Here is a 58,974-nt window from a genome sequence, read left to right as displayed (position 1 = left end):
CACCCTATTCTCACCAACCCCAGACCTGCATGTTCTGTCCAAATCAAATCAAAATCTTTTATCCACCACTCCACTCTTAAGTAAATAATAATAACTTCCATACTTTATCATCATTACATTTAGATATGAAAAGATTTCAATCCCCTAAAGCAAGGGATTGTGTTCCCTTGACTTTGCCTATAAATTTGTAGCCTAAATTATCACCCAAAACACACTTCAAAGAACTACAAACTTGCACTAATCCTTTCCCAAGCATCCGTTGTTTCCAGCTCCGATCCTGTTACTAGGTAAGCCGAGAATATAACCTTGAGACCTACTATCCAACCCTTATATTCTCCTATTTCTTGATCTTAATATATATACTTGTTATTTAATCGTATTCTAGACCTTCGATTCCGAGGCCAACACCAAGAAAACCCGAATCTCGATTAATCTCTTAACAAGAACCACAGGTGAGTCTCACAGCCCCTATTTTCACTGTTTTCACTGTTTTAAACTGCTTTCGGGGCGAGGGACACGTACTTAAATAATGTTTTATCATGGTATACTTACAAGCTATGAAAGCGATTATGTGTTTAAGTTATGTTTCATGATGAGCAATGCAAACGGTTATCTAAGGTTTTCAATGTATGTGCGCTAGAACTCGAGTAAGTGATCACTTTACCATTGGAACTCTAAGGGTAGGGACTGCTGGTTTGATCCGCCCACTCGTAGGGGTCGCACCTCTTTGCATGGACGAGTGCCTGGCATGGGGCAGTACTATGGGGTTGAGCCCGCTCGTAGGGGTCGCGCCTCTTTGCATGGACGAGCGCCTTGTTTTCCGGCACAACGTCTGCGCGTAACCCGCGGGACGGTATCCTTAGCTCGTAGGGGCAATGCCTCTTTGCATGGACGAGCACAGTTTCTCAGAATTGTTCGCAGCGTAACCCGCGGGACAGTATCCTTAGCTCGTAGGGGCAATGCCTCTTTGCATAGACGAGCATAGTTTTCCAGAAACGTCTGCGCGTAACTCGCGGGACGGTTTTACGTTATTTTAGCTCGAAGTGGCTGCGCCACTTACATAGACGAGCACCGTATCCAGAATTTGTTCACGCGTAACCCGCGGAACGATTTTTATCAGAATATTGTCAGAATCATGTGTTAATACGATTTTACCAAGCAGATGTTAATGATGTTGCCAGAAATGTTTCAGAATGATTTTATCAAGTTACTAAAACTTGTGAACTCACTCAGTTTATACTGATTCAAATGTTTTTTTACGTGTCTTTCAGGAGATAACTAGGTAGCGCATGGAGTCACACTTAGAGCACCACACGCTGAACATCTAAAACAAGCTTTTTGGAAGATTTTGGTTTTATCCCCTCGATGCGCACGGTTACCCGCCGCGCAAGGGGATATGGCGAGGAAATCTTCAGTTTTATACTTGGATGTTTCTTTTTGTAATCTTTGAACAATGTAATGTGTTTGTAATAAACTTCTCATGCGCAATAAAAATCTTTGAATGTTTTGCAATGGCCCGTGCTTAATTATCAATCCCCACTCGTGCGCGCCCGGCTGTTTCCGCCGCTCAGGGCCGGGTGTGACAATTACATACATCCATGTATTAACATATTCATTTATGCATCCATACATACATCCTTATCTTCATGCTACATCATCATCACCAACATCATCATTATAGTAGTACTTGCAAGCCACCAAGCCTCCAAGAATCCTTCAAAAATCCGGCTCCCCATCCCAATTAAATAAACAATGAATTTGCACCATACTTTGACCAACTATTGACACTTGATTGATAAGGTAGCCACCCTTAATTCAAGGGATATTGTCCCCTCTTGCTTTCCATATTATATACCAAGGTTGTGGACAAAGAATTAACACATACAAACTTCAAAACACATTCCAAACTTCAACCTCTTCCCTCTCGGCCGAAGAACAGCAGCAGGCCACCAAACAGCCGCCTCTTTGCAACCTGTTTTCTCTATAATTCTACTCTTAACATCTTGAACCCTATATATCGTTGGAAAGCTAGAAGAAATCCTTAAACCGTGGTAGAAAGCCTTGAACGGATCTCTGCCCGGAAAACTCGGTAAGAAGCTTTGAACCTTCGAAGGTCACTGCTGGAAACTGCATTTTCCAGCAGTACCCCCTCTCTTCTTTTGTTCATATCTCACAAACCACTTGGTATTTTTGGGTGATTCTTGTTTAGGAATCCAAGGAAACTCGCAAGGATCACGAACCACCTTTTGAACATCCATTTCCGGCTTCATTTCAGCATTAGGTAAGCCGAAAACTCGAGTTGTAACAGTTTATGGTGGCTGGAAAAACACAGATTCTGTCCAGCCACGGTTTCATCATTTTACTTGACCCTAGTTCACCTATTTCATGTTATTTAAACATAATGTAGACCCTCAACATCGTGATTAACGTCAAGGAACTTGGATCTCGCCTTAAACCCGCTCAAGAACGCTCAAAAACCGACATTCCCATGGTACTAATGCCATAAAATATTTAGTAGAAAAACATGGACTAAGCCAAAGATACATATACATAACGAGGTGATGAATCATGAATATAAACTTGAAGTGTGTTAAAATGACATATAATGAAGGATAAATCATGTTAAGTAAAAGATATAAAGGATTTATAAAGGTGTTAAAGGTGTTTAGGGAATATGGAAAATTAGTTAAGGGAATGAATAATTTTGATGATGATATAACACATAATTATAAAAGAATGAATAACGGTGATACAAAACGGATTCTTGAATGTGTATAAGTTAATAAGGAAGTTGATAACTTAAGCAAAACCGTGTCGGGTTATCATAAAAGTAAAAATAATAATAGTAATAATAATAGTGATAATAATAATAATAATGATAAAATATGAGTACTAGTAATAAAGATAAAAGTATAAATGAAAGTGCACATTAAACATAAGGTGCAACCCTTGCATCAAGTTTTGGAAATAAAAATAACGATGATTGTACGGGTAAAATACAAGGTACACGTATATTCCTATATACGCAAATGAAAATATAAATACCCATGTATAATGTTATAAAAACAAAGGATGTGTATAAGAGTTATAAAAGTAAAAGATAACTTTATGTTACGAAGACGAAAATACTAATAATACTTATCATATACATGAGGAAATGATATATACAATTAATACACATATATTCCTATATATGTGCCATACGTATAAATATAAAATACGGGTTTTTGTGATGGACATTGCGAGTAACTGGAAGGGTGGAGGTGCCGGTAGTCGGGACGTCCTGTCTAGGCTGGTAAACGAATATATCATAGATGGGCCCGTTACCTACCTGGGGACTAACGATGAGAGCTCCAAAACCTATTAGGCTAAAGCATGTCACGAACGTTATGATTACCGACGAATAATTTGTATCGAGCATTCCCTAATGCTCGGAGGATATATATATAAAGAGGATATAACGGATATACATAACAAGTATAAGACGTTGTCTAACGTCCGTATCGCTAATGTATAAAAAGTATACATATATACCGTCACCTCATAAGTATGTATCGGGCTAAGTATTAATAGTTATATATTATGTACTGAAGTGCATACGTATACGATATAATACAGGAAACTCACCAACTATAACGGAACATTATTCCTCATTTAAGGTGAGTCTCACAGCCCCTATTTTCACTATTTTCACTATGTTTTAAACTGTTTTCGGGGCGAGGGACACGTGTTTAAATATGTTTTATCATGGTGTATATCTTGATTTACAATGTGCGTGTACATGAGATATTTGGCGCGCTCATGGTACATAAAGTCCCCGGTATATATTGTAACCATAAACTATAGGCAACTATAGCCGAGGAACTCTACGGGTAGTACTACTGGTCTGACCAACCCACTCGTAAGTGGTCGCGCCACTTTATAAGACGGGTGCTTAGTTTTCCGATTTATTTATTCCCTCGTGGACTCGTGGGATGTTATGTGGGGCTTTATGGGGTATATATATAGTCAAGGAATGGTTACGAACTCATGTATTCACGTTACACTGCAAGTCATGGATACTGCATTCATGACGTTATGAGAATTATATTATAAAGCATTTTATCGAGTCACAAAACTTGTGAACTCACTCAGTTTATACTGATTAAATTATTTTACGTGTCTTTCAGGTATTTAGCTACGTGGAGAGGTCACGGTGTCTCACTATGGTTTTGTGTTTAACTATGGAAATTTCATGTATGAGGATTTTATATTTTGGAGTTTTCACGGTTATATCTCCCTTCGGCAGGACATAACTGTGAAATCTCAATATGTTATATGTAAACTTTTTTTTATGGATATTTTTGTAAAACTTATATTATGAATGAAATCCTCATGTATTTTATCATATAGTTGTTGCTTAACCGCGCTCTCGAAAAACCTTTCATGAGTCGCACACCGGTTGTTTCCGCCTATGGACCGGGTGTGACAGACTGGTATCAGAGCCAAGGTTATAGCGAACTAGGATTCAACCCTGAGTCTAGGCTATAACCCCTTAGATTCCCTCATGAAAACGTTTTTCATGCATGACATGTTTTCAAAACTTGCATTACACAAGAGTGCACGTGTCTTCACGACACCTTTATCGCAACTAATGGTCTAGTATAGGAATGACCAAAATAAGGGATAGAAAAAAAAAAAAGCGATATTATCACTAATTAAACCTTAATCCTTTCAGCGATGGCCTTCCCGAACAATGATCCATATCATGGCCTAGCCATCACTGACTCCGACTCCGGCTCTGACTCTAACACTGATAGCAGCAGTGTCCATATGAGCGACGTTGTTCCAATTCCTGATGATCCTATAGAGATCTCCGATGACGAGCCTACCGAGGTAATCAGGCTCGATGAGGACGACAAGGTAACTTATGACGACGACGACCTTGAGGAGATGGAGGAGCTGGCTGCAGTGCCCTCCGAGGAGATACGAGCCACCGGGCTGAAAAGGTATGCCACGGACTCCGACGATGAGGTGCCCCGGACTATACATGAGGTAGGCGAGTCCTCACGCCCCCAAGGGCGCGCTACCTCCGATGATACAGAGGTCCCCGTACCACCGACCACAGCAGCCGCCGAGGCTGAGAGAAAGGCCCTTGAGGAATGGCTTATGGATTGGGAGCAGAGGGTCGAGGTGTTTATGGAGAGCGTGAAAGGCAAGGCCTGTGAGACCAGTCTCCGCCTTGAAAATCACTATGACTTGATCTCGGACGCAAGGATGAGAGTGCTAAAGTTGGAGCATATGGTAAGAGATGCATTGCACTTAGTTGATGTGGGAACGAGTCGGGCCGCTGCCGCCGAACGAAGGGTGATGAAATTGGAGAATGAGGTTAAGACAATTCAAGCCTTTTTGGGAGACGTGTTTCCACCACCGCCACCACCGATGCCATAAAGCGACTATAGACTAGTATTAGCGGGTAGTAATCATATGTATGAGAAGTAATATATTACGGACTACGACCCGATCTTTTGGCAAAACGCTTGTATGTTGTAGAAGTTTGTAGTAGACTTAAACATAAACTTATGTAATCAAATCTTTTGATGTAATGAAGTTATGTTTATGATATATGAGTATGAGTATACGATGTGGTATAATGAGATGTAATAATAAAATCTATGTATGCGAGTATATGATTAATAAGTATGACTATAAGCAAATATATGGGTGTGAATGTAATAAGTATCGAACCCTACAACTACTTACATACAAGCGTGATGCCAATACTAACCGATCCTTCTTATTCTCAACTTGAAGGAAAATGCCAAGGAGAAGGAACGACAGTTTACCTAATACACCTGCGCAATTACAAGAAGTCATAGCACAAGCGATAGCCGCCTACGAAGCCAGTAGGGGCGACTCAAGTCAAGAACGAAGAAATTCCGCAAACACTGAAAATGTAGCTCCAGAGACTGGCGGTGAGGAACGAGGATGTTCCTACAAAACTTTCATGACATGCAAACCGTGGTCCTTTAAGGGAACGGAATGAGCCATAGGAGTTATCCGTTGGATCGAGAAGACAGAATCTGTGATAGCAATCAGTGGATGCACAGAAAAACAGAAAGTGTTGTACGTGACATGTATGTTTCAAGATGAAGCCCTATCGTGGTGGAATTTACAAGTACAAACCCTAGGCCGAGACGTGGCCTATGGTAAGACCTGGAAAGAGTTAAAGGAGATGATGGAAAAGAAATATTGCCCAAGGACTGAGATGCAGAAGTTGGAAAATGAGTTCTGGACGCTCACCATGAAGGGAGCCGACATCACAGCATATAACACGCGATTTCACGAGCTATGCCGAATAGTTCCTCATATGGCCACCACTGAAGAAAAGAGAGTTGAAAGGTACATCTGGGGATTAGCAACAGTTATCAGGGGACCAATCACGGCCACTAGGCCTGCGACCATGGCCGAGGCTGTTGAACTAGGTCTGAGTCTGACAGAAGATGCAGTACGAGCTGGCACCCTAGGAAAGCCAACTCAGAAGGAAGCAAGCCAACCATTCTCCCAACGCGGCAACAGCCGCCATAACAATCACAAGAGGAGCTGGGCCTCTCGTAATCAAGGGTCAAGTTCCAAAGAACCCCCTGTCAAGAAACAAGAAACTGTGAAAGTGTATGCCGCCCAGACCACGGATCAACCACGGAAGACGTATAGCGGGTCAAACCCGTGGTGTGACAAATGCAAGTATTAACATGTTGGTGACTGCTCAAGTATTGTGTGTAAGCATTGTCACAAGAGAGGGCATGTGGAAGCTAAGTGTAGAATTAAGAATGGTGCAGTAGTTGTGAAGCAAGAACCGGGGAAAACGACACCACGAGCTTGTTATGGGTGCGGAAATACGGGTCATTTTATCAAGAACTGTCCGCAGATAAAGAATACAGCTCAAGCTAGGGCTTTTGTTATCGGGGCGGGTGAAGCTAAGGAAGACCCAAATGTCGTCACTGGTACGTTCCTACTTAACAACCACTATGCGTCTGTGTTATTTGATACTGGTGCGGATTTAAGTTTTATATCCACTGAATTTAAAGACCTACTTGGTTTAGCACCTAGTAAATTAGCAACGCCCTATACTATAGAATTAGCTAATGGCAAACAGTTACGATCAGACGATATAGTGGAAAGTTGCGTACTAGTGATGGGAGAACATGAATTTAACGTAGATCTGTTGCCGATAGATTTAGGAAGTTTTGATGTCGTTTTAGGCATGGATTGGTTAGCAAAGAACTATGCTGAAGTTAATTGTTATGACAAACAAATCCGCATACCCTTGGCAAGTGGTGAAACGCTGACTATTCAAGGAGAAAGACCTGGCACTGTGATGAAGTTAATTTCGTGTATGAAAGCACGAAAGTGCTTGCGAAAGAAGTGTCAAGCTTTCTTAGCCCACGTGGTGGAGAAGAAGGATGAAGAAAGGAAGATAGAAAGTATACCTATAGTAAGAGATTTCCCCGATGTCTTTCCAGAAGATCTACCAGGGTTACCACCTCAAAGACAAGTGGAGTTTCGAATCGATCTAGTACCAGGAGCTGCACCAGTAGCGCGAGCACCTTATCGATTAGCTCCCTTGGAAATGCGAGAACTATCGAATCAATTACAGGAGCTACTAGACAAGGGTTTCATACGCCCGAGCTACTCACCTTGGGGAGCCCCGGTACTATTTGTCAAGAAGAAAGACGGTTCGTTCCGTATGTGTATTGATTACAGGGAACTTAACAAACTGACCATCAAAAATCGGTACCCTTTACCGAGGATTGATGATTTGTTTGACCAATTACAGGGATCTAGTTTCTATTCCAAGATAGATCTACGATCCGGGTACCATCAGCTGAAGATACACGAGGACGATGTACCAAAGACTGCGTTCCGAACGAGGTATGGTCATTATGAATTTCTAGTCATGCCTTTTGGGCTAACGAACGCACCTGCCGTGTTCATGGACTTAATGAATCGAGTGTGCAAACCTTACCTTGACAAGTTCGTGATAGTGTTTATAGATGACATATTAATTAATTCCCGAACCGAAGAAGAGCACGAGCAACACCTTCGATTGATTTTAGAATTGTTGAGAAAGGAGAAGTTGTATGCAAAGTTTTCAAAGTGTGATTTTTGGCTAAGAGAAGTACACTTTTTAGGCCATGTCGTCAACGAGAAGGGAATTCATGTTGACCCTTCAAAAGTAGAGGCCATTAAAAACTGGGAAGTGCCGAAGACGCCGACGGAAATACGACAATTTTTAGGTCTGGCAGGCTACTATCGACGGTTTATTGAAAATTTCTCGAAGATAGCACAACCCCTTACTGCGCTCACACAGAAAGATAAGTCGTTTAATTGGGGAGATAAACAAGAAAAGGCGTTCCAGTTGCTAAAACAGAAACTTTGCAGTGCACCTATTCTAGCCTTACCAGAAGGGATGGATGACTTCGTAGTTTATTGCGATGCTTCGCATCAAGGACTTGGTTGTGTCCTTATGCAAAGAAATCAAGTCATCGCGTATGCGTCACGACAACTCAAAGTGCACGAGAAAAATTACACCACTCACGATTTGGAATTGGGCGCAGTGGTGTTTGCACTTAAGATATGGCGTCATTACTTATACGGCACCCCTTGCACAATCTACACCGATCATAAAAGCCTACAACATATATTTGATCAAAAAGAATTAAACATGAGGCAACGATGGTGGGTTGAATTATTGAATGATTATGATTGTGTAATCAAGTACCACCCTGGAAAGGCGAACGTTGTAGCAGACGCTTTAAGCAGGAAAGAAAGGGTGAAGACATCACGTGTTAAAGTCTTAGGGCTAACTATAAGTACGAACCTCACCACCCTTATCCACGAAGCCCAACGAGAAGCTTTGAAACCTGATAATATCAAAGACGAGGGTCTCCGTGGTATGGTTGACAACTTAGAATCCAAAGAAGACGGTACCCTGTACTTTGTCAACCGAATATGGGTTCCTCTCAAGGGAGGATTACGTGAAAGAATACTTGATGAAGCCCACAAGACGAAGTATTCCGTGCACCCCGGTGCAGATAAAATGTATAAAGATGTAAAGGGATACTATTGGTGGCCTAATCTTAAGGGTGATATAGCAAATTATGTGGGAAAATGTTTAACTTGCGCAAAAGTCAAGGCGGAATATCAGAAACCATCCGGATTATTACAACAGCCCGAGATTCCCATGTGGAAATGGGAACAAATCTCGATGGATTTCATTACGAAGTTACCTAGGACTCCAGGTGGTTATGACACCATATGGGTGATAGTCGACCGGCTAACCAAATCCGCGCATTTCTTAGCTATCAAAGAAACGGATAAGATGGAGCGGTTAGCTAGACTATATATAAAAGAGATCGTGTCAAGACATGGAGTCCCAGTCTCGATTATTTCCGACCGCGACAGTCGATTTACGTCTCATTTTTGGAAGTCGTTACAAAAAGCTTTGGGCACGCGATTAGATATGAGTACCGCCTACCATCCCCAGACTGACGGCCAAAGCGAGCGAACTATACAAACATTGGAAGATATGCTAAGAGCGTGTGCAATTGATTTTGGTGGTAGCTGGGATGTTCACCTTCCTTTGGTGGAATTTTCATATAATAATAGCTACCACACGAGCATAAAGGCTGCACCGTTCGAAGCTTTGTATGGTCGTAAGTGTAGGTCGCCCTTGTGCTGGGCGGAAATAGGCGATAGACAAATGACGGGTCCCGAACTAATTCAAGAAACTACTGACAAGATATTTCAAATAAAAGAACGACTGAAAACGACCCGCGATCGACAGAAAAGTTATGCGGATGTGAGACGCAAGCCTTTGGAATTCCAAGTGGGAGATAAAGTTCTTTTAAAGGTCTCGCCATGGAAAGGAGTTCCGAGGTTTGGAAAGCGGGGCAAGCTCAGCCCAAGATATACCGGACCATTTGAGATCCTGGAAAGGATAGGTCCCGTGGCCTATAAGTTGAAGCTACCTGAAGAACTTAACGGGGTACATGACACATTCCATGTGTCGAACCTTAAAAAGTGTCAATCCGATGAATCTTTAATCGTACCCCTAGACGATATACATATTGACGAACAATTACATTTTGTTGAAGAACCGATAGCCGTTACCGACTGGAAAGAACAAAAACTACGAAGAAGTCGGATTAAGTTAGTGAAGGTACAGTGGAAATCTAAAAGAGGACCCGAGTTTACCTGGGAAAGAGAAGATCAAATTCGAAAGAAGTACCCACACCTTTTCCCGGACCCAACTATAACGGATAACTAACAACAAATTTCGGGACGAAATTCTTCCAACAGGGGGAGAATGTGACACCCGGTAATTTTTCACACTCTAATGTATATATTTGATTTAAATTACGTATTATTTATATAATTTATATGAGGTATAAACCATAGTATACTTGAAATGTGAACGAGAACAGTCGTTATGCCTATAGGATCGTATAAAGAGACGATGAGAACGGCTATATGATAAAGACAGCCCAGTAATAGTCAGAGGTGACAAACATATCAAGCTAAATATATACCTATGATCCAATATAAGGGGTAATGGTAAGACCATGCCCAGTAATGTCCTAATTCCCTAATTAGGACCAAAACGCCATAAACGTTTAAATAATGGAATATAGTCGCCGAACCGGCCAAATCAATGCTACATTATACAGTGAGACGACCAAGATATGAAACTATGAAGGAATTAAAGGTATACTAGTCAAAATAATATGAAGTTAATAATTTAAACAATCCACGAAGGATTACAATATGGAGCACTATTTAACCGAATATAACTCCGGGCTAAATTTAAATATACATCATACCGGGAACCGAAATAAATACCGGGTTCCATACCATCTATAATACTTTATAGGTGACCAAATAAATTAAGAGAAGCTCATAATACCCAAGTCCAATATAATTCCCATAACTCGTTCATTCGATAAACTACTCGTCCTAACGACTATCCATTTAAGACCCGAACCAAGATTGAACTTAGCACTACATTTGGACAACCAATATATTTATTAAATGACCATAATACCCTCCCTTTGCAGCCCAAAGCCGAACCCCAACTTTTCCCATTCGGTTATAACACAAGACAAAACACCATTACATACATCCATGTATTAACATATTCATTTATGCATCCATACATACATCCTTATCTTCATGCTACATCATCATCACCAACATCATCATTATAGTAGTACTTGCAAGCCACCAAGCCTCCAAGAATCCTTCAAAAATCCGGCTCCCCATCCCAATCAAATAAACAATGAATTTGCACCATACTTTGACCAACTATTGACACTTGATTGATAAGGTAGCCACCCTTAATTCAAGGGATATTGTCCCCTCTTGCTTTCCATATTATATACCAAGGTTGTGGACAAAGAATTAACACATACAAACTTCAAAACACATTCCAAACTTCAACCTCTTCCCTCTCGGCCGAAGAACAGCAGCAGGCCACCAAACAGCCGCCTCTTTGCAACCTGTTTTCTCTATAATTCTACTCTTAACATCTTGAACCCTATATATCGTTGGAAAGCTAGAAGAAATCCTTAAACCGTGGTAGAAAGCCTTGAACGGATCTCTGCCCGGAAAACTCGGTAAGAAGCTTTGAACCTTCGAAGGTCACTGCTGGAAACTGCATTTTCCAGCAGTACCCCCTCTCTTCTTTTGTTCATATCTCACAAACCACTTGGTATTTTTGGGTGATTCTTGTTTAGGAATCCAAGGAAACTCGCAAGGATCACGAACCACATTTTGAACATCCATTTCCGGCTTCATTTCAGCAATAGGTAAGCCGAAAACTCGAGTTGTAACAGTTTATGGTGGCTGGAAAAACACAGATTCTGTCCAGCCACGGTTTCATCATTTTACTTGACCCTAGTTCACCTATTTCATGTTATTTAAACATAATGTAGACCCTCAACATCGTGATTAACGTCAAGGAACTTGGATCTCGCCTTAAACCCGCTCAAGAACGCTCAAAAACCGACATTCCCAAGGTACTAATGCCATAAAATGTTTAGTAGAAAAACATGGACTAAGCCTAAGATACATATACATAACGAGGTGATGAATCATGAATATAAACTTGAAGTGTGTTAAAATGACATATAATGAAGGATAAATCATGTTAAGTAAAAGTTATAAAGGATTTATAAAGGTTTTAAAGGTGTTTAGGGAATATGGAAAATTAGTTAAGGGAATGAATAATTTTGATGATGATATAACACATAATTATAAAAGAATGAATAACGGTGATACAAAACAGATTCTTGAATGTGTATAAGTTAATAAGGAAGTTTATAACTTAAGCAAAACCGTGTCGGGTTATCATAAAAGTAAAAATAATAATAGTAATAATAATAGTGATAATAATAATAATAATGATAAAATATGAGTACTAGTAATAAAGATAAAAGTATAAATAAAAGTGCACATTAAACATAAGGTGCAACCCTTGCATCAAGTTTTGGAAATAAAAATAACGATGATTGTACGGGTAAAATACAAGGTACACGTATATTCCTATATACGCAAATGAAAATATAAATACCCATGTATAATGTTATAAAAACAAAGGATGTGTATAAGAGTTATAAAAGTAAAAGATAACTTTATGTTACGAAGACGAAAATACTAATAATACTTATCATATACATGAGGAAATGATATATACAATTAATACACATATATTCCTATATATGTGCCATACGTATAAATATAAAATACGGGTTTTTGTGATGGACATTGCGAGTAACTGGAAGGGTGGAGGTGCCGGTAGTCGGGACGTCCTGTCTAGGCTGGTAAACGAATATATCATAGATGGGCCCGTTACCTACCTGGGGACTAACGATGAGAGCTCCAAAACATATTAGGCTAAAGCATGTCACGAACGTCATGATTACCGACGAATAATTTGTATCGAGCATTCCCTAATGCTCGGAGGATATATATATAAAGAGGATATAACGGATATACATAACAAGTATAAGACGTTGTCTAACGTCCGTATCGCTAATGTATAAAAAGTATACATATATACCGTCACCTCATAAGTATGTATCGGGCTAAGTATTAATAGTTATATATTATGTACTGAAGTGCATACGTATACGATATAATACAGGAAACTCACCAAGTATAACGGAACATTATTCCTCATTTAAGGTGAGTCTCACAGCCCCTATTTTCACTATTTTCACTATGTTTTAAATTGTTTTCGGGGCGAGGGACACGTGTTTAAATATGTTTTATCATGGTGTATATCTTGATTTACAATGTGCGTGTACATGAGATATTTGGCGCGCTCATGGTACATAAAGTCCTCGGTATATATTGTAACCATAAACTATAGGCAACTATAGCCGAGGAACTCTACGAGTAGTACTACTGGTCTGACCAACCCACTCGTAAGTGGTCGCGCCACTTTATAAGACGGGTGCTTAGTTTTCCGATTTATTTATTCCCTCGTGGACTCGTGGGATGTTATGTGGGGCTTTATGGGGTATATATATAGTCAAGGAATGGTTACGAACTCATGTATTCACGTTACACTGCAAGTCATGGATACTGCATTCATGACGTTATGAGAATTATATTATAAAGCATTTTATCGAGTCACAAAACTTGTGAACTCACTCAGTTTATACTGATTAAATTATTTTACGTGTCTTTCAGGTATTTAGCTACGTGGAGAGGTCACGGTGTCTCACTATGGTTTTATGTTTAACTATGGAAATTTCATGTATGAGGATTTTATATTTTGGAGTTTTCACGGTTATATCTCCCTTCGGCAGGACATAACTGTGAAATCTCAATATGTTATATGTAAACTTTTTTTTATGGATATTTTTGTAAAACTTATATTATGAATGAAATCCTCATGTATTTTATCATATAGTTGTTGCTTAACCGCGCTCTCGAAAAACCTTTCATGAGTCGCACACCGGTTGTTTCCGCCTATGGACCGGGTGTGACACAAGCGGATCGTTTACTGTGTGCAAATTCCACCGCTACCTCTCCCAGGTTGTCCTACATCCTTCAAAACGCTACCACCCCTGACACTCCCGATGGAGCGCACTTTCGCGGCCCTCGTTTCTTGTTTAGAGCGTGAGGTTGACATTATGCACTCGACTAGAGCAAACGTGAGAGAATTGAAAGAGAATGGAATCGATGTCCGAGAGAGAATTTCCTTCCTGACCAAAGCCATGAAGGAAGTTCAGGATGCTCATGTTAAGCAAATGGAGATAATGAACAAAATGCAAGCAGAGATGATAGATTTGTGTGACCAAATTTTTAGTGCAAGAGCCCTTGCAGCGACAGCTCTAGCCCGCTGCGACACACTAGGGGCGCAGATTGCCTCGGATGCAGAAGAACCTGAGGAAGAACCTGAGGAAGATACTGAGAAGGATGCACACTCGGACGTGTTCTCAGGAGACATCTCAGGATGATAACACCTAGATGTCTGGAAGAAACGCTGGTCATGGTCGCGGTAACATTAACCTAACCGCAGCAGAACTCCAAACCCTACTGAATGACCATGAGGCGGCAGCTCTAGCTGCGCACATTCAGAATCAAGCCAGAGGTCAAGCCGGAGTCTGTACTTTCAAGAACTACATAGACTGCAAACCTAATTCATTTTACGGAACTGAGGGAGCCATAGGTTTCCTGCGTTGGGCCGAGAAGGTATAGTCAGCTTTCGAGACGTGTAACGGTCCACCAGCCAGCAGGGTCAAGTTTGCTGCTGGAACATTGCAAGATTCCGCCCTCACCTGGTGGAACTCTAATGTGCAAATTCTTGGGTTGGAATTGGCAAATGCTATGAACTGGGAAGAATTCAAGACCATGATGCGAGGAGAGTATTGTCCTAGAGAGGAAATCTTGAAGCCGTAATCGGAATCTTGGGCGTTAAAGATGGTAGGTTCTGAGATTGAAGCCTACACCACCCGTTCCTACGAACTGACGGTGATGTGTCCGCGGATGGTTGACCCGCCGAGTAAGAGAATCGAGATGTATATCGATGGTTTGGTACCCCAGATTCAGGGTATGGTGACGTCTTCCAAACCGGCTAAAATTCAGCAAGCGATCCGAATAGCCCACAAACTGACGAACCAAGCAGTGGCACAAGGTGCGTTACCACCTAGAGGTTCCACCTCCAAAACCCGTGATAACACAAGCAATGACAACAACAACATTAACTCTAGGAATGGAAAGAGAAAGTTTGACAACACCAGGTCCTCATCATCGAACCCCCCACATCAACAACACCACCGTAAACCCGAACTCGCTCGGAACTTCAATAATCAGGGTTCCAACAATAACAACAACGGTGGCGGACAGGGTTCGAGTGGCTATGCTGGAAAGTACCCGAAATGCAACAAGTGCAACTATCACCATGCTGGCCCATATGACCGTATCAAGTGCCTGCGATGCGGAAAATTGGGTCATCAGGCCAAGGACTGTAGGGGAGACCTAGTGGCTAAGGGTGCTCCTAAACAGCCTGCAACAACGAAAGGGTGCTTTGAGTGTGGTCAGGAGGGTCATTTCAGGAAGGATTGTCCTAAACTGAAGCAGAATGAGAACAATGAAGGCAATAACAGTGGCGGGAGCAGTGGTAAAGGTAGAGCTTTCGTCATTGGGTCGGGCCAGGCCCGCAGCGATTCGAATATGGTTACTGGTAAGTTCCCTGTGAACGACTATTCTGCTTCTGTTTTGTTTAACACTGGAGCTGATAGGAGTTTTGTATCGAAAGCATTTAGTAAACTCCTAGACTTAACTCCAACCCCGTTAGATGCTAAGTTCCCTGTTGAATTAGCTGACGGTAAGTCTATAGAAACAACTCATGTACTAGCGGGATGTAAGTTGAAACTGTCAGGTCATACCTTCGATATCGACCTTATACCCTTTACGCTTGGTAGTTTCGATGTCGTTGTCGGCATGGACTGGCTATTCAAGAATAGAGCTGAGATTATATGTCACGACAAGATAGTCCATATCACTACCTCTTCCGGGGAAATCATCTCGATACAGGGCGAGAAAAGCGACATGACTACAAGCGTCATCATCCTCATGAAGGAGCAGAAATATTTACGAAAGGGTCATCTGGCGATTTTAGCTCATATTGTCGAGAAACCCGCAGAGGAGAAGCGAATCGAAGACATACCGATTGTGCGAGATTTTCCGGAAGTCATCCCGGAGGATTTGCCTGGAATCCCACCTATTTGACAAGTCGACTTCCAAATCGAATTAGCCCCTGGTGCTGCACCCATAGCACGAGCCCCGTATCGGCTCGCACCGGCGGAGCTTCAGGAGTTGTCCACTCAACTATAAGACTTGTTGGATAAAGGTTTCATCCGACCTAGCTCATCACCTTGGGGAGCTCCTGTCTTCTTTGTTCGAAAGAAAGATGGGAATTTCCGCATGTGCATCGATTACCGGGAGCTGAACAAGGTTACGGTCAAGAACCGTTATCCCCTACCCCGAATTGATGATCTGTTCGACCAGCATCAAGGATCGAGTTACTACTCAAAGATCGATTTGAGATCTGGTTACCATCAATTAAAAGTGCACGAAGAAGACATTTCAAAGACGGCATTCAGAACTCGGTACGGTCACTATGAGTTTTCGGTTATGCCTTTTGGCTTAACCAACGCACCAGCTGTATTTATGGATCTCATGAACAGAGTATGCAAGGCGTACCTCGACAAGTTTGTGATTGTTTTCATTGATGATATCCTCGTTTACTCCAAGAACAAGACCGACCATGAAGAACACTTGAGGTTAATCCTGGAATTGCTAAAGAAGGAACAACTATACGCTAAACTCTCGAAATGCGAATTTTGGCTTCGCGAGATTCACTTCTTAGGACATGTGATCAATGAGAATGGTATCCATGTCGATCCCGGCAAGGTAGAGGCCATCAAAAACTGGGAAGCACCTAAGACTCCGACTGAGGTGCGATAGTTCCTAGGACTGGCTGGCTATTACCGACGTTTCATCGAGGGATTTTCAAAGATTGCTCAACCCCTCACCGCATTTACACACAAGGGTACTAAGTACAATTGGGGTGATGCGCAGGAATCTGCTTTCCAACTGTTGAAAACCAAACTCTGTAGCGCCCCAATCCTAGCCCTCCCCGAGGGAACAGAAAACTTTGAAGTGCACTGTGATGCATCGATACAGGGTCTCGATTGCGTGTTGATGCAACTCGAGAAAGTTATAGCCTATGCCTCTCGACAACTACGGATCCACGAGAAGAACTACACGACCCATGACCTGGAACTCGGAGCTGTGGTGTTTGCTCCTAAGATATGGAGGCATTACTTGTACGGTACCAAGTTTACTATTTATACCGACCACAAGAGCCTCCAGCATATCTACGATCAGAAGGAGCTGAACATGCGACAGCGTAGTTGGGTCGAGCTACTTAAGGATTATGACTGTGCCATCAAGTACCACCCTGGCAAGGCCAATGTAGTGGCCGATGCTCTCAGCAGAAAAGAAACCGATAAACCTAGATGAGTGCGAGCATTACAACTCACGATTCACGCCAACTTACAAGATCAGATTCGTGATGCTCAACTCGAAGCCTTGAAAGACGATAACCACCCATCAGAACTCATGCGGGGCATGGACAAGCAGCTTGAAACAAAATCGGACGGGGTCCGATATTTCAAAAACCGGATTTGGCTCCCTCGATACGGAGACTTGAGGAATCTGGTGATGGACGAAGCACACAAGTCCCGATATTCCATTCACCCTGGCTCAAATAAAATGTACCATGACCTAAAGGCACATTACTGGTGGCCAAACATGAAAGCCGACATTGCCACCTACGTGAGCAAATGCTTGACTTGTGAAAGAGTCAAAGTGGAATATCAGAAACCATCTGGTCTGCTACAACAACCGGAACTCCCAACGTGGAAATGGGAACACATTTCCATGGATTTCATCATGGGATTACCCAAAACACCGACGGGATGCGATACCATATGGGTGATCGTTGACCGGTTGACTAAGTCTGCGCATTTCTTAGCGATCAAGGAATCGGACAAAATGGAAAGACTGACTCGCATCTATATGAAAGAAGTAGTGTCTAGACACGGAGTGCCTGTCTCAATCATATCTGATCAAGATTCCCGTTTCACTTCGCACTTCTGGAAGTCACTACAGAGCGCACTAGGCACCCGTCTTGATATGAGCACAGCATACCATCCTCAAACGGATGGGCAAAGTGAGCGCACCATTCAGACCGTGGAAGACATGTTTCGTGCATGCGTGTTGGATTTCGGAAAACGTTGAGAACCTCACTTGCCTTTGATGAGTTTTCGTATAATAACAGCTACCACGCAAGCATTAAAGCAGCGCCGTTTGAAGCGTTGTACGGACGAAAGTATCGATCACCTCTCTGCTGGGCAGAGGTGGGTGATAGCCAAATCACTGGTCCAGAACTAGTACTTGAAACCTCTGAAAAGATTGTCCAAATCCGAAACCGCATGACAGCAGCACGAGATCGCCAAAAGAGTTACGCCGACAAGCGCCGAAAACCTCTGGAATTCCAAGTGAACGACCAAGTTTTACTCAAAGTCTCACCTTGGAAAGGTGTCGTCCACTTTGGAAAGCGAAACAAACTCAACCCACGATACGTTGGCCCATACCGGATAACAGAACGCGTTGGTCCGGTAGCATACCGATTGGATTTACCAACAGAACTCTGTGGCCTTCATAACGTTTCTCATGTATCCAACTTGAAGAAATGCCTTTCTGACGAAACCCAAGCAGTTCCTTTGGGCGAGCTGCAAGTTAATGAACAGCTACGCTTCATCGAAGAACCAGTCGAAGTTTTGGATTGGGAAACCAAAACACTCAAGCACAACAAAATTCCCATCGTCAAAGTCCGTTGGAACTCGAGACGTGGACCAGAGTTCACGTGGGAACGCGAGGATCAAATGATGAAAAAGTATCATCACCTTTTTGAAGGGTTGACCAAACACCGAAAACCGCGAAATCCGACAAACCGTCAGAAATCACCGGAGGTATGAATTAAATTTCGGGACGAAATTTCTTTCTACTAGGGGATGATATGACAAACTGAAAATTTTTTCCTTTTTAAGACACCCATCGCGACTTGACTCAAATTTTCGGGACGAAAATTCTTTCAACATGGGAATGATGTGACACTAGTCAATTTCAGGTTAACTCCGTTAATCCGAACTCCGTTAATTCAAACTTAAGATCACACGAACTGTAACGCATATCTCATTACATTTAAATTAGGGTTTTAAATGACGCATGACAATCACTACACAAGTAGTCTTTCGGAATTGCACCGAAACACACACGAGTCGACTCAAACCGTTGGTGAACAAACGACAAATATCAAAACAATAATTATTTGATAAGTTTGTGCTAAGTCTATGTGTTACTTTATATTTATATGTAAGACATTAATTCAAGAAGCAAAAGTCTATTGTTTATACTAGAAATTGATTTACTAGAAGTTAAGGGGGCTAAGTGTAACAAATTAATAATTATAATTAGATATTAACTAACCCTAATACCCTACCCCCTACATACGATCGTTTCCCCCTCCCTCTCTTCCTATTGGCAGCCGTGACTTACACACACACACATACAATCTCTATTCAAGTTTCTTTGAAGGAATCAAGGTGCTAGCTAGGTAAATTATATCATATCTAGTCTATTTCATTGATTTAATTGCATGATTAAACCTGCAATCATAAACCCTAGGTGCTAAAAATGTTGTTTGTTGATGAACTAGGGATTACATGCATGATTGTTAGTCATAGGTTAATTGTATGTTGAGTTTTGATGAAAACTTATGCTGGACAGATTATTGAATTCGTGTTTGGACGACTGTAACTCGATGTTAATATTATGTTTCGATGCTATTAGTGATTCTATTATATACTAGGTCGAGTCTAGTTTCTGAGAAGTCCTAGTTTGTAATTTTTGGACGTATAAAAGTTTGTTTTTATTATTTTACAAAACTGTTGTGCAAGGCTGATTTTGGAGACCTTCTGTTAGGCTGTTTTGCGACTAAGATATCTCATAAACTACAAGACCAAATGGGTTGGTTCCACTTCTGGAAGTAAATACATTGAGTTAGGAACCTAACCCAATTGGTCTTGTATTAATTGGATTTGTCATTTAACAGGAATAACAAATAACATTCTATTGCGCATGATAATGATTGTTGTGTGTTTTCTGTGATGTTTTGATATTTGTGATAAAACCATATATGATAAAAATATAATAAAAATAGATTTAGAAACCTAACTCACGTGTGCTTATGTGATGATTTTTGGTGATTTATTTGACTTATAAGAATTTATTAAGAAGAGTAATCTTGTCGAGTGAAAATCTGCATGGATAATTTAGCTGCTGTATTATTTAAATTGTCATGAAAAGTGCATAACCGATCGATGTTTGCTATGTTTTGACCAAATTGCCCTTGTGGGGGATAATTTCTAGTAATGTACAATGTTAATACTTGACACTTAAGTAGTTTTTCACACATGTAACGTATCACCAACGTGTTTGTCGAGTCGCACTTATTTCACACACGAAACACGAAACACATCTCATACATAATTTGTATGTGCTGAGTCTAGGGACTCACTCGTAGTTTAAATACTTAGAAAATCTCGTTTTTGTTTTTAGAACACTAGTGAGGATTTTCTGTGACGCACACCTTTTTCTCGGATCTTTTTGGTTATCTTCGCAAACAGTGAGTTTCACGTCCCCTTTTTACTCTTTTAAACGCTTTTATTTGGGGGAGATAACATACTCCAACACTATAGATTTTGTTTAGTTTTTATATATCACTTGTAAGGCTAAGTGGCAAACAAACCAACCAAAGTCCTTCATAACATCGAACCGGTTAATATTTGGATAATAGCGAGTCACTGTTGAGTTGTACTACTGGGTTTGACAAACCCCACCCAACTCTAAACTCGACTGTAGGTCGAGTGGGTGTAATTTTGGCTAACACATTACCATGGTCGTGGTTGACATGGTGGCAAGGCAATTGATAAACACTCAGCTTCGGTGTCGAACACTTAGTAATACTTGTTTATAGGTTTGCTACCTATTGATATATAAATTGACTTAACACTATCTGGTAACGCAAACGCAAACGTAAACGCAAACGCAAACGCAAAACGTAAACGCAAACGCAAACGCAAACGCTTTATTTATATAAACTTGTGAACTCACCAACCCTGTGTTGACACTTTTAGTATGTTATTCTCAGGTAGCCGAGGCGGGCGCGCGGTTTAGGACATGCATTCGCTAAACATCATTGTTTTAAAAACTGCTTTTAATTTATGTCTTGACAACTTGTGTTTTTAAGTCGTCCTGTGTGGCGCAACTGTTTTGGTTTACGTACGCTTCCGTATTTTTACTTAAGAGTTGATGTCTTGGTTGTTTGAAAACTTTATTTTTGGTGTTTGATTATAACTAATGATTCCGATCCTGTTAGTTCACACTCTCTGACGGTAAAACTCCGTTAGTGGATTTTGAGGGTGTGACAACTTAACTACTTCCCAATGCTTCTTACCCAGATTTGACAAGAACCGACTAACAACACCTACTGCATGAGCAATATCAGGCTGTGTACATACCATTGCATACATCAAGCTTCCAACCGCTGATGCATATGGAACACCATCCATCTCTTCAATCTCTTTCTCAGAAGTAGGAGAATCTTTTTTCTGTTAACTTAAAGTTGGGAGTAAGAGGTGTACTAACCACATTAACTTTAGACATCTTGAATCTGCTAAGCACCTTTTCAATATATTGCTCTTGTGATATGTCAACTTCTTTGAAGCTCTATCTCTAGTCCGAATGCCAAGAATATTCTTAGCTGGCCCCAAGTCATTCATAGAAAACGACTTGCTTAATTCTTTCTTCAGCTGGCAATTCTTTCTGCATTCTTGCCAACAATCAACATATCCTCGTAAACCGACTTGCCTCGAAGTACGTGCCGACAAGTCCCGAAAACCGGCGCACCTCATTTTGCGTACCGAGCATCGTTTTGCGTGCCAACCTCGAAGTACGTGCCAAGCCCTGAAGTTTAGACGAATTAAACTCTAGTACACAATATAGAGTAGAAGTGCTTCTCATTCAAGCTTAGGTATATAAACTCCGAATACTCGTGTAAGGTAGGAGTTCTACCTAAGTTATTATTCTATTATTATTATTATTATTATTATTATTATTATTATTATTATTATGGCTTAGACCCTAGTCGGGGGGGGGGGGGGTATAGCCTAGACCTTGATCAAATTAAAAGGTAATAATTAAAATAAGATTTCTTTTTGATTAATAAATATAAAATTATATAAATAAAGGTTATAGCTAAAATATAGTTTATTCATTGTTAAGAAACGTAAGCATTCCCATACATGGAGGATATAGTTAAAATATTATTTAGATAAGCTTTTACCTACAATGGGTATAGTCAAATTTCTTCATAATTAAGAAACATAAGATTTTATATATCAAGGTTATAGACAAATGGCGTTATTCTTGATGAAGAAACATATCATAAACATTTCTTTTTTAAGAAGAAACATAGCACATGATTGGCAAATAAAGAGAAAGATTTCAGATCTAAATATTTTATTCAAACAAAATGATCAATCAAGGTTTAAATTTATCAAAACCAGACTAAAGGTCTGTAGCCGGATTAAGAGACGATCTGGGTATTTAGATAAACCTATTTTATTATAGGTTAATCAATCATTCATTCATAAAGGTTTTCAAATGAGATCATCACATCATTTAGAACAGACATTCACAAGTGAATACGTTAAACATTTTCAAATCAGTTAAGATAAACGGGTTGTTTATCTTAAACAAAGTCAGTCAAATATTTTTATGAGATTACGTGATCTCTAACATAAAGATTTAAGGGATTACGTGATCCCTATATTATACAAGATAGAAAATAAAAGCAATTCAGACCGAGTACACATGTGTCTGGATCCAAACATAGTTAATCTAGTATTTCAATCAAGGCTACGTGGCCGTAGACTAGAGATCATAATAAAAGTTCTCCAATGGATGTAAGTTCCCGGAGAACCGTAATTTTGTGTGTACGGCTGATGTTCTAAAAGTAGTCTAATAATTATTAACTAAATTACGCTAATTTATACACTAAGTAATACTCTAGACTCTCTAAAACTCGACTAAACTACTAACCGGCAAGTGAACCGATCGACTCTATTAAAGCTAAGTAAGTCCGGATAACGAACTCACGAGACTCTTTAAATTACGTATATTAACTAATTAGACTCAACTGACTGACACGACTATTTAATTATTATTATTAAAAGGGGGTTTTACTTAAAAATTAAATTTAAACTAATTAATAAAAAACAAGTAAAATAAACAAAAGGCAATTTTAATTGATTTAAATCAGATGATGATGAAAAACCACCTAGGCTAGAATTCCCTAAGTTATGGCTATTAATTAACTGGGAAACTTGAGTTATGGAACTGGGATCGTAAAATAGACCATTGACAGAAAACCCGAATAGGACACTCGAACCTTCAAGAAGACACCTATGAGATTATACAAGTTTTAAGACTCACCAGTTTTATATATTAAACTTTCTTACGGTTATTTAATTATTTATGTCTAAGTATCTTTATAACGAAATCCTACCTTACGCCGCGGAAATCAAAGATAGCCAAGCAGACTTAATTGACTTAATAGACTAAGCTGACAATCAAACCTAGACGGACTCCTTACGAAGAACTAAATCTAGCAATCCTGACCAACAAAGATCTATCAATAACTTATCACCTTACCGCTTTCTAGGCTAGCAGCTCACTTTTATTTATTTAATTAGTTTTATTGTTTCTATGATCTTATTCTAATTCAATCACAAACTAGTAAAAAACACACAGTAAATGACCTAAAAAAACCCTATCCTATGAAACAATCAACAAGGTTAATGTGAAACAATAAATCTAAGTAAATAAAACCAAGCAATCATACGCATCAATTTCATCAAACTCAACAATTTATTTAAAACATAAAATTCATAGCGAAACAAATCCCAATTAAAATCAAACCGAACAAAGGTTCATCACGGCCTAGGTAGTCTAATAAGTTTAGCCTAACATCTTAAAATCAAATAAAAAAAATAATTAAGTTCAACAACCAAGCTCATAGTTAAAATAATAAATTCAAACCGAATTATGATGATGCTTGGAGGAGTAGACGTTAAATCCAAACGATCAAGACTCGAACCAAAGACTTTATCTCTTATTAATATTCTTCTTTGCGGCTCTCTGTTTCAACTGTGCGACTCTATTTCTCCGTGAGCTCCTCAAAATTTACGTCCCAAATCCAACCTTTTAAAAAAAAACTTAACTAAAACTTTCGGCTCCCTCCACTAGCAGCTGAATTGAAAAAATGTCTACCCCTCATTATTGTTGTGCGTTTCTTTTTATTCTTTGTTGTCCACCGACTTCATTATGTGTGGCCCATGAAGTCCATCATGCCATTCTTTTGATCCATAACAATAGATTTAAGGCATGGACTTTTATTCTTGCGTTGGATTTTATGTGAACACTGATTAACAAAATAATGAAACATTAGTAATTAGTATTGTTTCTTCATTATAGTTAATTAACAACAAACTTTCAGTTTATATATTTTTTTCTTTCAGTTCACATATAAATTCAATTTTTTTACAAAGTAATTAGTTAATAGAAAAAAATGGCATTTTAGCTCATTTTCACTTTAAACCCTTAACGTCAAATATAAACCAACTGAAAGTAATATTTGATAAAAAAAATAACCCCAAATGTACTCAAAAGTGTAGGAAATACCCATATAAATTATATATACTTTAGACCATATCATATATCCCCACACTTACTCTTTTTTCATTCCTGAAAAAGTATAATGCAATGAAATCAGAATCGGAAAATATAGTCTTAAAAACATATATATTAATTTAAAGTTTCAGAAAAACGTAAAAACCGCGATCACCGATATTGTTGTCCACTTAAACCCATGCCTTAATCTTTACCGGGACAAATAAGATCCAATAATTATATTACTCAGTGGTTTACACAATTAAGACCTGTTTATTTTCAGCTTTTATCGGACCAGACCACCCCAACTTGACTTAAACCTCAAAATTAGCAGATTTAAAACTTTTGTTGTTTTATTTTTTTTCATGAATAGTTAAGACGATCAAGGGTATTGTTTATCCACCTAAGCTTAAGCATTAAAGTCTACAAAGCAGCCATTAGATACGATTAAGGTATAATTAATTAATAGCCAATGTTCCCCACAACATGACATACCCCCGTTATCAAGCAATACACCGAACCATCACCATAGGTGAGTATGCAAAATTTCATTTGTAAGGTTTACATGTAGCGTGTCCCTTGTGGTCCGTTTCTTAATGGTAATGAGACGCGAGCAAGGGGACCCACATGGCTAACAGCGTGGATGATCAAGTCAGTAGTGTATTTGTACTTTAAGTACGCAGTGATCATGTTTATTGACTTATGTGGTAGAAAACTACGGGTTTGCTCTTTTTTAGCTTTATTTTAAATATTCACAACCCCACTTAGGAATTGTGAATACCCAGATGAATAGACTGCATACAGACCCATGGTCTCCGGACCCAAGGCATCCCATCAATACAAGAATTAAGGTTATAAAACCATACGCCAATGAAGTGTAAAACACTAAAACTAAGCAGTTTAAGATTTATATCACCGGCTACACGGTATACTCTAACGTTAAACCTACCCAAGCATCATATGATAACACATTCAAATTTTTTTTTAAATTCATAATATTTTCACATTTCATACCAAAAATTGAGGCTTGAGTATGGCCCGACCCTTCATTACTTATTTTCCACGGACAAAACGCTTTACCCACAAAAGATTTTCGTTTTACCCATTTTATCAAATTGTCCTTTCATTCTCAAGGCTGAGCCTACCGACACATCTCAAGTTAAGTGTGTTTTCTTTTGTATTGTCTCATATTATTAATAGTTTGAAAACCCAATTTCCGATAAGTATCATCATTTTCCATTTTAACACAAAAACCATTTTCATGGGACATTTTTTTTAAAACTTTTTCAATTTTTTTTAAATTTTTTTATTTTAAAGTTAAATTTAAACTACGACTCAAATATCTTATTCCCACACTTAAATTTTGCATTGTCCTCAATGCAAGGATAAGGACGACTTAAAATAAAATAAAAATACAAATAAAGTCGGACTACAAAAAATTTAAAACCTAAAAAATAAAAACAATTATAATAAAAATTAATAAGCTAGATAATGGAAAAGACTTAGCTGGTAATATGCGCATGAATTTTGATGCCAAAGTTTTCTTCCACGAGTGCCCTCCAACTCCGAACATGCTTAGCAAATATATCTCTTTCTCTCACACACGAACGTAAGCGGCAAAAATTCAACAATCATATCTAGTAGTATATCTTATCAAGCTGATAGATATTATGCAATTAAAGTGTTTCACCAATAAATATATAAACTATAATAATCAGGAGCAAATAAATAAACATGAAGTATACGGCTCCACTGCTCCATCATCCCCACACTTGTTTTTTTCATTATACTCAATCTAGGGATCGTCTCTAGCTCAATCTTTCTTCAAACTAGCAAAACTTAAAAACACAAAAACAAAGACGAACTACAAAACTACGTTAGTGACTCGATTAAATATACAAACTCCGCGAAACCTCCCCACACTTGAACTTAATCAATAGGTTTCTCCTTGATCTGGACCTTATCTAACCTGTTTAGTTCCACCCGGAATTTATCAAACAGTAATATATCAATGATGGAACAGCAAAATATTAAATTAGAATTAAAAACCAGTAACGTGTCAGACCACCTATATTTAAACTTACCTTGCAAGAGCCGAATGCGTTGTAAGTATTGAGAAGACTGGTCATGTTTGACATGAAAAGGCTTATTCATTCTTGTAGACCATCTCCTAAAATATACGCAAGTTCGGTTTTCAGGTAATTTCTCATCCTCGGCCTTATCCCATGGTTTTGATTCCTGATCAGCATTCAAAACACAGTCCACGGGCCGGCAATGGTGTTTTTCCTCTAACACCACATCCTCATCTACACTGTCCTTTACAAGTAGGGCCTCGAAAAATGCAATGTCCCCATCAACATCCAATGTACCCCCTCGTCATACTGCGACAATCCATCCAACTCCAGATCAAGGAATTCATCTTACTCACTCAATTCATTCACAACCACATCCTTAGAACCAAACATCAGCTCGAGTGACTCTCCCAAATCTACATCTTCCTCAATCACGGGTTTCACCACGTATGATTTAAAATACGCAGCTTGCTCTTCTTCGCCTATTTCATCATCGGAGTCACTGTAACAACCTGCAAAATCAACAGCGCATACATGTGTGGCCTGAGGTGGGACTTTATCAGCCACTCGTGTTTCCATATCTGGAATGTTCTCCTCTGAATTATCTATGTACTCCATGATTGGCTCTTTCCCTTCTTCTGTAAACATCAGGAACAACTCGCCCAACCGATTCATGTATCCCAAATAGTTGCCTTCCGCATCATACTTATAACCAAGTGTCGGTTGCTGCTCTATTTGCATTCTCTCCTCTTCCGTTTCACGAATAACTTCGCTATCTGACTCGTACACGCATTGGGAGATCTGCTTCGACCGTTCTTCCACCTTTGTTAGTATTCTGGAGATTTCTTTTACTGCATCCTGGAGACATGCAAAATCAGATAGTTGATTTCTTAGTATAGCATCATGTTCAGCTAAATTTCGTTGGTATTGGGCATCATTCTCTAATAGTCGGGCCAACAATTCCTCGATCTTATTCAAATACGCCTCAGCACCCCTTTTGGGGTTGCTCTCGGAATGTTGATGTAACATCCTAAAATATTCTAATATTAAATAAAGAAAGTCGCGTTTAGTTATCGTGTGTTAATAGTTAATTAATACTAAATAAAGAAAAGATCATGGATTGGGATTAAGTAATATGGATTAAAAGGGTAATGGGCTTTAGGTCCATGGGCCTTGGGGGATATAAATATCTTCTTAAACCACCCTAAAACCCTAAATCCTCATTTCTTTCCATCTTAATCTCTACACACTCCAAACACACACACATACCACCTTACACGTCCGCGAGCAAGAGAAGAGGAACGAGACCAAACGAACGCTAGTTGGTGATTAGATCTTTATTATACAAGATAAATACAAGATCTAGAGTTCATAATCAAGCCAAACGAGACCAAGCGAACACATAAAGGTATGTTTTTACCTTAAAGTTTACGTTTTTATAAACATTTAGTCTTGAAGCTTGAATTTAGAATAGATCGGCTATAAACGAAACGTAAAGTTGTAAACTTGATGCTAAAACGAACCTAATGAACCCATGAACATAAACGACTCGTTTAAAATGGAATCCTAAGATCTAGTTTTGAACCCTTAAGGTTAAAGGTCCGAACTTTATGAGTTTCCGGGTCGCGTTTTATCCAAAATGGCCATGGGGACATTTACGAGAATTATTAACATCATATCGAAGGATTTCGCGCAAAAAAGGAGACGTTATGGGGTTAAAATCAAACCCGTAGATGTTACTGTATAACTTCGCCTGCTGACTAAGTTCGCTCGCTATAACTTCACTTGTTGTTAAGTTCGCCTATCAACAAGTTCGCCAGCTGACCAAGTTCGCTTGAGATAAGTTCACCACTGACATGTTCGCTTAACGCATAAGTTCGCTCACTGTTGAGTTCGCGTACATATAACTTCTCCGCATACAAGTTCGCCTGGCGATAAGTTCATTTAATGCAAAGTTCGCTGAATGTTAAGTTCGCTTAAGTTAAGTTCGCTTAAGTTAAGTTCGCTTAACATGTATGATGGCTTACATTTATGTCCGCTCATAAAAATAAGATAACGAATCAGATAGCGAATCAGACTTAATTCGTTATGAGGAATGAGTTAATGAATTAGAAAATAAATTAAAATCCTAATGAAAAATGTGTTAAGATAGTTAATGAAAATAAAATTTTTCATTAACCGCAGCTAGGGGCTCTGCCCCTTGGACCCCGCTAGGGGCCGCCGCCCCTAAAACCTCGCTTCTAGGGGCACTGCCCCCGGACCCCCGTTCGTTGTGAGTTATAATCAAACTAGAAACACAATATAGATAGCGATTATTGATTGATACGTATAATTGTTATGCAGTTAGCTGTGCACAGCTCAAGAAAGAGATAACAATTAACGGTGAACGTAACCATGTTCAGGTGAGTTTTTAGCCCCATTTCCTTGTTATGTTTTCGGGGCTGTGTGCATACTCAATGTGATAGTTAATACACTTACCTTAACTGGTAAGTGTATGCCTTGTATGGTTTATATGTTATGTATGCATATCTTAAACGTGAACGATCTTCGGATATTGCACGTGCTATCAAGGGAGGTATTTATATGATAGATGTATGTGTATGATAGTTATATGTACAATCTACGAATATGTATGAATGATTAAAGAGAGTATGTATGTTATGGGTATGTAAAGACAGTATACACGAAGATGAAGAAAGAGGGATCAGACCCTAATAATATCTGAGATAGAGAAGAAAGGGATCAGACCCTAATAATATTTGAGATTGAGAAGTAAAAAGGGATCAGACCCTAGTAATATCTGAGATAGACAAGAAAGGTATCAGACCCTAATAATATCTGAGATTGACAAGGAAAAAGGGATCACACCTAATAATATCTGAGATAGAAAAGGAAGGGATCAGACCCTAATAATATCCGAGATAGAAAATGACAATAATTTATATAGTATGAAAGTAATAAAGTACGAACGTATGTATGAACTTATGTAATAAAAGTAAATTAGTAAAGTAATTAGTGTGTACCTTCGAATGCATGATTGAAGGTAAGTGTATGTATTGTATTATGTGTGATTAACTAGAGCTCACTCAGCGTAGCTGACTTTTAGTATGCATGCAGGTGAGTAGGATGAGGCAGCTCGCTTGAGGGGACACGCGATATTGAATAAGAGGCTGGCATCGGAAGACTCAAGACATTGAAGTTTAATGTTTTGTTTATTTTGAAAGTCGAGATGTTGTTTTAAGACAAGTTATGGTTTGTTATGAAATGTTTTATGAAAGTTTTTATATTCCGCGAATGTTTTTATTAACTCTGATGATTAGAACTATGTTGAGGAGTAAATCCAACGTCCAATGTAGGGCACCGGTAACGGGGCTTACAGTTGACCATAATCTTACCCTTGTTTGTATTGATATCCCCGATCTGGTTCGTTATAAAAATATGACGGGGACCCCTGTGAAAGATAAGACTGTTGCTACACATAAGGGTTAGTATGATTATATGGACATGCACGAGTCATATGAAAACCACCACATCTATAACAAATAAAGCTAGAACCCTTGTATGGACAATCATAGGGTAAATGAGGATCATCACACGTATCAAAATTAAGGTTACTATAGTATGGACATTTAAGGGTAAAGTGAGGTCCATTACAAATTTCACACATAATTACAAGAATCTAAACAAGCAAAAGACACGGACAATTAGACACCTACGAATCAAAACAAAAAAAATAAACACGTAAAAATCTAATTAACTGAAACCCTAAAAACTCAAAAGCAAAAACACAATAGCACGTATATAGCAAGTCAGTCCAATAAGAGTTAATAACGCAATCGCCAAGAGTCCCCGGCAATGGGGCCAGAGACTTGATGTGCTAAAAGTAGTCTAATAATTATTAACTAATTACGCTAATCTAGACACTAAGTAATACTCTAGACTCTCTAAAACTCGACTAACTACTAACCGACAAGTGAACCGATCGACTCTATTAAAGCTAAGTAAGTCCGGATATGCAAAGGATTACAAGGAGTAAGATTAATAACATGTACCGTTGTATTTAAAGCTTCTCCCCAAAAGGAATTAGGCAATCCTGCATGTGAGAGCAAACATTTAAACCTTTCAACCAAAGTTTTGTTCATCCGTTATGCTAAACCATTCAACTGTGGTGTCTTTGGAGGTGGCCTTTGGTGTTGAATACCTTTTTCTCTACAATAAGCATTAAAAGGACCAATATATTCACCTCCATTGTCTGTTCGAATACACTTGAGCTTCTTCCCAGTTTGTCTCTCAACTAGGGCATGAAACTGCTTAAACACATCAAATACTTGATCTTTAGACTTTAAAGTATAAACCCATACCTTCCTCAAATGATCATCTATAAATGTGATAAAATATAAGCAGCCCCAAGTGTTCTAGTCTTCATAGGACCACATACATATGAATGCACCAAGTCAAGTATACTTTCTTTTCTATGAGGTGGATGACTATGAAAAGAAACTCTCTTTTGCTTACCATTCATACAATGAGAACACTTTTTCAAATGAACATCTTTCACACCGACAAGACATCTTTCTTCAATAAAATAGACATCATTTTTTTCATTCATATGAGCAAGTCTCTTATGCCATAGATCGGTCACATCAGAATTCGTCAATGAATGAACCGAGTCTATGGAGATCTTTGGATGTGCCATGCATAAGTTCGAAGTTCTTTTACCTCTTGCCACGATCAACGAACCACGAGTGAGCTTCAAAATTCCACCACCAAAGGTACTGTGGAAACCATCATCATCTAATGTGCCCGTGGAGATCAAATTAAGTCTAATATCCGGAACATGTTTAACATTGTATAATTCCAAATCCATCCCAGTATCAAACTTCAAGCAAACATCCCCAACATCAATGATCTTTGATAGCTCATTATTACCCATCTTGACATTCCCAAAATCGCCAGGAGTATAAGATGAATAAAAATCCCTTTGTGATGTCACATGACAAGTAGCACCACTGTCAACAACCCAAACCAACTCGAATCATCACGTGCAATGTTCACCCTATCATAATACAACAAATATGAAACTCTTAGGTGGCAGTGTTAGTTTCAGAAGTACCTTCATTACCGTCATCTTTCTTGTGGTTATTATTTTTATTGTTGTAATTAGCCTTCTTGTCACAGCCTGAAGACCTTAATTTAAACAGCTGAAGACTTAACTTAAGTCGTTCGAGTTATGACAGATGCCGATAGCCAATAACAATAGAACAATTAATATAAAAGCTTTTAACTTTTATTAAAGAAAATATATATATTACATTATCAGAGTTTCATACATGTGCCATTGCACGGTTTACTAAAATCTTATTTCAACATTATTCAAACATGACCCGCCCTCCTTTCCATGTCTCCTCGAAACATTCACTTACCTGAAAAGCATATTAAAATAACGGTCAACACGATGTGTTGTTGAGTTTCCCTTTATAATAAAATTAGTCCATATATATATTTATATATATATATATATATATATATATAAATCGAAAACAACATCCACATAATGATCTTTTATTATTATATCCAATATTAATTTGTGTGTAATCGTCAATACACCCCGAATTATATTAAAATATCCCACGTATAATGGTCTTCCGCCATTATAACACAAACCCATGTGTATGATCTACCGTCATTACATCACAAAAATAATACGCATTTTACGTCTTTAACAAATTGTGTTGTTGTAGACGTGCAAAGAATAAAACATTACGTATGACTATCATAGTTGATAACCTGATACATACCAGACTCAAAATACGCCTACTTCTAACCCAACGCAATGGAAGTAGGGGGCGTCACCCCGATAGATCTACCCATATTTTTGTGTCCATTTCTAGGGTTAACCGTTATCTAGCCAACTAGACTCATCACGCGTTTGACACAGTTTGTAAAATAAAATGCCTTTAAAATATCAATGAAATCGATATGTAATAAAGAATATGCTTTTCACCCAAAACAATTATAATAACATTTAAAAACAATTCCAGTTTAAAACGAGGGAGTTCGATAGAGAAACTCACGGTTTGTAGCCTTTCGTTCCAAAATCTCGTGTCTTATATTAGTTGACGTTTTGTTAATAAAACTTGGTTTTAGTTTTTATAAGAACCTTTTAGTTTATTAATTCTTAATCTAGTGTCCACACAAGCACATAAGCAAATAAGTTCCTATTAAGTTAACGAGTACACGTAGTTCGGTTTTCCGTTAACTATTATTTAATTAACTAAATCAGTTAATAAAAAGTTAAAATATAATAAAATATTTTAAGTTTCAGTTGCTGGAAAGTCTTAAGAAAATATTAATTTTTTATTTTTCATAATACTTGTCGGTTTTGTCGGTTTTATGTATAAAAATGACTTGTTTTGGTTTTTCGTGCAAAATGTAAATTTTAATTTATGAAAAATACTTGTTATAAATATATTAATCAAGTTTTATAAGTTACTTTGTAAAAATATATTATTTTCATTTTCGTTAATATTTTCTTAAAATAGCAATTTTTTAACGTTTTCGTGTCGGTTTTCGCGACACGAACCGTTTAGGACTAAGTTTTATTATCTTGTCCTTTTCTCATGTATTAAATTATGTTATACATGAGTATTTTACCACTTTAGTGGCTATTCTAAAACAGTCCTTAATAGTCGTGCCGGTTTCGTTTAAAAAACCGATTTTTCGACCGTTAACGTTACCGACGAGTCAAATAAGTTGAACAAGTCTACACTAATCATCTTATGAACTAATCACACACATAATTCACCATAAATTCCAGTTTTGATCATATAGATTCACAAGACACATTTAAACTAGTTTTAAGTTTCTAGTTCATATGTTAAGTTTGTTAATAATGTTACTAATCAAGCTTGTTATTCTTATATGATTAAATACCATCATATAACCCTAGATTCCAGATTTTTAACTTATTTTTATGTGTTCATAATAAGCCAAAATATTACTTTTCAATAAAGTGTTATTATTCCATTTTAGAAGAATCTATTTTTCATGATCCAAGTGTTGTCCTTTTTCAACAAAGTCTAGTATGAACTTTTGGATGATTCTATTCTTTATAATTAGTCACTTTACATCATTCCTATCTTTATCAATTTCTAATCAATCACTCAAGTCTCAAGTTCATGGATTTTTATGAATTTTCTAAGTGTTGTTCTAATAAAGTTTCCTATTATAGTAACTTTTATTACTTGATAATCCTAACTAATTCAATCTTTCCACTTTGTTTTAGTACAATTATATGTTTAATTCATTCAATTAGTTTGATAGGGTTTCATGTATCCTAAGTGTTCTATTCCAATTCTATTCTTTTAATTCACCATTCAACAAAGTTTCTATATCTAGTAAGTTGTTGTCAATTTTAACCAATGTGTTAACTAATCCATGTTTCTAATCATACACCCTATCTTAGTTTAAAGTTGTTATTAATCACATATTTATCACATTCATATCAAGTATTCTTATCAAAATCAAAATTTCAACTTTTGTTAAATTAAAGTTTCCTTATTTAGTAGCTTTAACAATCTTTGTTAATCTTTAAGTATCAACTATTAATTCTAGCATATACCTTATCTTATTTTCAATTAGATTGTTCCATAACACTCTTTGATTCAACAATTCATCAAAAATCCCTTAATTAATCCCAAAACCAAAAATCCCCAATTTTTTTCACTTATGAACAAGTTCTTGCTTTGTTTATTTTTGTAACATCATGAAAACATCAGACCAAAAATACCAAGTTAGAAAGTAAAATGACAAAAAATGTCAAAATCTAAAATCCAAGGTTTAAAATGAAAATTTGGGTTTTCCTGACCCATCGCGATACGTGATAGATCAGAAGGGAAACCCATCACGTATCCTAATCCCTTCCTAGTATGCTTGATCTTCTAATCTCTTGATTAAGCTTCCATGGTTATTGATTTTGATTAATATGTGTGTGTGTGTGTTCATGTTTGAGATTTGATTTGAATGTGGGTGGGAGATATGGGGTCGGCCGAGCTTATGAAGGGAGAGGGAGAGGGGTAGTAGAGTGGTGAGTAAGCTAGTAGGTTGATTGGGTGGAAGCTTGAGTGTTCACCAACACATCTTTCTTCTAGAAGGCCAATCATTAGCATGAGGAGTTGTAAGGAGAAGATTGGGGCATTTGGGAGGTGGGGGTGTCAGGTGGAGAGGGGGACCGGCTAGAGAAGGGGGTGGGGGGGGTATGTGAAGGGTTGGGTTATAAACTAGTGAATTCCGGTTAATCATTTAACGTATTGTGTGATTTAAATATTCAAATGGATCCCGTTTTCAATAATTTTTGTCAGATTTTGAACGAAATTAAATTTCTGACAATATGGACCATAAAAACTAATTTTTTGAAAATAGTTGGAGTTGGGTCCTTTCCGGATCCTGTACTGGCTCGTGCTTACTTATTTTCCAGTTCTCGCGATTTGAGCCTTCCTAAATTATGTTTTTTATATTGTCTCACATGTTTTTGTATATATTTTGGATTTTTGGGATTATTTAATCCATCTAATGATTTATTTACTTTCTGGCTCGCTGCCCGGGGTTTTTGCACATTTTACTCGTTTTGTGTCTGAATTTGGACTTTTTGTTGACTTAGCAAGATATTGAACTTAAATAAAGAGAAATTTTATTCATAAAACGATATTAGGATGGTAAACGTGATTACACTAGCGAAAATTTTTGCCAGATGTTACACTTCTTGTTCTCCATTTTCAATTGTCGGCAATATTTTATTGTGTGCCCTTTTCTACCACAATGATAGCACTCAAAATCATTAGACTTCCCTTTGGACTTACTGCGGTGTTTTGCTCTATTACTCGGACCTCTACTATGGCTTCTCCCCCTACTTTCGGTAACTAAGGCATCTGAATGTGACGAGGAACCTTGTGACTTTCTTCTCATCTCTTCATTTATAATACTATCTTTAGCCAATTCCATAGCAATAATACTGTAAGCTGCGAAGTTGGACAGTGATGTCCTAGAATTTATTAAAATAGTTAAACCTCTTGAATGCTATTAAACTATTTTTAATTTGTGTTTTAATTATATTAAACATGATTTAATTTCTTAAATTCTATCAAGCATAACCACTCTAAAAATCCACCATAAATGGAGGACTAATCCTGCATCTTTTTCACACCTTAATACATTATTTTCTTAAGCACTAACAAGTAAGTTTTTACCATTTCATACATTTTATAGCTTTTGTTTTTATATTTATCTTGAATGTTCATACTTGTTCATAAGTTGTTTCTCATGAACATGTTACTTTTATCATAAAAATCTTATATTTTGGTTATAAGAAATCACTATGATTATGGATATCCAAGATAAACACTTTGATTTTCTAAATATTATGTCAAAACTAGTTATTTTGAAAGAACAAATATAAATATTATCTAGATGTTATTATTCGTTGATCATCATAAACTTATAAACCTTTTTATTTTAAATAAGATGATATATACAAAATGGTTTTAATTAAAGATTTCTTATAATAGAACTAGTATACTTGATTTCTCCAGATAATTAATTATTGTTTATTTATTTCAACATAAACTAATATCTATAATTTCTTTAAAATAATTCATGCAAAACATCTAAGTTAATTAGTTAGTAAATTAATTAATTATGTTACTAGAATAAAAATAAAACGTTTAATCATAAATTGTTATTAATATTCTTATTTAATCTTATATTAATAATTTATAATTATTCATCTACAAATCATTCTTCAACTAATAAATATCAAATGATTTATATAAACTTAAATTCATTTTTGATAAACTCATTTTAAATAAAGAATTCCCCCAAGTCCCCTTTTGCCATAAGTTAATTAACTTTATAACTCCGGTAGCTAGTCCTTGATTTTGTATCTTCGTTATTATTTATAGTTTCGTGAGATTCAATTGCTTTGTTTGTTAACTCGCTTTTGGTTATTATTTCAAGTTGTCTCCAATATCAAATGTGAGTTTCTCACACCCCTTTTTACGCTTTTACTTTTGGGGGTAGCATATATATCCTATCCAAATTACAATTTCATTTATTCATTATTTACAAACTACAATTCGTTACATGAACTTGTGTGTTTACTTGCTTACTTGCTCAAAGATTACGTGCTCATGGTTTCCTCATTAAGTATGATCATACGCCCCCCTATGCACTCAGGACCTCGATGTTATGAGTGGAATAGGGACCCCCGATCTGAGTACGTTGGTTGTTACCAACGGAAAAGACACTTACTTGCGCTATTATCCGAGTACGTTGGTGCACAATACCAACTGGAAATGACCTTACTTGCTCATTTACACTTGTTCATGGAATTGTAGATTTTTATGTACTTATATCAAAACTTGTGTGAAGTCACCAACTATTCATTTAGTTGACTTTATTTTATATATATGTTATAGGTACAATTATTAGAGGATGAAACAGAGAAGACACTACAACTTATGTTATATTAATAAATGGACAAGTTGTTAATTGTTCTTGTGTTTTCTTTGTAGTTCTTGTTATAAACTTGTGTACTTGATGTTTAAATTAATTAATGATAATATTTTCACTTAATAGTGTCACATGTGTTTTGAGCAATCTATACGCCACACTCAGGCGTATTCCGCTTTAGCCAGGGTGTTACAGATTGGTATCAGAGCCGTGACTATAAGATAGGACATTAGACGTAGTGTTCTAGTAGGTTATAGCTTATTTTTGTTTATTTAGGGTTGCATGTTAGAAATTATATGGGCCATATTTGATTGTTCAAAGCACTTACTTGATACTATTATACTGATGATTCAATTACTTCAATTACACAAGCACACACAAGTCCAAGACTTATGCCTAACGCAAAGATTTTCTATTTCAATAATCAAATTTTTGATTTTTGGTTGTCCGATATTTCTTTTTTTTAAAGATGGTTCGTTATAGCGGATATGTAGGAAACTGTAAGGGGGACGTGCTTGTTTTCTGAACTCTTGACACCAATGCTATTGAAACATAAGGATAAGCAATGCGCATAAATCCCAATAAGACGTGGGACCTGGTTGCTTACTTGGAGAGTTAGGAAATGGCATGAACTCTATTAAGACAAAGCATACCACTTTCAACGCCATATGAATCACAACTTTAAGTTTTCAATCTTAATCATGTTCTCTTTTTGAAAAGAATATGGTTACACTCTTAGGATGTCATACAATTCATGGTGGTTCATGCGACGTGTGATGTCCGACTCTCTGTGTTTTACAATATGTTTTAACTTAAAGGCTGCTAAGTCGTGGTGATACACGAATACTCAGCTTTCGGTTCGATTTAATTACACATTTTTATACGAGAATAGTTAAGTTTAAAAATTTTGTGACTCGTTTTATTTATTTATTCATTCATTTACGGTTTGAAATTTTAAAAAGTTCAAAAGTTAATAACCGAATTTTCAAACGTTTACTTTATTATTTTACTATTATGTTTTCGAATTGAAAGTTCAAAAAGTTATGGTGGTACATAAATAGTTGAATTTCGATTTGATCACTATTTTATTTTATTCATTTACTACTACGTTTTAGATTTGAAAATTCGAAAGGTCATGGTGATACATGAATGGTCGAATTTCAATTCGATTACCTTATTTCTATATTCATTTACCCTTATGTTTTAGAATTGAAAATTAAAAAAAGTCATATTTATGAATACTCGATTTCGTTAAGCGAGTGTTTGATTTTGTCGGTCCAAACTTGTTATAAGATCAAGTTAGATCAACATACCAAGTGTTTTGAGAAAAAAATTAAAATTAGTTTATAATATATTTTTAGAGAAAATATGAGATTCAGTGGCTCAAAACACAACTAGTGTGTTTTAAGCGAGTGAACTCGGTTTAGTTCGGTATTGGTTCATTCCTTGACTCGGAATAAGACCGAGGATGATTACCACATACCCAATACCATAGAACTTATTAAATGAACTTATAATTTATAATACAAATCTTACATGTAACATATTATTAAATCATTTTAAATATAAAGCATCTAAACAAGAGTTCGGTCTTGGTTCGGTCCTTGACTCGGAATAAGACCGAGGATGGTTACCACATATCAAATACCATAGTACTCATGAAAACAAACTTAGAAATGATAATACTCAAGTTTTACATACATTATGTTAACAATAAAGTATTTAAACAAAATTTCGGTTTCTTTGTCGGTTCTTGACTCGGGATGAAACCGAGGATGGCTACCACATACCCAAATACCATTGAAATAATAAAATGAGTTGGAAACTAAAAGTAATTAAGGACTAAACAATATTAATAAGCTTAAACAAAATTAAAGCATATAATAAAGTGTTTATCAAGGACTATAATAGTCCTTCATGTAGCCTTGCCTAGCAATACCGAAACCGAACATGGCCGGAGATGGGAAAGCCACAGGAAACAAGGGGAATATGTTTTAGACAAGCTATAATATCAAGCTTTAAATAACAAGAATTAGTTAGAAACAAAGATTAGTATTAGTTTGACCTTGAATAGTCAAACTATTAAGAACTTGAAGAATGGATACTTGGATATAAGATTGAGAGAGTTTGGAGAAAGAGCAACCAAAATGGGTGCATAGGACTTGTTTTTATAGTGGAAAAAGTATAGTTTACTCATAAGGGGTATACTTGCATTTCATTGGTTAAAATGGTGAAACTAGGTGGATGGTGGTGGAAAATGTAAGGGTTACCCTTTAGTTTAAAAGACCCCTTTAGCTTTGGTTGTTTGGCAATTTGGGTCCATGAAGTTCGTTTTAAGTCATTATAATAATAAAAGGGTGTTTTAAGGCACCGTAAAGGGTGTTTTCTTGATCCGACATTTGTGTAACATAAATGAACATAAAACCCAACATTTTATTAATAACGAAAGATCCGAAAGACCAAAATGGGTCGGGTTTCCTATAAAAAAACAAATACAAGTTAAACCAAAAATGACGAATGTCACACATGATGATTAGAACCATTCAAATTCACCATCCTACCTATATTAGCTTCATCGTTCAAACAAGCCTTGACCCAAGAACAAGAGCCGAAGCTCTGATACCACTATGTTGGGAAAAACGACCACCTAGCCATGAACAGTAAACAAAAAGTGCGGAATTAATCTTCGTTTGGCTAAACTTTTTCTGGACCTGAATGAACCTATGAGGATGCAAACAAATAGGGTAATTTAAAAGTAAATAGGACACAATAATTTTAGCGTGGAAAACCTCTCAAGGCGAGAGTAAAAACCACGAGACTACTATAGCCACTTCAAATCCACTATCACCAATTATAACAATACAAAGTGCTTCTCTAGATAAAACTAGAGGCATACACAAATCATCATATACTTGGCACAAACTAACATCAAGTATATGGAATAAAAATAAGTGAATAAGATGTAACACCAACGAGAAACTACCTGTCTCTGGAACATCTCTTATCTTCAAAACACCAAAAGAAAGAACACCAAATTCTTTTGTCTTCGTCTCTATTTTCTTCGACAGCAGAGGAAATCACAAAAATTGTTCTCTAAAGTTTCTTGCGTATTGTCGGCTGAATAATACCACATACCAAATAAATAAACCTATATTTATTTGGTTATTTTTGCTTCTCGTCCAAGAATACACAAAGCTCACACTTCAATATTTTAGTGTTCATGGGCCCAACCATAAAAAACCAATTTTTGGTTCCATCTGTCCGCCCGTGAAGTAGCATAAAACGAAATACATATTTTCTTTTCTTTTTTCTTTTATAACTAGAAAATAGTAAAAGCCCATATGGATAAATATTTGTTAGGCTTTCTCATGGATAAAAAAGACCCCAACAACATATTACATAAGGAGGTAAATCATAATTTCTCTTAAAAATAATAAAAATAGCAACATAAGAGATATTTATGAACGTTTTCAATAAGAGAGGGAAGGAGATGCGCCAGGTTGATGAAATTCAATAATAGTGCATATACGGGTTCTCTACAAGTAAACAGATATAGATTTTAGCATTCTACTACAAATTATGTGATTACTCAATAAACTGTTTTAACTTTTTATTTACAATAACGCATCAATTTTTAAATTTACTAATGTCAAATCAAATTCTATACAGAAATTTATGTAGCATATTATAATATTAAAAAAACTTTATTAGTAAAAAATTTATATAAATTAAAGTTTTGTGCAAATGAAATAAAAGGTTAAAGAATGGTCTAAATCACCATCATCATTCGTCTCGACACTTGAAGAAGCGCATGTGCAAGACACGACACATCTTATTGTCCCCTTTTTTCCGGTGTTTCACTCCCCTTTATGTCGGTGTTTCGGCCCTACAAGCCTATGTGATTTGGTGAAACTAAAGATATTTTTGTTATTTAAAACTAAATATATTTTTGTTATTTAATTAAATTACTACATTTAAATAAATTAACATTTTAAAATTAAAAATGTCATTTAAAAGTCATTAAACCACACAAGTACGAACATTTATGGACTTAAATTTAAACACAATAATGTTTTGTTTTATATTGGCCGGTCCCATTGTCATCATGTCATGACACTTGAAGAAGCGAATGTGCAGACACAACACATCTTAGCCCCCCTTTTTTTATGGTGGTGCCCGGCCTGACAAGTCTATGTAATTTGATGCATTCTTTCACAACACATAGTCTAAAACTTTAAATGGGTAGGTTAAATATACATCACTCCCTTACTTGTTATATCTTCTATCATGAACTTTCAATTCCTTTATTAATTTTATTTGGTATATTACCAACCTCTAATTTTTTTTCTTCATTTTATTGTCTCCTTTTAAAATATTAAATAAAAAATTATAATTTTTTTATTGTCCTTGATCATAATAATAATAATAATAATCCTTATTATTATTATTATCAATATCGATAATAAAACTATGTAGCGTATGTGTGTCTCATACTAATATTGATATTATGAAAAAAATATTAATAATATTTACAATGATAATAATAAAAGTGTTGGATTGACTAGTATATATATAAATAATGTTAAGAAAAAATGGTAATTGATTTGATAAGTTAAATAAGAAAATATATTTAGTAAACGTATGAAAGAGAATACTTTCAGCTAACACCGATTTTCTAAACATTTGATTTAAAAAAAAATAAAAAATGACTCCATATACATATACTATATTTAGAAGAAAGAAAGTCAGCCCAACAAGACACCAGCCTTTAATGGTCCCACAACCATCCACGTCATCTTACACCCCCACTTGCACTGCTGACCTTTGCACCACCATTCACACACTCTGGTCTTCTTCTTCCTAGTTCCTACCACTAAAGCCACTATGAGCCGCCACGTTGACGGACCATGCTAACCTCTGTTGACTCTTGACCTTACTCACCCATGGGCCCCACACCACCGATTATTACACATTAAATGCGAGCCTAAAGACCATTTAATTTAAAAGAACAATCAAACAAATTCTCCTTCATTTCTTCATTAATTCAACTTTTCGCATCTGGGTTTTGATTCTCAAGCAATAACAATGGTGGGTGTTGCAAGATTGCTCCTCTGTTTGCTCTCTTTCTGCTTGATTTCTTCTAAAGCAGTTGACTTTACTGAAAAAAGTCAACTTCTTGAAATCAAGAAGGCCTTTCTTGACCCTCACAGCATTCTTTCAAGCTGGAAACCAAGAAGCTTGAATCACTGTGCTTGGTTTGGTGTCACGTGCAACGCACGTGGTAGTGTTTCTGAGTTGAGGATACCAGGAGGTAATTTTGCTAATTCCCGTTCTTGTTTGGGTAATAAAAATAATAAGCATTCTCATCTTTCATTGCATGGTTTTGGGATTGTTAGAAACTGTTCTTTATTAAAAAAGAAGAGATTTTTAGGTGGAAAGTTGTCTAATTTAATCGGGGGGTTTTCGGAACTTAGGGTTCTTGAATTGCCATTTAATCAAATTAGGGGTGAGTTGCCAAGTGGAATTTGGGGTTTGAAGAATCTTGAATTGATTGATATCGAAGGGAATTCGATGTCTGCGAATTTATCCGTTATCGATTTCGTGAATATGAAGAGCCTGCAAGTTGTTAATCTAGGGTTCAACAGGCTATTTGGGGAGATCCCGAGTTCACTTTCCGAATGCAAGAATTTAAGCATTTTGAATCTTGCTGGAAACCGAATCGGTGGGTATGTTCCGGATTTTCTTGGTAAATTTGTGAAGTTAAAGGTAATTAATCTGGCATTAAATCGGTTTAATGGGCCATTAGGGGATAAAATCTTCAGCAATTGTGAAAAGCTTGAACATTTTGATGTTTCGGGCAATTTCTTGAACGGTGAGATCCCGAATAGTTTAGGAAACTGCAGCAGTTTAAGAACAATGCTGCTCTTTTCTAATAGATTTTCGGGTGCTCTTCCGGTTGAGCTCGGTAATCTTAGATTGCTTGAAGTCCTGGATGTTTCTAGAAACAGACTCGCGGGTGTTATCCCCACGAGTATCGGGAACTGTGTCAAGTTATCGGTTCTTGTTCTATCGTCTGATATTAATGCTGATCATAAATACGATATGAATAATATGCTCAAAGAAGGTAACTTTTTTGCATGCTCATTACCTTTGCAAGTCACAATGCTACCAAATTTGAAGCTAATTTGGGCACCGAACTCGAATCTTGATTCTGAGTTTCCTAGAAACTGGGGCGATTGCCAAAAGTTAAGAATGGTGAATCTTGCAGGTAATCTTTTGAAAGGTAACATCTCGGGTGTGTTTGAGAGTTGCCCGAATCTTGATTTTCTTGATATTAGCTCTAACAGGATAAGTGGAGTTCTTGATGACAAACTTCATGTTCCTTGTATGACGTTGTTTGATGTTAGCGGAAATCTTATATTTGGATCCATTCCTGATTTCAAGATTACCCCGTGTGTTCGTTTAAACTTTTCCCGACAACTAGATCAAGTTGATGCATATCTCTCTTACTTTGCTCATAAAGCGCGAGTAACAACCCATCTTCTGTTGTCCCGGTCTATGCCAGCCATAATTCATGATTTCAGTGACAATAATTTCACAGGCTCGATCCCGTTGCTTCCTATGGTATCAAAAGATGAATCACATTACAAGAAGATTGATTATGCATTTCTAGCAGGTGGAAACCGTCTTTCGGGCACTCTATTTCATGATAATATGACAACAAACTGCAATGATTTGAATGGTTTTTTCATAAATGTAAGCAACAACGTTATATCAGGGGAAATCTCACCGAATGTTGGTGTAAGTTGGAAATGTTTAAAGTTCCTGGATGCATCTAAGAACCAGATTTCGGGTCCGATTCCAAAGAGCCTCTCGGTTCTTAAAAATCTAACGGTTCTTCTGAACAACAACAAGTTATCTGGTGAGATTCCTTCGGGTTTTTTTACTTCAAAGCCACGTGTGATATTCAACTTTTCGTTTAATAACTTGTCGGGATCGATAAACATAGACCATGGTGGAATAAGCTGTAAAAGGATTATTGGTAACCCGTTACTACATGGTTGCAAATTTGTTCAATTAGCATCAGCTCCATCGCAAGAACCTTTCGGTCTGTTAAACAGTACGGGTTCAACAGACGGAGGAAAGAAGGTTGCAAGTTCTTTTGAGCTAATGTTAATCATTGTTCCATCAATTATCATCATCATTCTCGTTGCTCTTGCTATTGTTTACCTTTGCCAAAGAAAACGAAAACCGAGCCCGAGCCCGGTGGTTGCTGGAGCCTCACCTCGTCCTCCTTGGTCACCTCATGTTCATGGTCAGCAAGAACCACTAGTGGTTTTCAAGGAGATAGGGGTGAGATTAACATTAGACACGGTTGTTCAAGCAACCGAGAACTTTACTTCACGATACTGTATCGGGAGCGGTGGTTTCGGGTCGACTTACTGGGCCGAGGTCTCCCCAGGGACCACCGTTGCTGTTAAACGTCTGACGGTCGAAATGTGCCAAGGCGTTCCTCAATTCAATGCTGAAATCCGGAGCCTTGGGAGAATCCGACACCCAAACCTCATTACTTTAATCGGGTACTATGCAAGCACGTCCGAGATGTTTCTCATTTACAACTATCTTCCCGGTGGAAACCTCGAGACGTTCATCCTCGAGAAACGGGCCACAGTTAATGAACTAAACGTTCTTCACAAGATCGCGCTCGATGTTGCTAACGCGCTTTACTTTCTACATGATCAATGCCACCCGCGCATCCTCCACCGTGACGTTAAACCGAGCAACATTTTGCTCGATGAGAACTTTAACGCGTACTTGTCGGATTTCGGGTTATCTCGTTTGCTAGATGATTTCGAGACGCACGTGACGACGGATGTCGCGGGAACGTTCGGTTACGTGGCGCCGGAATACGCGCTGACGTGTCGGGCGTCCGAAAAGGCGGATGTGTACAGCTATGGCGTGATGCTTCTTGAACTGATTTCTGATAAGCGAGCGTTGGACGTGTCGTTTTCGGATAAGGAAAACGGCTATACCATCGTGACGTGGGCGTTGACGCTACGTCAGGAAGGGCGGTCGAAGGAGGTTTTTGCGGCGGGGTTGTGGGAAGCGGGTCCTGAAGATATTCTTATGGAGATGTTGCTGTTGGGGTTGCTTTGCACTGCTGATTCTGTTACTAGGAGGCCTACCATGAGGCAAGTGGTGAGGAAACTGAAGCAGATGTTGCATGCTTCTGATTGATGACTTTACTGCTTCTTCATTTATGTTACTTTTTTATATGCATATCTGATGAGTTAGTAGAAGATTTTAAGTTATTATCAGTTTTGGTATGTAGTTAAGTGTGTTGATATGAAATTTTGAGACTATATATATCTATATGAATCAATGGAGATTTTACTACCCAACTTGAACTTGTTTATATGTGGTGGTATATGTAGATTACATAGCAATGATTTTCGCTATCATGAAAGGACTGGAACATACGTGCGCAGTGAGAAGGGTTTCTTTTTCATGTCACAAATGGTAGATGGTCGATGTTATGTATAAACACACACCTCATGAGTCATGACTTTTCGAATGCACTTGTCAACTTTTAAAATATTTTGATGGCTAGTATACGTACTCTACTCTCTAGTACACGGTTAATGGGCCGAGAGGTAAGAGATATGAGTCAAAAGCCCAACTGCTTACAACCCATAATCACTTGTTAATTGTTAATTTATTATACTTACCTTCTGAACTTTTTAAATAATTGATCTCTTAAATATTAGTGCATCTAAAGTCTAAACATTTTACTGATTCTGCTCAAACTTAACCTATAACTCTTCTCATATGATTAAGGAAATATTCTATTTGATCACCTAAAATGTTCATTTCAAAATTGTCGGATCCGACCGTTTAAATATGAGAGTTGTTAGACCATAATTTCTATCCTCTCTCTCTAAGATACCATCAGATCTCACTAAAAACCCGTCACGTCAGAGCTCACTAAATACGTCGGATCTCATGGAAATATCATCAGATCTTACAAAAGATATGTTGGATCTCACATATAATATTGTTGGATCTCACATATAATATCGTTGGATCTCACAGGTATTACCGTCGAATCTCACTGTATATGTCGTTGGATCTCCCAAGATAATAACATCGCATCACAACAAAGGATCAACGGTTTACGTGACACATGGTGTGATATAATTGTTAAAAAAAACCGGCTTCTGAAAATTTAAACAAGGCGAGTCCGACGGTTTTAAGATCAACATTTTGGGAACTTAATTTTTGGTGAAATAGACAATCTCATAACCTTATTTGGTAAAATGGACATTTTGAGACATGTTGACCCCATTATTATGATTTAGAAAAAACGTTACATAAACTGAGTTATTGGAGAACTTAACTTACAAATCATTACATAGTAAGTAAAACTTATATTTCAATTTAAATATATTGTTAGTAGATAGATCCGCCCTTAAGGACGGCACCATCAAAGAGACATTTCTTAAGCTTTGCCGCCGTCCAAAATTATTTTGTCATTACTTCCAACATTCATTCTCTTGTATTATAAATCCATCACCCTCAACATATCAATTTCAGAAATTAAACTCTTAACAAGATGGCAACTAGGTACCCGAGGACCGACACGAACCGCAGCCTAGAAACACTGCTAGACTTGGACAAGAGCAAGGCCAAGTCAAGCAAGAACATTGCCAAACTTCCCACCCAAAAACTTGTCCCTGGTCATGGCCTCGAGTTCGAAAGCCTGTCGTATAGCGTGATGAAGAAGCAGAAGAAAGACGGTGTTTGGATCACCAAGGAAGCTTACCTTTTGAATGACATATCGGGTCAAGCCATGCGAGGCGAGATCATGGCCATCATGGGTCCGAGTGGTGCTGGAAAATCCACGTTTCTAGATGCTTTGGCTGGCCGGATTGCCCAAGGTAGTCTCCAAGGCTCCGTCAAGATTGATGGAAAACCGGTAAGTTATAATATGTTTCTCCTTAGTTTTCATTTTGTTTGTTGTTTAATTGATTATGATGGTACTATTATAATTGAATTCAGGTGACAGCTGGTTATATGAAGATGATTTCATCCTATGTTATGCAAGACGATCAACTCTTTGCTATGTTGACCGTTTTCGAGACGTTCTTGTTCGCAGCAGAAGTTCGCCTTCCACCCTCTCTATCTCGCTCCGACAAGAAAAAGCGAGTGGTCGACCTAATCGATCAGTTAGGCTTAACCGTAAGAACAACCTCTTTTATAAAAAACCCAAAGGAAAGAAACATATATACATTTAGGTGGTGGTTATTGTTGTTGCTAGATGTGAACTAACTAGTTAATACATGTTTGTTTGATTAATTTAGAGTGCGGCGCATACTTATATCGGCGACGAAGGGAGGAGAGGCGTTTCTGGTGGAGAGAGGAGGCGGGTATCTATCGGGATCGACATAATCCACAAGCCGTCATTGTTGTTCCTTGATGAACCTACGTCGGGGCTAGACTCCACTAGCGCGTTTAGTGTTGTTGAGAAAGTTAAGGATATTGCTCGGAGTGGTAGCATCGTTCTTATGACGATTCATCAACCATCGTTTCGGATCCAAATGCTTCTTGATCGCATCACAGTTCTCGCGAGGTAGATAATATTTAAGTTTTGAGTGTGTATAACAATTGATAATTTGTGTTATGGCTATGACAAAGAATAAGATATTACTGGGTACGTTTGTTTGTTTATTTAGTGTTACCTTTGTGACAGGGGGAAGTTGATATATTCAGGGAGCCCGCATGCCTTGTCAGCACATCTTGAGGGATTTCAACGGCCCGTCCCAGAAAACGAGAACAATATTGAGTACCTATTGGACGTGATCAAGGAGTACGACGAGTCAACTATCGGGCTTGATCCGCTTGTAATGTATCAACGTGATGGGCTCAAGCCAGACCCGGTAGCTCAGACCCCGGTCCCAAAATCACCAAGAACGCCTCGAACCCCACATGGGAAGACTCCACGCAACCAAAGGCATATCGCCCTTCGAAGCAACCAGTTCCCGAGTGGTCACACGACCCCTCGGCATAATTCCTCCTCATTCGACTATCATGATCAAAATGAGTCGGATGAGGAGTTTGACAACTCAAGAGGGCGTAAAGTGGCCCACACGCCAATGAACATGACAAGCGGAGTCTATAATCCACGTTTAGCTTCACAATTCTACAAAGATTTCCCAGTATGGTTGTACCACGGTGTGAAAGGTACTCCACACCGTGCACCATCTTGGACTCCAGCTAGGAGTGCTACTACCCCAAGCCTGACTCCTAGCAGGCCACCAAGTGTAAACCGCCAGCGTATCAAAACGCCTGTTTTCAGTCCGTCTTCAGAGTCATATGTATCCTACGAAAACACATTAGAACTCGAGGTCCTTGATGAACCCGACCTTGGACCAAAGTTCGCGAACCCATGGCTACGTGAAGTCATGGTTCTCTCTTGGCGAACCGCATTAAACGTGATCCGAACCCCTGAACTATTTCTCTCTCGAGAAATCGTTCTAACTGTCATGGGCCTCACCCTAGCCTCCCTCTTCCAAAAGCTAGACGCCTTCGACTTCAAAACGATTAACCGCCTTCTCAACTTCTACATCTTCGCGGTCTGCCTGATTTTCTTTTCGTCTAACGACGCCGTCCCCACATTCATCCAAGAAAGATTCATATTCATCCGCGAGACCTCCCACAACGCTTACCGCGCATCCTCGTACGTGATATCATCCCTCATCGTTTACCTCCCCTTTTTCGCGATCCAAGGGATCACATTCGCAGCCATCACACAATTCATCCTCCACTTAAACAGCAACCTATTCCGTTTCTGGGTGATTCTTTACTCCTCTCTCATCACCACAAACGCGTACGTGATGCTCGTGAGCTCGCTCGTCCCTAGCTACATCACGGGCTACGCGGTTGTGATCGCCACCACGGCTCTCTTCTTCTTAACATGTGGTTTCTTCTTAAAGGAGTCGCACATCCCGGGTTACTGGCTATGGCTCCACTACATGTCCGCCATGAAGTACCCGTTCGAGGCGTTGCTAGTGAACGAGTTCAAAGGCGACCGATGCTACACTGGAAAGTTTTCGGAGCTCTCGCCGGGGCCTCTAGGGGAAGTGACGATCAGTGAAGCTCATAAGAATAATCCCGCAAAGCAAGGACTGGAGTGTTTATTGATTGGTGAAGATGTGTTGAAATCAATGGATATTAAACTGGACAACGTGTGGTTTGATGTTGGGATATTGCTGGCTTGGGGGGTCTTGTATCGTCTCTTGTTCTATGTTGTTCTTAGGTTTTATTCCAAGAACGAAAGGAAATGATGTCCTCTAGTTTTGTTTCAAATTTTATTTGTTCGAATGTTGTTTCACACCTTTAATTATATCATTAAACTACCTTAACTTAAGTTTAGGTTTTATAATAAAAATTAAGTTTCTCTTCTTGAATGCATTAAAAATATTTAATTTTTATTCGAGATGTCTAGTAATTTCATGTCTTGCTTCGAGAATCCAAACCTCAATAAGAGAAACCTCGCAAGTGTCGCAATCATGTAAGGTTGACGGGACGTTGGGTTGATGAACATAAACACAATTCATATATATATATAACGCCCTGCTTGCGGTGCGCGCATATAATGTATATATGTGTGAACCCTAGGGTGGGCAAAAGTAAAATTGCACTAATTTTGACATTATTTTACTAATCTCATGAAAATAACGTTAAAAGTGACGGAAGGTTAATCAGGCATCATGTGGTGGCGTTGATAGCCAAAAGACAAGGGCACATGCACCAATCAGCCGGTGTCCCGATGATTGAGTGCTATGTGCCTTATGTCCAAGGCTTGATGCAAAACTACTATCGAGCCGGGGTCTCACCGGAAGCAGTCTCTCTCCCTATGAGATAGAGGTAAGGCTGTCTACATCTTACCCTCCTCAGACCCTACCATAGCATTGCTATTGGTGGGATATACTGAGTACAATGATATATATATATATATATATATATATATATATATATATATATATATATATATATATATATATATATATGATTGATTTCTTTTGAGAACCACTTTGAGTTTTAAGAACTCGAAAGAACTCAACGTAACAAAAAAAAATTTTTGAATTTTTTTTACTCATGTGTAATACGTAAGTGTAAGTGATGTACAAAAAATTACGGTATTTTTTTACACACCGAATCGACTTTTTACACATGTGTAACTAACGTTTAAACTTGTGTAATTATCAAAAATACTTATTCTCTCTCCTGCTTCATTTTTAATTAAATTTAATCTCAGCCACATATTTCATACCATTTAATTAAATGTGTGGTTCAAAATTGAGTTCTTAAGGTTCTTAAAACTCACCATGGTTCTCAAAATAACCCTCCCCTATATCTATACTATATATAATACACCAAACAAGGGTAAATTAAGACACTCATTTTTAAGTAATTTACAACACTTAAAGCATGAGGTACATGTGTTAATAAGGGTAAATATGTCTTTTAAACACAATCTATTCAACTTACAAGTTTGGTCTCTCATCTTTAACCATATTATGTTTTTAATTTAACTTGTAAACTAACTTCCCACCCATTATTTTTAAACGACTATAGCCTTTTCATACGCTAATGTTTTTATAAACAAATTGCACCATAAAAACGAGCATTTTATTCTCTTTAATTTGGATATAATATTGTTGTAATTTTTTTTCATTTTAAATAAATTAATATGTTACGTATGAGTGTTCAGTGTCGGTTTTGATGGTTTTTAAGTTAAACTTGTGAATCCAACCGTTAATATTGAATTTTTGTCGTCCAAAACCAAACTCAACCATTAAAAGTTGAAACCGAATCGTTACTAACGGCCAGGTTCTGGTTTGGTTTCACAGTTTAAATTTTAAAAATAAATTTAGTTTAAAATAATTAATAATGTAAATGTACCGTCAATGTTAATTAAAAACCAACATAATATGATACTTGATATGATCATAAATAAAAAATGATAATTTTAGCCACATAAATGGTAAATATTAATGGAAGATTTATGACGTGAAACAATAACAACAAATATTACAAAAAGAATCATACTGCAATTAGGTTAATTTACAGTCTTTTCTGGTTTCATATGGCCGGTTGCCGATATAAACCGCGAACCAACCGTTCACTACGTTTTGAAAATTTTGAAACCGACCAACAAACCGAAAGTAAAAAAGAAAAAGAAAAAAGAAGTCAAACCAATGATCGGTTTAAACGATTTCAAGGTTTTAACCGAACCATAAACACTTGTATTTGTACGTGATTAATAGGTTCAAATACCCGCTGCATCGCGCGGGCACCCGTCTAGTATATATATATATATTTTATGGCAAAGACATTAACCTTAACACTTATTTTTTAGAAAGGGTTCACAAGTTGTAATTTACGCGTTGTAAACAAGCTAGAGAAACACATTGGCAGTTTGTTAACACATTAATCAAGTCGTAGATGAACTACGAGTTGAACTTATAGCTTAAATCTTTTGACACTTGAGATGTATGCATTTGTAGGACTTGTTAAATAGGTTGAGTATGTTAATCCAAACCTATCGTGTTCATTAAACGGGTTATATATAACCAATTAAACCTACTAATCAAAACTTATTTTCATCAATTTAGTTATAAATTAATAAAATGTGTTAGATAATTTAAGAATTCAGATTGAACCATGTTTTTTGAAGCGCCAATGGAGTGATGGACCATGTTATAATGTTCTATGAATATATATATAGCACAACACCTTAAAGAAAAGCCTGTCCCTATGACAAGACCAGCCAAAGGAGTGGAGGGTGTATCTTGCCGCTCGCCACCTTAGCCAAGCCCTGACTTGACACCACAAGGTGCCGGCAAACTCTTAACCTAACTACTACAAAAAATAACTATGCTATCAATTACTCTACATGTGATTCTTATCACATCCTTGAATCTCTCACAGGCATCCAAGACATTGGCCAACTAACTGGCATTTGTATACTTAATACATGTTCGTTTCATGAATATGACAATTTTAAATGAACTTAAGACATTGGAGATTCTTGCAATCTTTATGACTGCCCGTCGTTTTTAGACATATCAGTGTCAATTATTTACAAACGAAGTACGAGGTATTTGATGAAAGTAGTAGGAGATTAGTGAAGATTTGGCTCTACGGACCATATTAAAGAAGAGCGTGATCATGTGAATGTCAGTAATATGTGCCTGAAAAGAAAAAATAATTACGTTACAAATAGAAAAGAATTATCATCCCTAAACTTTATTGTTGGAAAAAGGATAATTTTATGGAATTTGCGGAATTAAGAACAAATGAAAGAAAAACACAATCAAAAGACCTAAAAAATGATTATTATCAATAGCTAAATACTTAGAGCGAATTACAACAAAGAACGAAAAGAAATTTTATGGAATTGAACTATTTAATTCAAACTACAACAGAGAACGAAAAGAAATTACAAGGAATTGAACTAATTAATTCAAACTATCTCGACTGACTTTATCCTCATATTATAAGAGCCCTAATTTGAACCAACGGCTATTAACAAACTAAGTTTCAATAACCACTAGCTTATATGATGGCAAATGCGTACTTCATTCAATCAAAAAATTGCGTATTCCAGTCTCATTTGATGCATAGTGAAAATCTTAGTTAATAAGAAAGGACAAAGTCTCAAAATAAGCAGAAACACTCATTGCATTTCCACATTAACCCCCTGATGTTACAGACACTTATAAACCTTCAAACTCCAAATCGGTCATAGGCTCATATGACTAGTCATTAAAATTGATGCAAATAATACTATACAAACATATCATTAAGATTCAAGACCCTGGCCATGCATGTACTATAAAACATGGTCCATGACTACTATCCATCATGAATTAAAACGAAGAACTAGGTTTAACTACAATGTGCTTCAAGGGATGCACAAAGTCAGTTCCACCGGCGTGTTTCACAAACTCCGCAGGCGACAAAAAGCTTCCATGACAAACACACATTATCTTCACTTGTTCACCTTTTCCATACTTGTATAAAATCCCTTCCACCACTCTCCCATTTGGACCGTCACCTTGCGTGAAAACACAAGGCATCTCCTCTGACAATCCGATCGAATTTTTCCGACCTCCAATACCCGCCGGCGACGACGGTGGCTTAGAACTTTCTTGTAATGGTGAGCTTGTTTCCCCACGTGATCCTGAATTGGTTAAAAATAGGGACATAAATGTTACTAAGTTCATAGTTGGAGGGTTGTTTTATTTATTCTTTTATAGATCCTAATAGTTCCAAGTGTTGTTTAGTTGGCATCTCTATCTTTTATGTTTCTTATAGTATTCCCAACCCATTCTCATAATTATGTGAGGGGAGTTGGTAAATTATATGATAAAGTTTTGAATGACTGTGAGTGTAAATTATAGGGTGGAGAAAGAAATATAGTGATTTTTTGTAAATTTAAGGAAACAAAGTTTGTCTCAATTTATTTTTTAATATTTGTTGAATTGGTTGTGAGTAGAGGAGTGAGAAAACTGTAATAATAAAAGTATTATTTAATTAAACAGTAAAGAGAAATGTAGTGTTTTATAATGTAATTATAAGGATAGGAATGAGGAACGAGCTGTGAATGCTCTTATATATCTTTTAAAAGATAATGTTTTATTTAAAAAAGCAAATTTGGTGTTCGTTGATAAAAAAAAACTTTATATTCTTTTATAAAATTTACATCAGAATAAAGATAATGATAAACACACTAATGAAAATTGTCATTTTGGTGCAAATAGAATTACCCTCTACAGTTTTGAATACCAAATCTGATTGTATTTAATGTTTTAGAAATAAAAGTTGCATTTAATTTGCTTCATTTAATTTAAATTTCGATAAAAATTGTATAAAAAACAAAGTAGTGTCATATATATAGATATACAAAATGTTTATCTTTGATAAAAACTCGGTTTTTATATATAAAAGTTTATTAAAACTATAGATTAATATAAACAAATCGCAACACCATATATTTATTTTTTTCTATAAAACATAATATATTAAAAGTTACATTAAAAAAAACAACTTGTACTAACTTAAGTTACATTATTTGTCTGAATAGACTCACTTATTTTTTCAGGTAACACAAAGCCAGATACAAAATAATATAAATATCTAGGTTCTGGAAGAAAACCTTTACCCACCATGATTTAGAACAATATATATATATATAAAAGGAATATATAAATCTAGATCAACACGTCAACAAAGAAACATGTTACCGAAATAGAAAGTACAAACAACAATGCATAAAGGACAATGATTACCTTGACGTTTGATAGCTGCCACGTACTCGCCTTTAGCCAAGTTATTATTATTATTATTATTATTATTATTATTATTATTATTATTATTATTTTGTTTCTCCGACCGCCGCCGCTTCGCCGCTAGCCGCCTTAAGCTCTGAAGCTCCTTCCTCTTCCTCCATTCCTCCTCCGTCTCCACCGGTAACGATGTTGTTCGGGTCAGACCCAAATAAGATCCACCCGGATTAATATTTATATTTTTATGTCTACTTACCAAAACGTCGTCGTCTCTCACCACTGGCAATATTGTAGCTACTGAAGATGACCTCACCAACTTATTATTATTATTATTATTACTCTTGTCAACTCCAAATCTTCCACCTAATGACAACCCTAGATTCAACTCCACATCTTCACCCGAACCAAGATCCTCTTCCGGGTCGGATCTCCGCCCGATGCCCGAAGTGAATATTTGTAAGAAATCTCTGGGGAGTTTGGTATCGGCTCGAAGAGATAAGTTTTCCATCTCATTGGTTGTTCTGTCACCCATACCGAGATCTATCAACGTAGTTTTTAAAAGAACTTTTTTTCTTTTCCTTTTTGGCTATTAACACACAGCGTAGTAACGCAACTTGTTGACTGTTTACCCACTCAGAAAACTACAAAAAATGATGGGTTTGGTCGGGAAGAATGAGTGAAAGAAAGAAAGGATAATTATTTGCTTGTGTTGTGGTGTGGTGTGGTGTAAGAAGAAGAGAGATAGAGACCAAATCAGGAAGAGATTCGTGGGGAAGGGAAAAGGAAACAGGACAATGAATGAATGATGAAATTCTTATGTTTTTACATTTCGGTCCTTTATGTTATAAGTCAGTGTGTTTGTTTTCTTTACAACTTCAATATCATCATGGCTTCATGATCACGCTAACCTTAAAAGGACATAAGTATGATGTTTGTAGACAAAGCATTTACGACCACATACGTGTTTTAAGGTAAGATGAACGTATAAGTAAAAAAATAAGAGTGTTAGTGTGAGTAATGAAAGTCAATTTGCTGCTCCGCTGTGCAAGATCGGTCTCATAAAAATCTAATCCCTTATCGCAAGAATACGATAATAACTACCATCTATACGCTATCAATTCTTTATTAACTTTTTAAATAACTATTAAAAATGATGTTAACTGAGAGCACATATAATCGGGACATTCGTGGGGGCCTTTAAACTAATGTGAAAGAAATAAAGGGAAGAGGAGGACGTGACGGGATAAGAGAGGGGTGAAATCCATGAGAAATTGTTGGGAATGTGAGAGGAGAATGAGATAGATGCAGCGTATAAAGGGGGAGAAGTCGAACGGAGAGAGCCTGCCACTCATCTCGCTCTTTCATTATAAATTATCTGATGATTTTATGTATATATTGGATTGGTGTATACCTTCAAGTTGGTTGCCAAATATATCATGAAATGCGCATATAAGTGTCATAAGTTGAATATACTTTTCATTCTTACGTATACATTTAAAACGAAGATCTTTCATGAAATTGTATGTCATAAAACCATATACGGTAACATGGATATTGGATCAAAATATTGGGCAAATAGGGAAACTTGGATAAGTGGAAGGTTGTTTTTATGCTATTTATAGTTTGCAAGGATGGGTGGTGGAAGAAATTGAAAACCAAACAACAATTTCATGAAATGGACGAAGCTACCCTTTTGAAAGAAGGTGGGGGACATAAAGAAAGGACAAGTGGCACAGACTAGAGAGGAGTAGTGATGACACGTTGGGTCTTGATTGATTATCAAAGTTTTAGAATCATTGATTCCTTTTATTTTCCTATATTTAATTTTTATTTTAATATGAAAAACTTTACTTTACTTATTATAATAAACTTACCAATCCTACGATTTAATCTTCAATAATATTTATATGTTAGAAACCGTTTACGGTATATTTGGCAAAGAATTTTTAGAAGAGTTTAGTTATAAGCTTTAAAAAAAACATTTAATTAATAAAAAATTTATTTGATTAGAGTAGCTTCAAGTTTTTAAGTTAGGATAAAAAACTTGAAGCTAAAAGCTTCAACTTGTAGCGTTTAGAAAAGTATACAAGTTTTTAAAATTTTACAATTTTAATACTTGGACTTTCACCTTTTATTAATTTTTATAATAATTACATATTTAATTCTTATTCAGAACCAACTATCTCATGACTTTTTAAGAGTCCATAACGTTTTTCACACGTTAATATTTTTTTACAAAACTGCATCATAAAAACCGAGCATTTTATTCTCTTTAATTTGAGTATGATATTGTTATACTTCTTTAACTTTAAAAAATTAACATATTATGTGATTACTGGTTAGGATCGGTAACAAGTCGAGTCAGGCAAGCTCAAGTCATGTGTAAGAATAAGTTAGGGTCGGAACGAGTCGATGCAAACATGTTAATTTAGTTCGGTTCGTGTTAGTACGATTTTCAGTCGAAAGGGGTTAGGTCAGAATATGTTTCAGAGAAGAACAGTGCACCGTGCGAGCGCCCAACTAGTTGTATTAAAAACTCCAACTACTCTACTAAACAATTAAAATTTTTAAAAAGCTACAGCTAACAGATTTCAGCCAACAATCACCAACTAATTTTGCCAAACATACCCTTATTCTATTAAAATATATATTTTTTTATAACAAGATAAATGCATTTTTACAATGGTTTATTATTATTATTATTATTATTATTATTATTATTATTAGAACCTAAGAGCTTTTCTTTTAATTTATCAAGCATCATAATTTTTCTTATTCACCTATGGTTGGTCGACACACAAGAGATCGTGTGACTGGTAGGATCACTTCACATGATACAATTTTGACCAAAATCAATTTGGTGTTTGGTTTGCTTGTGGCCTTGTGTAACTCAAATTATAAAAATAATCCTTTAAAATAATCTCAAATGAGCGATGAATGGTATATAAATCTACTAGGTTAATGACCCGTGAGTGTTATGGGTGGGAAAATATAAATTATGTAACATCCTCACGTTTCTAGCATCAACTAATATATAAATCATGCAAAAACATAACATTCAACTAAAATAACATCCATTTTACAATTATAATTAGTAAATAGTTTCTTATAAACCACATTAGTAGTTTTATTTGTAACTTTACCCTCCTTGTATAATATAAGCATTTTAACGTCGTCTCTACTCTTCACTGGTGATAAGGCCACATATAGTTGACCATGTGTAGACACCGGTTTTTGCAGGTATATGCCAACTCTTGCTAGTAATTGACCTTGACTTTTATTAATGGTCATTGTAAAACAATCCATAACAGGAAACTGTCTTCGTTTCAATATGAATGACAGTTTCTTATATGAAAGAGTTAGACCACTACGAGTTATATAAGTGTGAAATTCAATGTTAGTACCTGAAATAATCTTTACTTCGATAAAACGCCTCCCCAAGTTAATTACTTGTAATCTGGTTCCGTTGAATAAACCGTCCTTCTGATCAATATTCCTTAGTAACATTTTTGGCACACCAACTTTTAGAACCAATCTATAATTAGGCATACCAAACATTTTTAAACCATTTAGAGAATCCGGTGAGTGTAATGTTGGATCGAAACCAGGACCAACACTATCAGACTTGTCTATACTATCAGAACTGAGGTATTTAACTTCTTTTCCGAGAAACAAAGACAAAAATTTGTCATTAGTATCTTGGACAACCTCATTTAAAAGTGCAAGTATGACCATTTCTTGAAAATATGAAATATCATTAAAATTTTCCAATAATGTTGGATATACAAAATCAATCAAATCAGAAATAGGATCGGATGAATCACCAATCAAAAGATCAATTTTACACATGTTTATTACTCTAAGATAATACCCATGTTTATTTACACACCAATTTAAATATTTGTTACACAACAATTTTAAAAGATGAACAATATCTAAGACATTTCTTTTTATAAGTATATTTTAAATTTATGTTTCAAAACAAAATATTATGACAATCAAAAACCTAAATTTAGTCTTTCATAATACTATAATTAATTGATCTTTAAAATAAAGTCTTAATCAATATTAAATAACATATTAATTATCATTCAAGTATAGTTGACATATAGTTGATTCCTAATATATAT

General features: G+C 36.9%; 2 protein-coding genes and 1 pseudogene across 2 annotated transcripts; 2 read left to right on the top strand and 1 right to left on the bottom strand.

Moving 5' to 3' along the window:
- Positions 1–42,312: 42,312 nt before the first annotated feature.
- Positions 42,313–45,869, top strand: LOC143620561 (LRR receptor-like serine/threonine-protein kinase RPK2 pseudogene; annotated as a pseudogene).
- Positions 45,870–46,988: 1,119 nt separating this feature from the next.
- LOC143620571 (ABC transporter G family member STR-like) lies at positions 46,989–49,873 on the top strand. Its single transcript, XM_077092241.1, has 4 exons — positions 46,989–47,466; positions 47,550–47,729; positions 47,852–48,120; positions 48,241–49,873. The coding sequence occupies exons 1-4, from the start codon at positions 47,104–47,106 to the stop codon at positions 49,832–49,834; spliced, it is 2,406 nt and encodes an 801-aa protein (XP_076948356.1). The 5' UTR covers positions 46,989–47,103; the 3' UTR covers positions 49,835–49,873.
- A 3,389-nt stretch (positions 49,874–53,262) lies between these two features.
- LOC143620582 (ninja-family protein AFP3-like) lies at positions 53,263–55,415 on the bottom strand. The gene is made up of 2 exons (XM_077092251.1): positions 54,848–55,415; positions 53,263–53,739 (listed from the first exon to the last, which is right to left on the bottom strand). The coding sequence occupies exons 1-2, from the start codon at positions 55,374–55,376 to the stop codon at positions 53,426–53,428; spliced, it is 843 nt and encodes a 280-aa protein (XP_076948366.1). The 5' UTR covers positions 55,377–55,415; the 3' UTR covers positions 53,263–53,425.
- Positions 55,416–58,974: the final 3,559 nt, after the last annotated feature.

Source organism: Bidens hawaiensis, unplaced genomic scaffold (genome assembly GCF_021521415.1).
Source record: "Bidens hawaiensis isolate Kalapana, Puna unplaced genomic scaffold, B.hawaiensis_p1.1 tig00000296_1, whole genome shotgun sequence".
In the NCBI taxonomy this organism is placed as follows: Eukaryota; Viridiplantae; Streptophyta; class Magnoliopsida; order Asterales; family Asteraceae; genus Bidens; species Bidens hawaiensis.
The sequence above is the reverse complement of the archived record's forward strand: the minus strand, read 5'-3'. Positions and strand labels throughout refer to the sequence as shown.

Coding starts and splice junctions, on each gene's coding strand:
- LOC143620571 (XM_077092241.1), top strand. CDS start 47,104: ATGGCAACTAGGTACCCGAGGACCGACACGAACCGCAGCCTAGAAACA. Junction 47,467..47,549: donor TCAAGATTGATGGAAAACCG/GTAAGTTATAAT, acceptor AATTGAATTCAG/GTGACAGCTGGTTATATGAA. Junction 47,730..47,851: donor TCGATCAGTTAGGCTTAACC/GTAAGAACAACC, acceptor TGATTAATTTAG/AGTGCGGCGCATACTTATAT.
- LOC143620582 (XM_077092251.1), bottom strand. CDS start 55,376: ATGGGTGACAGAACAACCAATGAGATGGAAAACTTATCTCTTCGAGCC. Junction 53,740..54,847: donor GGCAGCTATCAAACGTCAAG/GTAATCATTGTC, acceptor TAACCAATTCAG/GATCACGTGGGGAAACAAGC.